Raw genomic sequence first — 71549 nt, forward strand, 5'->3', positions numbered from 1 at the left:
AAGGAGGGTCTGTACACATTCTGTCTTCTGGTAGATCTGACATGATCTGCTCTTGTTGCTTGCCCCTTAATCTGCGGCATATGACACAGTTGAAGATGACACTACTGACGGCTCTTTTCCCACCCACAATCCAAAAACCTGCAGCTCTGATTGCACCTTCGGTGAAGTGTCTGCCCTGATGACATACTTGTGCGTGAAAGTGTCTGATTATGAGCTGGGTTATGTGGTGTTTACTGGGAATGAGCATGGGGTGTGTCTCATCTGTTGACAGTTGAGCTCTTGCGAGCCGGCCACCGACCCTAAGGACTGCATCAGCGTCTATGTAAGGACTCAGCTTGCTAAGTGGACTTTGTGTGCGAATGGACTCACTCTGCTCCATGCGCTTGATGTCATCCGCATACACCTCTTTTTGAACTGCACGAATGATAGTAACCTTGGCCTGCTGGAGCTGTTCTTCTGTAGCATAGTTGTTGCACTTGTGCCATCCACGACATGTGCTCTCTGTTTCACCTTTAAACGACTCGGCAATGTGCAGCAGTCTGGCAATAGTTTTTTAGCAGACGACTCCAATTTGAGAATCTCTCGAACCTTGTGGTCCCGAGCTCTTTTTTTGACAGAAAGGTGGCACAGGATACGATATCTGGGCGCAGCTCAGTGTCGTTTTCAGGGCAAACAAGGTCAAAGGGTTCTTTCTGTATTTGTCGTTGGCCTGAATCTGTAAGGAAGGCAGGTCCGCTAAGCCATGTAGAGTGAGACAGATGCTCAGCGGGCAGTGCTCGTGTGGCATGGTCAGCTGGGTTTAGCTGTGTGGGTACGTAATGCCATTGGTGGGTCTGGGTAGAACGCCTAATGCGCTCCACACGGTTATGCACATACACATAAAAGCGTCTTTTTTCATTGAAAATATATCCAAGGACCACCTTCGAGTCGGTGTAGAAGTTCACCTCATCGATAGTAGTGTGAAGCTCCTGCTGGACCATTTCCGCCACTTCTACAGCCAGCACAGCAGCACAAAGTTCCAGTCTTGGAATTGTGATGTCTGGTTTTGGAGCCAGCCTGGCCTTTCCAAGAAGAAACCCAACTTCACTGAGCCCATTGCCTGCTGTGAGTTTCAGGTAAGCGACGGCTCCAACAGCTTTTGTGGATGCATCACAAAAAACATGCATTTCTTTTCTCTGAGATTCAGATAGTGAGATGGATGTATACATGCGGGAGATCTTGAGCTGTTGTAAGTGCTTTAGGGAATCTTTCCATTGTTGCCACTTGTCCTGTTTCTCCCTCGGCAGCGGTGCATCCCATTCGCTAATGTCCATAGAGATCTCTCTCAGAATGGAGCGGCCTTCGATGCTGACTGGCACAGCGAAGCCGAGTGGGTCATACAAACTGTTGATGACTGACAATACACCACGTTTGGTGAAAGGCCTGTCATTGATTTCAACTTGAAATGACAATTGGTCTGTCGACAGGTCCCAGCCTAACCCAAGGCTGCGTTGCATGAGTGGGGCGTGTTGTCCACGTTGGAGTTCCTGCGGGCCTGTGGCTAGATCTTCACTTGGGAAGGCACTGACGACTACAGGGCTGTTGGATGAGATCTTGTGAAGGCGGATGTTAGACTGAGCCAGCATCCTTTGTGTTCTGTGAAGGACGTCAATCGCCTGGGTCTCAGAGGGAAATGACTTTAGCCCATCATCTACATAAAAATGGCGCTCAATAAATTCCCTTACATCACTGCCATATTCTTTCTCTCCTTCCACAGCAGTCTTCTTGAGTCCATAGATGGCAACTGAGGGGGACGGGCAATTCCCAAAAACATGGACTGTCATGTGAAACTCGTCCACTTCTCCATCGAGGTCGTGATCGCGGAACCACAGGAAACGCAGATAATCACGATGGTCCTCTCTGACCGTGAAGTTGTGAAACATCTGCTCCACGTCAGCCATCACAGCATGTGGGTCACCTCGGAATCTGAGAAGCACGCCCACAAGGCTGTTATTGAGATCTGGGCCTTTACACAGTACTTGATTCAGAGACACATTTTCGAACTGGGCGCTTGAATCGAAGACTATACTGATTTTTGCTGGCTTTTGGGGGTGGTAAACACCAAAGTGTGGGAGATACCAGCATTCTTGGTGGGGTTTGAGAGGGGGTGCCCTTTCTGCATGACCTTTGTCGAAGATCCTTTTCATAAACTCCACATAATGATCTTTCATCTCCGTCTTTCTCTTTAATGTCTTCCGTAGGGACATGAGGCGGTTGAGAGCCTGCTCTCTGTTGTTGGGTAAGCGACGTCGGGGATGACGAAAGGGCAGGGGGGCGACCCAGTTATTTGCATCATCTTTAGCAAACTCTTTGTGCATAATGTTCAGAAACGTCTTATCTTCTGCAGAGAGTGCCATTTTGTCATCATCAGTAGTTTGTTGAAAGATGTGTTTGCCCAGTTCATCTTTGACCTGTGTGCTCTCAAAAAGGGGGCATTCTTCTGTGATCTTCACTTTTGTGTAGATTCTGTTGCCACAGGGAGAGAGAAAACTGGGGCGGCCATTATCCAGTATGTTAGTCTTGTAGGAGTTCAATGTGGGTCTGTGAGCTCCCGAGAGGCAAACATCCCCAACAATTACCCATCCAAGATCAAGCTTTTGGGCATAAGGTGCTTCATTGGGCCCATTTGCCTGGCGTCGAACCTTGTGAGCCTGAATTACATCACGGCCTAAGAGGAGGAGAATATCTGCCTCTGGATCAAGAGGGGGTATTTGTGCAGCTATGTGAGCTAGGTGATGATGAGCAGCTGCAGCTTCTGGGGTGGGTATCTCACTCCTGTTGTCAGGAATCTGATTACACTCTGTCAGTGTTGGTAGTGGTATGGACACTTTTCCGTCCACACCCTCAATGACAAAGCCGTGAGCTCTACGGCCTGTTTTGTTCGTTGTGCCAGAGCATGTTTTCATTGTGTATGGAAAGGCTTCACCATGTACATTAAACATGTCAAAAAAGGGAGAACGAGCCAGTGACACATTACTTTGGTCGTCTAAAATTGCGTACATTTTCGTTTTCATTTGAGGGGCTGTGCTGTGATATACTTTCACCATGCAAATTTTAGAACAAGACCGTCCTTGTTGTCCCTGTCCACATACCTCAGTGCAGTTAGATGTAGTCACTGTGGAGCTCGGGATGTCTGGCTCCCCGCCGTGTGCCTCTGGTGTAGAATCAAAGCTCCCACTTCTCCAAGGGGGTGGCCCGGCATGCATGGCGGAGATGTGGGTATCGCTTTTGCACTCCAGACAACGAATATCAGCTTTACAGTCTTTGGCCCTGTGTTCTGTTGATGAGAGACACTTGTAACAGATCGAAAGCCCTTTGAGCAGACTTTTCCGCTCATCCAGTGTTTTCATCCTAAACCCTCTACATTTTGCAAGTGAATGGGGCTTCATGTGTACTGGACACCGTTTGTCGGGATCAAGAGAGTGAGTGTTAGATTTGTTGCTGGGTGTGCCAACCTGTGTTTTGTTTGCTGTTAGCGGGGCTCTAAAATGTGATTGTCTCACCAGTGGCCTTTCTATCCTCATGTGCCCAGTGCTGTAATTTTGTAGGATAAAGCTGGGGTCAGTTTTCATTTCAGCATTGCTATTTACGAACTGGACAAAGTAGGAGAAAGGCGGATAGTGCACTTTGTGTTCTTTCTTATACTTGGACCCCTGTTTGATCCATGACTCTTGCAGGGTATGTGGGAGTTTTTCCACAATTGGGTTTATGCCTCTTGGAGTGTCAAGAAAGCTGAGGCCTGGCAGATATCCTTCGTTTTTTGCTGCTTCAAGTTCCAGGAGGAGATCTGCAAGTTCCTGTAGAAGGTGATTGTCTCTCGGAGTAACTCTGGGAAAGCTCTCTAGGCGTTTGAACAGAGAAGCTTCAATAACTTCTGATGAGCCATAAATCCTGTCTAGCCTTTGCCATAAACGCTGAAGACCTGTTTCTGGATTGTTAACATGGACAGCCCTGATTCTCAGAGCATGCTGGAGAGACTCCCCACTAAGCCACTTAGTGAGCAGATCGAGTTCTTCACTGCACTTTAGGTTTAAATCTTCAGTGGCATTGTGAAACGTAGATCTCCATGCTAGATAAGTCTCTGGCTTGTTATCAAACACTGTCAGTCCTGCTGTCAGTAGGTCACGACGCGAGAGGAGGGCAGCGAGGTCTGATACATCTGCTTGTCGTTGTGGTTTGGCTGCTCCAACATAGTTGGACCAATGGGGAGGTGGAAGTTTGGGCTGCCAAACAGGTGGAGAACTGGGGGGGTACCCACGCGCAGCTGCTGCTGATATGTCCGGCCCTGTAGTGTGGGTGTTGTCTAAGTCACATTTTTGCTCTCTACTGTGTTTTGACTCACCTTCCATATTAGTGTTATTGTGGAAGTGGGTATCTACATACTCTTGAGTGCGGCTGACAGCCGCAGCTATTGTGGCAGGAATGTCTGGTGGCTTCACAGACTCTGCTTGGTCCAGAACTGCAGCCTCTAGGACCCTTGCAGCTGCAAGTGCTGCTTCTGCTTCTCCCTCCTGCTTCAGAGCATTTAGCGCTGCCTCCATCCGGGCCTTTTCGACCTCCATGTCTATTTGGCCTTTGGCATATTCTGCTCTTGCTCGAGCAGCTTCGGCTTCAGCTCGTGCTCGTGCTGCAGCAAGGCTTGCTGCTGAGCTGTTTGACCGGCGTGAAGCTGCTGAGCTGTTTGACCGGCGTGAAGCTGCTGATCTGCATTCCGACCTGACTTCCAGCTGTGAAAGCTGCGAGGTGTCCCCGTGGTTGGACATGATTGCTGTCGCTGGAGTGTCTCAGGATCCTGGCAGTGCACTTGATGCGTGGACAATCTTTTTACTCTTCTGCCCTCAGCTGAATGTCTCTATCCAGCTTATGCAGTGAGCTAAACATAAAATGGCTTCAGTAAACACTCAGGAGACCGCGTGCCATTCTTCGGAGCTTTACTGATCCTTATTTTCCTTTTTTGTAAAACTGTAATAACAGAAACAGAATACAGTGTATTCACTCTCCATACAAATACACAAAGATTACATTAAATATTGTTGACTTATGTAAACAGTCACTACACAATCAAGAGATACAGAGATGGTAAGAGATACAGCTAACACCACATGCTGGTATGCTTCATGTTAGCAGGCTAAACAAAGGGCTAACAGCTAGCTTGTGCTAGTAATGTAACAAACTCGCTAAACACACAAGAAGCTCATTACTTTGCTGAACAAGGTACTAATAAGTGGGAACAATAAACCGTTTTGCCACACTTACAGATTATGCCTTTTCAAGGGCGTCAGATGCAGGAATTTACAGAGACACAGCCAAATGGACCTTCCCTGTCGAGCGCTGGGAGAAAACCACTGCTTGCGCTCTAACATGGTGCTACCCTGTCAACCCACTAGATGGCAGGCTTTGCCCAGACAAGATCAGGAATAAACATATTTTCTGACATGTTGCAACAGTTAATTACAGAACGAATGATTATGACCCGCCATATAACAAACTTATAAAAAACATGCCTTAGAAATAACAGGAGGGACAGAATACACATGTACACACATATATATATACACACATATACATATATCACTGACTTTCAGCTTGTGTTTGTGGATATATGACTGACTTTAATTATTAAACATTCCCACATAAATAAGTGACGTCATATTCAGTACTTTTGACAGTTCACTCTTCGGCCGCTCCATCGCTTCCAGGGAAATTCCATATACATAAATGTAAATTTCAAAACTCAACCCCATCATTTAATTTGTTTTTGATTGAAATTGAATATTACTTAAACTCTCTTAAATTAACTTCCAATAAAAAAGGTTTATCATTGATTGAAATTCATTCAGAAATGTTTAATGAATGAGCTGTCACAACTTTCAAGTACAAAGTTGTTATGAAGTCTGTCACATTCCCCCCTTTTTTTTCTTTTTTTTCCCTTTATTTATTTATCCTTCTTATTTCATTGTACTGTATATTGTTACTCTTATTTGCCTTGTATGTCTACTGTGCAAACTGAACTGGAATGACTGACTGTTCGCTTTATATTTTCAATAAAGTTTGGAAACAAAAAAAACCCTCTTCGGCCGCTCCCTTCTGCCGTATTTTGCGGCAAAATTATCCACACCCACCGCCTCGCTATCAATTGTGGGATATATTGGACCACGAAGCGTGCACCGGACCACACTTGATATTTGGGGAAATCGACGGTGCATTTGGAGTATGCATTTGAAGTACACTTCGAATTGGGACAGCCGTCATCGCGTGGCGGTGACGTAACCGCACTTAAAATGCGTACTTCAAGCGTGCAGACCCTGAATTGGGACACAGACCTTGAGTGACTTCTGTTGTGCTGTTGTTGAACCTTGAGGCACATTGTAGCACCGGCAAGTGTTTTAATAAAGAGCTCCCCCTACCAGCTTGGGGTTAAACAACAAGCTCAATCTCTCTCTGTGAGCTTCGTTGTTAAGATTTCTCTGCATGCCACAATGTAAAACATTGCACGGACACGCTGTGCTAATTATATATTTTGAAAAAGAAATGTAGAGGTAGGAATTGCAATTAATATAAATAACATGACGCTAAGCATCGGCCAATGAATGTGAACTAACAACACGGTCGCGGGTATGGCTGCGACTGTAGGAAAAAACCCTAATATGAAGGTATTTTACTGTGCATTTTACAGTAATGTTCTGTTCTTCTAGAATATCATTAAAGTTACGTAAATAGACTTTGACTTCACATTTTGAATGTAAATTAACGTTAAATCACTGTAATGTAATACAACATAATTGTCATGATTATTAAATGTATCTGTCCATACATGTGCATATTTAAATACATTCACAAATGTATCATGATTTCACAAATATCTGTCCGTTATTTGAAAGATTGAACTGTTGAATTCAAATGTAATGCTATGGAAAAGTATATAATATGATCCCTATAAGCTTGTGTTGCATCACATAAGTATTATTATCATTGCTAGTTAGGCCGTTCGTGGCTCAAGGTTTGGCAGCTTGCCTTGTGATCAGAAGATTGCCGGTTCGTTCCCCGGCTCCGACACTCTCTGGCCAAAGGGGTCGATGGTGCGATATGGCAGCCTCGCCTCTGTCAGTATTTAAACCAACTGTATATTTCTGTACATTTACTTATTATGATTCATATTTCCACAATCAGTGACCTTGTTTATAGGTAATTTCATTGTTTGATCACGTAAAAATGTTCCTAATTTAATGTCTAAAAGCACTTGGAAAAGGCAGAATCCCATGTCAAATTAGCGCAACAAACTCTATTTTCATTACTGAAAATAACCGTATTTTTATGGGACAGTTATTTTCTGTTATTTTACGGTCGTATTTTGGCGCCCCAGCTGCCAGAATATTACCATTTTTTCAAGATGCTTTTTCTAACAGTGTAGACTCTGCACAAATCCATTAACCTCCTTCAAAAGAAAACCAAGTTTGTTAGCTGACAGTTAAGTAAGAGGGTAACCAGCTGTTCTCCATTTTATCCACCTGACATGTCATCCATAAGTAATTGACCTTTGTTTGAGTTGTGTCATTTATACTCGCCCCGGGGGATTGTTGTTATCGCAGGTCAAATGTGGCCAACTGAAGCTGCAGATGTGGACCACATTTGGGCCTGTTAGTCATTTGGGAACAGCTGGATCAGGTGATGTCAGAATAGTGTATTGGGAGGAACTGATGTTGCATTAAACAAACTCAAAAGAGACCTTGAGTGTGTGTGTGTGTGTGTGAATCTTTCCGGCCTATTGCTTCGCCAAAAGGCAGATCACATGATGCCCCGTTTAACAGCTCATTTGGAAGTATTGACAACTGCTGGTCATTTGATGTGTAGCAGCCCTGCTGTGATAATACACATGAGCGCCATACCAATGCATATGTAAATGTAATGATGTATCAATTGCACAATGCCCACATGACATCCTGTACACTTTATCTATGTATCTATACCTCTAGCTAGTGATGTTATGTCTGACACTGAAGGCCACAAAACCTCTATACAGGAAGTCTGGTTCGGCTCTTTGTAGAAGACATCTTAACCCCTGATCCTATGAGTTTTATCCAATAGATAATGCAAAGATCTGGAGCCGATGTAGGTGAGGCGACTCACCCAGCCTGACTGCCCTGATGTGATGAAACCTGACTAGTCTTGCAGGTCAAATCTTATCAGTCACATCTGTCATTTCAGCTCCACTCTTGATGGTGTCACTTGTTAACCAGGGATGATTTTATAAGCCAGGAGTGCAGACTCCAATGGAAGAAACTGCTTGGAAAGGCTAGAGAAACCAATTAGAGAAATTTGGACTGATAAAGATTAATACTCAGATTTATACCTTTATTGTTTCACAAAGGGTTAACAAGTGAATGTCCACAGTTTACACTTTATTATCAGATTTTGTTAAAGCAGTTTGGCAGGAACAAAGCAAAAAGTAAAATAAGAACAATCAAATCACATCAATTCTACTCATTTAATGAACCCATCCTAACCTAATGCTGATTGTGTTCTTATCTTTGGTGGTGATAAGAAGGTTGGTGGTGACATAAACACTTGCAGCACTGAAAATGCGTTCCACGTCTGTGCTCTGTGCTAATGGAAATAATCGGGAAAGCAGGCTTCCTTGATAGATCTCACATTTACTTATATTTATAATCCACAGGGAAAATCTGAAGTGTCAAGGAGCTGCAAGCCACCTGGGAAATAATGGAAGTCCAAAGCTTTCTCGGAGTTATAATTCAACACTGTGATGATAATGACGATGATGAGCAGAAACAGAGCCAAATCCAAATCCACAATGATGCCTTTCTTTCAAAAGCACCAGATTAATGCAACCACATACTATCATATCATATGTTGCACTATACAAACGTACTGTCCTCACAGTTTTGGTCACTTACACATGTCACTGGAAAATGCATGAAATCTATCAGAACTTGCTAATAGGACCACAATTAGTAAATTTTCTGTTGTTTGGAAGATTGACTTTATCACCATGTTGTCTTCCTTCAACCCTCTGGCAGTTACCCTTAACAAACACGAGACTTCACAACAAACCAACATAACTACAGCACAAAATACAGATTTAGCAATTTAATCATTTTATATTATGTCTGAAAAATAAACAGTTTGTGTTTTACTGTGTTACTACCAAAGAGTCACGCTGAACATGGATGAAGTGTTAAGAAAACTATAAATATCTTCAAAAGCATCAGGCTTATTCTGAATATTTTTTAAAATGGGAGTTTTTTCCTTCCTCCTTCTCCTGTTTCATTTCCTCCATCTCTAGCTAATCATGGCAGGTGAAACAGCTCATTATGTTAAACTGTTTTCCATCATTCATTATATCAATGAAAACCAGATGAAATCTGAAGTGAAGTGTGATTTACTGTCTCCTCAAATGCAGCAACATTTACATGGATGCTTCAGACCAACCCAAGATGTTCACAGAGTAAGAGGTCAAGCTCACTGAGAAACTCAATCATCTGTGAACTGGCAGCTTCACCTTTCTTCCTCACAGTGTCGATAACACAACGAGCTCTGTTGCTTCTGTTTTGCATGGTGTCTGCTTCCTCCCTCTCAGCATCAGTTATCACCTTTTTCTCCAGCAGTCTGTCCAGCAGGCTGTTGAGAACAGGTGGTGATATCCCATCGATGAAGCAGCTCCGTACATTTAACAGCCTCTCATTGGGAGAGAGATTCAAAGGCATTTGCCCACAGAACGATTTTACTCTAGAAGGCAAAAGATAAACTTGTCTTTGCCACATGCTGGTGGAACTGATGCTTTCTCTAATAAATAACTGAATATTGTTCATGTTTCTTTCCAAAATCACCTGGAAGGATGGGAAGTAGTTGTCATAGGACTCTTCATCAAATTCGGCCTCTATTGGCTGAACTAGAACTGAGTCATCTTCAGGAACAGTGGACAGAGTGTAAACCTGCTTTGGATGCAGTTTACAGTGAGGAGATGTCTCTATGTACCTCTCATCTCCAACTAGTTTCTTCCTGGTGTGCAGCACATCTCTCAGAGCAACATTTTTAGGCAACAACAGCACGCTGAGGAAGGATGTGAGATCAGGATCAACTGGAGGTTTGTAGAAGAGCAGAACCAACGCTCGGACTGGGTCACAGGGAGAGTTTTCATCCCTGACATTACCGTAACCAGAAAACCCTGTGATGTTTATAACAACATGAGTTTCTGTTATCTGGTGAGGGGTAATAAACTCTATGCCAACATCATTCACATGAGCGACCTGCAAGAACTGACCTCCACCTGTGGAGATGAGCTCACAGTGTGGGAGATGAAGCTGACACACAGACTGCTGCTGACATTTGATGTCAAACAGGGGTCCTGCAGGCTTCTTGTGGTGTTGGGCCAGCAGCCTCCTGTTCCAAGGGACAGTCCTGTAAACCACGTCTCCTTCTGCCTTCATGACAAACACCAGGCCGGTCACACTGCACTGGTACAGGCCTGCACAGGAGCACTGGAACGTGTAGGTTTCATCATCAGACTCATCAGCAGCGATGGCAGGTGAAAACTCATTTAACTTCATGTCAGGTGAGCTTGCTGCTTGCATCAAGTTCTTGATTGGTGTTTTGGTCAGTGAAGACAGGCTGTGAGAACGAGTCAAGTAGCAGGAATCTGTGGAGGAGAGCTGTACATGAGAACTCTGTGAAAGCGTATTGGTTGATGACATGTTCTTAGTCATGACAGGAGGATCTGCTTCTCTTGACTTGTTTTTTATCCATGGAGAAGAAACTCTGCAACCATCTTCTTCAATTGTTCCTTCACTTATATATTTAGGCAACCCAGTGGATTTACAGGGTGATGAAGTCTTGCCCATCAGGTCTGTGGAGCCAAACTTAATTTCACCACATTTACCTTCAGTATACTGGTGAGATGTGTTTTGTTCCTCTTGCGAATCTTCCATCTCATGCAAAACAACAGTAAAAGAGCCAGACAAATTAAACTGTCTAAAATCACTGTCTTCCACTTTGAGCTCCTTACAAACAATTGCCGGCTCCCGTGATGGGGAAGGATTGTGGCTTAAAGGTTTACGGTTCTCCTTTCTGTCTGACTTCTTCCACTTAAAACGTAAACTCTGGAATCCACGTTTATCAGCTGAAATCGTTTTTTCTTTAGGTAGTGAAATACTCCTGTAGCAGACACCATCATCATCATTGTCGTCGTCTGTGTTCAGCTGTGTTCTGATGTTTTCATCACTGATGCAGTATGTCCTACAGGAGGGCCTTCTGAGAAAGAAGCACCAACCTGCTCTTACATCCTCCTCACCTTCTTCATCATGTGACTTAAATGCATAATTTGTGTCTTCTTCTGTTTTTCCTTCACTTATTGGATCATCTCTAACTTTAGTGATTTCTCTCTTTTTCTCCTTTAAGTGTCTGTTCTTAAATAAACACTTCATCTTTTCTTCTTTAAATGTCTCTTGTTTAAAGAAGCTGCTTCAGTCTTCTTTTTGGCTCTGATGGTATCCGTCACTTTCTTGAACCTGGAAAACCAATTGTAGACTTTGTTTTATTCTGTAAGAATCATTCAGTAGCTGGTGTGTATACAGAATAAATACAAATCATTATTTACGCCTACACATTCAATTTTATTTATAGAGTGCAAAATCACAACAACAGTCGCCTCAATGCACTTTATATTGTAAAGTAGACCCTACAATAATACATACAGAGAAAAACTCAACAATCATAAGACCCCCCTATGAGCAAGCACTTTGGTGACAGTGGGGACGAAAAACTCCCTTTTAACAGGAAGAAACCTCCGGCAGAACCAGGCTCAGGGAGGGGCATCTTGTCTAATGTAAACAAGATGCAATCCCGGATTGAAAATGCTGATTTGAGATGGTTTGTAGTGGACCTGTGTGGTTAAGATTTGGAATTGCAAATAAATAACACAGAATTGAATAAATAAAACAATCCAAAATTGAATTCAAAATCCTGCTCCTCACATACAAGGTCTTAAATAATCATCTTTTACTCCAGCAGAGTTCATTCGAGTTCGTTAATTAAACAAATGTATACAAATATTATAATATCATATAACATCTGTAGGGCTCTGCACAGCATGGAGGCTGCATCACATGAAAGTACCTGGCTGGAAAAAAATGTTCAGTGAGAGAGAAGTTACTTACAAAGGCTACACAGCAGTACACTGAAGTCACTCCACTTTGTCACCAACACTTGTGACCAGACAAAAAATATGAGCACACGTTTTCCCCACACACCAGCTGGTGTTTATACAGGAAGTAAAAAGAACACAAAAGTGTCAGAACGCATCAGAGCCTGATTAAGTGACGTTAAAAGAAAAAGGCAAGAAAGAATTTAACATAACATAAACCAATGAACAAGATGTGTTTCACTCGGACATTTCAGCTTAAACTATATTTTCATTTTTCGTTAATAGTTTTATTATTTAATCATTGAATTTTATTGAATAAGTGCAATGAATATATTGTCCTATTTGAGCCAAGTAGCTTATTTGTCTCTCTCTTATTTATTTTTCTTTTCCGGCTCATGTGTTTTCACACATTTAAACTGATGTTGTTATTTTACTCCTGTAGAGAACTACTGTTGACATCAGTTTTTACAAATCCATAATCAAGAAACACGAAGCAATTAATTATTTTTCTTTGTTTTGTTTTTTAAGCGAGCGATACAAAGTTATCTCGGTTGTTTGGATGATTATATTCCAGCTTGATCCAAAAGTATGCAAAAAGAAATATGCGCATATTCAGTGAAACTGGAACAGGACGCAACGCTGTAAACAGCCTGAGTGTGTTTAACAGACCGAGGTTGTCCAACCTGCATTTCAGCTTCGCTCCTGATCTGGACAGAGCCACGTTTTTACACTCGTACGTGACAATCAGAATCAGAATCAGAATCAGAATCAGAATCAGAATACTTTATTGATCCCTGGGGGAAATTATCAGGGCCCGAAATCTCTCTGGATGTGCGCTCTGTACAAAAATGTTCATGCCACAACTAAAAAAATAAAAATAAAAATAAACCCTACTTTAATTAACAGAGAAATGTTAATCGTTACAGACAAACACGGCCCGCTGACGCCGGGGTGCAAACGGGAGTTCTAAAAAGTTTGTAAGAAAGAATTTGTTTCTGTAAGCTCTTCTTTTCTTAACTTTCATATTTTTAAAATGTTCTCTACAAATGTTTTAAAATGTTTCTCTGCAGATAACCCAAATGTTCACATTCTACATTACCTGAAGCTTCCTTAACGTTTCAGTCTTGATTTCCTTTTTCGGTGTGATCCACCGACTGCACCTGCCAAGATCTGACTTTACCTTCGACCAGTAAGTTTTAAGAATATATAAACGAAAACGGCTTAAAATCACTTTACCACCTATCGACCTTGATCCCATGTACACCTCAGCTATTAGAAATGTTTTTTGTTAATTTCAAAGTCCAGCAGGGCGGGGCGACCTGTACACGTCACCAGTATCTCACCCTTTTAGTTTATTTCGATTTATTGTTTTTTGCTTTGTGTTTAATAAATTTTCAAATCTAATTTAAATCCAATCTAAACTATTTTGCTTGTAAGAAAGGAACATGCTGCTTTCAAAAAGCATAGATTAGAAGTGGGCAGAGATTTATAGTTAAAGAAAGTGAAACAAAAACTAATGTATAAAAACAAACGCTGAGCTGTCTGACTGCTCCAGTAATTATGTAACAACAAATGCAGTTCCTGCTTTTTTGTTTGTTTGCTTGTTTTAATCAATTTTAAATCATGCTTTTTATTTGTTTTTGTTTCTAATGTCTCTGTAAAGCACTTTGAATCACCTTGTTGTTGAATTGTGCTATACAAATAAACTTGCCTTGCCTCTCTCTCTCTCTCTCTCTCCCTCTCATTTATTTTTTTTAATTTCCGGTAAATGATTCACTCTCACCTGTGTTTTCACACATTTAATCTAATATTGTTATTGTTAGTCCTGGTTTAGGACTACAGCTGAAAAAACTGTGACTACATTTTCGAAGGTATGTTTTGGCGCATCAGTAAAAACCTCAGTATGGAAACATCAGGTTTTACAAATCCACGATCAAGACACACGAAGCAGACGATGTCCGACCTGCTTTTCAGCTTCGCTCCTGACCTGGACAGAGCCACAGTCTCTACTTTCATTTTTACACCTGTGCGTGACAATCAGCGTCCGAAATCTCTCTGAATGTTTGAAAAATGTTCGGCGGGGCCGACCTGTACACGTCACCAGTATCTCACCCTTTTAGTTTAATTCGATTTATTGTTTTTTACTTTTTTGTTTAATAAACTTTCAGATCTCATTTAAATCCTTTGCAAACTATTTTGCTTCTAACAAAGGAAAATGCTGCTTTCAAAAAGCATAGATTAGAAGTGGGCAGAGATTTATAGTTAAAGAAAGTGAAACAAAAAGTAATGTATAAAAACAAACGCTGAGCTGTCTGACCGCTCCAGTAATTATGTAACAACAAATGCAGTTCCTGCTTTCTTGTTTTTCACTTTTTCCAGGATTTTGATTAAATTAACCTAAATTAATCCAAAATGTCTTGGAAAGCTCAGAATTACATGTCAGGGTTTTGGTAGCTGGCAGTCAGTCCTGATCACCTTCACTAAATCCCTGTCCAACAAAGTAGTATTGAGGCCTTATTGATTTAACTTGAGCTCCAGTCCTGAGTTTTATGTTTATGAAGGTGGTTCAGTTTTTTCTGGGATACATTGCCATGGTAACCTATGGTCAAAATAAGAGATCCGTATAAATGCCCAGGGACCAATCGAATTTGTAAAAAAAATAGCATCACCTGGATTAGTGAGAGGAAAGATCCCTCAGACCTCAGTGGGTGGATGGTGTCTAATGCTTTTAAGAGCATCAGAAGTTTCTGTATTCACCCAAAAAACATCAGGAAAAATATCAGTTCTTAGAAGCAACATAATACTCACAAATTTAAATTAAGTTATTATTTATACATATCAATATAGCTGACCTTTTATTAGGTTTGGTAGTAGACCAAGTCTGTGTGTGACTTGTGTTTTGTGTCGTACAGATAAGCATTCGTCTGATGGAATCGCAGGTTAGAACAATGTAGCTTTAACACTGAGATTTCCACAGTCAGCGTTTTTGAAGAGCAATGGTGAATGCATGTCATTCTAAAAGTACCGTAGCAAAGTTTAAGGCTATCATTTATTCAATGTTATGTGCCAACTAAGCAAACAGCAGCTGCTGCTACTCCCTCAACAGTTGATTGTCCTGTTTATTCTGGTTCATCCTGCACGCAAACATCACAAGACGCTCATTCTCGAGTTACTTAAAGTTTTGCGGGTGACAGTCTGTACTTCTGCGTGACAATGTATACATGTGTGGTCTGTTCATCAGGGATTCCCAAACGCTGACACTGTCTGCACCACAAATGGGTAAATGGCATCGCCTCAAAAAAAGAGGACGTGGTTTAAATAAGTAAAGAAATGTTCAGGCCACAAATAACCACAACATAAACACTTGTTTGTTTAAAACTCAGATGTTAATCAAAAAGAAGAAAAATCTAAATGCAAATAAAAGTTTTTGTTTTTGAACTGTACATTTGAAATTATTTTTTTCCAGGGTGCAGCACCGTTTTCCTTTGAAGTCTCTCCCTCTTTCCTCCACCTTTAATCTTCTTGTGTTCTCCATTCGATCATCCAACTAAATAAGTCATCAGAGAAGCAGAAAGACGTCCTGCAGGACCCTGCGTGTGCAATGCACTTAGCTTTGAGCCCCAGAAACAATCAACAGATGCTGAAAGATGCTGATCATATTGAGTTTCATGCAAACAAGATGAGACACTCATTCTCTACTTAAAGTTTACCAGCTACACCTGTCTTATCTATGACCTATGACACCTTTCTCTGTAAGATCTTTAACAAAGTCTTAATAATAAAGTCCTTTAAAAAAAGTTTCAGTTTTTAATGAGCAATTATAGAGAAGCTATATCAGATTCCCTTATGAGAGAAATGAGTAATATAACATTGCTGCCGTCATCGGTCCATTACAGGGACATTATCTGTTCGATTCCAGCTGCAGGAATCACTCGGCTGTAGTAGCTGTAGTAGGTTTTCTGAGCACACAGACTGTGATCAGATGACCTGCTGTGGATGGTTCTAAGGTTTACTGCTTTTTGTGGATTTAGCCATCATATTGTATAAGCACCTGTTACGTGAGAGATGCTTTCAAACCCCTGGTCATTGTCTAAACACCATCAGCTGAAAATCACATTTTAAAATCTCTGCACTTATTGGCAATTATTTAGTTTTGCACACTTAATCACTGTGGTAGGCTGCCACTTATGAAACACCTAAATGACATCACAGTCAGCTGGGAAAGAGGAAGGAGTCACACGACAGATTGGAATAAAAAGACATGACAACCTGTCTAAAAGATTCAGTTATAAGAAAACGACGGACAAGTTACTGGGTAGGTGAGATCTCTTTTTTTCTGTCTTTAATGCATGTAGGTTTATGTAAAACTAGATAAGTTTACATAGTTTATCCAGTTTATCCAGTTTATTCTGATGTCAGTTTTCATAAGAAAAGGTCAAATTAGAAATGCAATACAGCACTGCTAGTCCCCAGCCTAGATAGAAAACAGACCTATTAATTGCACTTGTGTGAATACTATGCATTTAATTTTTGCTGAAAGCATTTAACTTGTAATAATCTTGTGATTATTATTATTATTTGCCAAATTCCTTTATTTAAAAAAAGTTACATATGCTGAGAACAAACTAGCAGCACACAGAGTTTTTAATAATTTCTGTCATGATCTCTTTTAAAACAAATCTGAGATCACACTATTTCAAAATGTTTTATAAGAGTTGAGAGTGAAAAGTGTTGCAATGAAGAGTTTATTTTTAATGTTTCACAGATGCAAACAAGACAGGATGAAACTCAGACAGAAACATCCGCACTGCTTTGATGCAGGAGACGCACCACTGAAGAAAAAGAAAAAGCTTAATGGACAGACTTCTGTACCAATGAACACACAATCTAACAGTCAGAGTGTTAATGGGCAGGAAAGCCTAGAAGAAATCAAACATACTGGTGCTATTACATATAATGCAATGATCCAGAACAAAGATCGGCGTCAGTCACTGAGAACAACACAACGAAGGACGGATTTAACACAAGCAACCTGTTCACCTGACATGAAGCCACAAAGCTGCTTTGAAGAGTTTACACCTATCATCACTGCTGATGAGTCTGAAGATGAAACCTACACGTTCCAGTGCTCCAGTGCAGGCCTGTACCAGTGCAGTGTGACCGGCCTGGTGTTTGACATGAAGGCAGAAGGAGACGTGGTTTACAGGACTGTCCCTTGGAACAGGAGGCTGCTGGCCCAACACCACAAGAAGCCTGCAGGACCCCTGTTTGACATCAAATGTCAGCAGCAGTCTGTGTGTCAGCTTCATCTCCCACACTGTGAGCTCATCTCCACAGGTGGAGGTCAGTTCTTGCAGGTCGCACATGTGAAGGATGAAGGCATTGAGTTCATCCGCCCTCATCAGATAACAGAAACTCATGTTGTTATAAACATCACAGGGTTTTCTGGTTTTGGTAATGTGAAGGATGAAGACTCTCCCGCTGAACCAGTCCAAGCTTTGGTTCTGCTCTTCTACAAACCCCCAGAAGAACTTAATCTCAGATCCTTCCTCAATGTATTGTTGTTGCCAAGGAACATCATGATCCATGATGTTAAAAACAAGAGGAGGGAATTAGTTGGTGAAGAGATGTACATAGATGTACCCTCAAAATGTATTCTGTATCCAAAACAAGTTTACAGTCTGTCCACTGTTCCTGACGATGACCTGATTGTAGTTCAACCAAATGAGGCAGAGTTTAATGAGGAGCATCTTAACTACTCCATCACAACCTTCCAGGTGATTTTAAAAACAATCATTACAGATATTAACCTGAGTGTGACACACCAGGGTAGCTCCAGCTGTATCTGGGAAAGAGAGGTTTGTCTTTTGCCCAACAGAGTTAGAGACATGACTGCTTCTCCAAAAAAGAGGCTTTTAAATGTAAGGAGCTCATTCATTGATAGGATATCAGGACCTGTTCTCAGCAGTCTGATGGACAAACTCCTGGAGAAAGGGTTGATGGTTGATGGTGACAGGGAGGAAGCAGACGCAATGCAAACCAGGAGCGATAGAGCTCGTTTTGTTATCGACACTGTGAGAAGGAAAGGTGAAGCTGCCAGTTCACAGATGATTGAGTTTCTGCGTGAGCTTGACGCCTTCCTCCACAGAAATCTTTTTTTGATTTGATGTATCTGGCAAATTTTGTTATGTTTGCCTAGATCTGATTGAGTCTTTCAGGCTTCAGCTACAACATCAATAACCACGAGTGATCCAGTGTCGCCCATGCATCATTGTGTTGGAGGTTGATTTTAGTTTAATTTGTCCAAATAGGACTAATGCAGCTTTTTTTGATCTTTAAGCAAAGTTTAATCCAGACCTTTATCTTCAGACTGAAATCTGATTTGTACCTTGTGGTGAATCCTCTTGGGAATTTTTGTTTCTTTGTTTTGTTTGTTTTGTGAAGGCTCCTGTTTATGATACGTACACATAGACCACCCAGATAGCAAGGAAACATTGAAACAATGTTGAGTCAATATCAGGCGATGTCATTGAATCAATGTTGAAGTGTGACGTTGACCTAACATCACTCTTGCACCCTTTTTTAACGTTGAAACAACGTCAGGTTTTGATATTGAATCAATGTTGAAACCTGACATTGATTCGACGTTATATTTTCTAATACTGTTGACATTAAAACAATGTCAGATTCTGATATTGAAACACTGTTGAGCTATGGTGTTGATTTTCCACCTCTTTCGCACAGTTGCTTTTTATTAAAACAACAGTTAAATCATGACTGGAAATCTACCTTTCTTTATAGGTATTTTAACCAATACTAAACTACTGCATGTTTCCATCAATACTTCAACCACCTAAACACATAATTGTACTTATTCCTCAAATTGGACACCCTTTATAAAAAAATGTCTCACAATGTATCATGTCAATATTAATATCCTAAAATAAGAAAGCATTGCATGTGATGTAACAGAGAAAAAAAACTAAACAATAAAAGGTCAATAGACATGTTTCGTTTGCTAAATACTTTATTAAAAGACAGTTTCCTATTTACATTTAAATGTTTCACAGAAGTTTGTAATTTTTACTCTGGGATGGGGATGGATGGTGTGGTCCTGCGCCACCCAAACGATCTGGGGCGTATCGGAGCCATCTCTGGACTGCTTATGCAAAGACAAACTCGGACATAGAATTATGCTGCATTTTTCTGACTTTTTCTTTCAACTCTCTCCATCTCTCCTCCACCTTTAACCTTCTTCCGTTACCCTATTTCATCAGCCAACTTAAGTTGTCATCGGAGAAGCAGGGAGACCTCCTATAAGACCCTGCAAACAATTAATAGGTGCTTAAAGAAGAGCATGGAGGAATCCTGAGAACTGCGTGGGGTTGTTCCTCTCATTTAATTCATAATGTTGTTGATGGTTCATGCAAATCCACTGGTGAACAACACGAGACGGTTATTGTCACGTTACTTAAAGTTTTGCTGACAGTTGTGGTAGTCTGTACATCTGCGCCACAATGTATGCATGTGCGGTCTGTTCAAAACTAGTTAATGCCATCAATTCCAAAAAAAAGAGGATGTGGTAAAGAAAAGCACATTTCACAGACAACCACTCAAACCCCGATTTTAACCAGAGAAAAGAAAAAAACAATAAATGTAAAAGTAAGGATTTGAACTGTACATTTGAGAAGCTATTTTAAAAACATTTAGACTATATTTGTAATTATTGCTCTCCGCTAATACTTTTAAATTCTCCATAATTATGCTTTGGGTAAAGCTTTAATTTGACTTGATTTCCCAGCTGCACTTGTCCAAGTTATGACTCCAACTTTGCTCTTTAAGGTTTGTTGAAAATAGTAAAGAATAATAATAAAGGCCTTCAGGAAAAAAGTTATTTTTAATCATCCATCTTTATCCCATGTACAAGTCAGTTATTGTGAAAAGTTTCTGTTTAGTGTAAACTTAAACATATGTTCCTACCACCGCCAACATGACGCGTTTTTGGAGTTTGACAGGTTTTTTTGTTCCATGAATAAGAACAAACAAAAAACAATAAAAGTTCTACAAACACTTTTATCATTTCGTTTGAGAAAATAACAGAAAATAAAGAAGCACAATATTAACATATATTTTCCTCTTTTTTCACAGTGAAAATAAAAACAAAATTGTAATCATGTGACGTATGAATGAAACTGAAATAAAAACCATGACGTCTGCTGTTACGTATAATCATATTGCTGGTGAAACACTTTCGTGTTCTCCACTTTTCGGATATTTCACTCAATTCATTTAAATTCTCATATAAACAATATAAATATTTCAGAAACTTTTACGTACACAGGAAGCTGCATCATGTTTCTGTTTACACAAAATATTATATGTCTTACATAAAACCCCTGAGTTATCAAACAGTTTGCGTGGTAAACAGCTCTTTGAGTAGACTTATGTTCTGATATTTTAGTATCAGATTCACTATCAGAAATGTGTGATGTAACATTGCTGCCTTTCTCGCTCCATTGCAGTGACATTATTTAAGCTCTGAGCTTAGACTCGTGGGGGAACTCTAAGTTCCAGTCTACCTGAGGGAATCACTCACTTTAAACTAAGTCATGTACATTTTGAGCTCCAGCAGATTTTCTGTGCAGACAGATAGTAATCAGATTACTTGATGATGATTTCTAATTTTTTTCTGCTTTTTGCCATCTTTGTACATCACGTGGCAAATGGAAACAAGTGTTCATCTTGTCCAGTTTTCCTTTAAGTGAAGTATTTCATGTACTGGAACAGTTTCACTCTCGGTAAGGGTGGACTTATTCCAGGCCAGGAATTTGACAATAAGAGCAAATATTCAATGTTGTTAGTGGGATTTGAACCCGCACACCCAGGGAAAACTGCAACCTGAACGCAGCACAATAAGCCGCTTGGCCATCCTGACACACTTCTGCTGAATAATCGTGCACAGCTACTGATGTCCACTCAACCACATTAAGTATATAAAAAATAAATAAATAAAACGATTATTCCTTTTTTTTTATATGATCTGCAATTTATTTTCACATTTCAGCATTACACCTGATGATGGACACAAACCTAAAGATCGCACTATCTCTATCTATCTGTAATAAAAATGATTACAAAGAAAATGTAATGAACTTTTTTGTGTGTTTTGTAAGTTGGATAGAGATAGAGCCATCTGACTTCCAATCTCGGTAGAAACTGAGTTTTGGGAGGTGAAACCATAAGACATGCACTATAGTGCATGTCTTCTCTGACACATTGAAATTGTGTTTTCAGTTAGAGTTGTATAAAATCAAGCAGCTGACTCTAATGTCTGCCTTTAGAAAATAATAATAATAATAATAGATACTTTATTGATCCCCATGGGGAAATTACTTGTTTTTCTCTGCATTTGACCCATTCACTCAGTGAAGCAGTGGGCAGCCCACTAAGCAGGCGCCCGGGGAGCAGTGTGTAGGGACGGTACCTTGCTCAGGGGTACCTCAGGGTAGCCGTTAAGTGGATTCGAACCGCCGACCTTCCAATCATGGGGCGACCACTTTACCTACTGAGCTATCCCTGCTATCACTATGTGGTACTAAACTGTCTACTGTCTCACTCACTTACTGAGAGGACAGACGGATGCTCCACTTGACTGTCGCGTCTCTTACCCTCTCTGTTTTTCACATAATGATATTATCCTATATCCTCGCATGTGATTGGCCACAATATGGAGCGATTGGAGCATAACTGAGCCACTTTGTGAGAGCTGAGCAGCGAAAGGAAATTAAGTGAGGGTAGAAATGACTGAAAGATTATTATGGTCTGTTTTGAGTTTTGTTCAAAAAATATATATATTGGCGTAATGGTCTATTTGATTCACCTTTTATTGTTTATTTTATTTATTTATTTATTTTCACTTGCTAGATACGGGACAGACTTGAATGAGGAAAAGAAAAGGGAGAAAGGAAGAGGGGGGAAAAACAGCGGACAAGAGGGATGGGGATAAAGGGCAAAAAACAAAAACCAACTAAATAAGCAGACAAAAATACATATATCGATCACCTGGATCACCTGTTGAGAAAGAAAAAAGAAAACAAGCAGAAGAGAACAAGAGTAATAGAATAAACAACATCATGATGATATATGGGAATGTGACAGTAAATACTAAATATTAAACATTATTGTGCAGTACGTAATATCAACAGCGCACAGTGTGCTTTGAGGTAGGAGCCAAAAAGGGTGTAGTTTGTGTGTGTGAGCACCCGTGTGTACACCTGTATTTTAAAAACCAAAAAACCTATACTTGTGATTCTTGCTCTCCACAAATATTTTTAAATTCTCCATACTTAAAATCAGATATCCTCTGGTCTTCTCTGAATAAACCTTGATTTGATTTCTCAGCTACACATGTCCAAATTCAATCATTAGGATTTTCTTCTGTTCATTTGAAGCCCAGTTGATGGACACGGTCCTGCTACATCATCTACATCACAAACTTTTTGTAGTTTCTCGTTTTCGTTTAAAGAGGAAAAATAATAATAAAAGACCAAAAACATTCATCAACATTTCAAATTATTTTTCCTCATTTTATTTCAACATTTCAAGAATTATAGATTAGATTATAGATTAACAAAGAAGCAGAACAGAAACATCAGATTTTAAAATGGAAGACTGAAGATAAAAGCTACATTTTTTAGGTGACTCATGATGAACGAAACAAATAAAAAGTCAAAATGTTGTGCTGTTGAGTAAAATCATGTTATTGATCAAAAGCTTTCTTGTTTTCCACTTTTCTGATTTTTTGCTTAATACACTTACATTCTCATTTAAAAAATAAAAAGGTTTTCAGAAACATTTACATACACAGGAAGCTGCGTCACGTTGTTACAAAGTCACGTTGTTGTAAACATCACAGGGTTTACTGCTTTCGGTAATGTTAGTGAGGAAGACTCTCTGACCCAGTCCGAGCGTTGATTCTGCTCTTCTACAAACCTCCAGTTGATCCTCATCCCAGGTCTGTCCTCAGTGTGCTGTTGGTGCCGAGGACTGTAGTGATTCGTCATGTTAAGCACACCAGGAGTAAATTAATTGGTGAAGAGATGTATATAGACATACCCTTAAGATGTAGTCTGTTTCCAAAGCAGGTTTACACTCTGACCGCTGTTCCTGATTGTAGTTCAACCAAATGAAGCAGAGTTTCATGGAGAGTGTTTTAACAGCTCAGTTGCATCATTCCAGGTGATTTTCAACAGAGTCATTACAGATGTTAACCTGAGTGTGACACACCAGAGCAGCTCCAGCTGTGTCTGGAAAAGTGAGGTTTGTCTTTTGCCCAACAGAGTGAGAACATTGAGTCTCCCTCCAAATGAGAAGCTGTTAAATGTACGGAGCTCCATTATTAAAGGGATATCAGGACCTGTTCTCAGCAGTCTGATGGACAAACTCCTGGAGGAAAGAGTGATAACTGATGCTGAGAGGGAGGAAGCAATCGTAATACAAAACAGAAGAGACAGAGCTCGTTTTGTTATCGACACTGTGAGGAACAAAGGTGAACGTGCTACTTCACAGATGATTGAGTCTCTGTGGGAACTTGACTCCTTCTTCTGTGAGTACATTGGGCTGATTTGAGGCATTTGGTAAATTTTGCTGAATTTGTCTTCAGGCTTCACTTACAAACCTCAACATCTTAGTTTGATCGAAATAGGACTGCTCCAGCTCTTTTTGATCTTTAAGCAAAGTTGAATCCAGCTTTTTTCTCTAGACTGAAACTGGCTATTAATATTAATGTTACATGGCACAAAGCCCGCTGGAACACGAGACCACTAACTGCACGACAAAACAAGACTAGACAGAGCTCTTTGTCAGCCAAAGTCGAGGAAAAGATTCCTTCACCTGAACTCGGCCAACTTCAACTGATTCCTTCGCTAGAGCCCTTTTTATTGTCAGCAAGCAATCATTCATGAATATGCAATTACACATACACGTGACATTCTTAAACAACATCAGTGTCTGTATTGTGTGCGTGTGTGTGTTTCCAGTCATACTATACATAGACATACGACCTTTCAATAAACTTAAACTGTATGCAGAAAAGCAGAAGTAAGCATCTTGCTAAACTATACAAAACAAACAAGAACTTGCAGTAGGTCATGTCTCAAAGAACATTTAAAGGTGTGAAAATGTGTGTGCACTTTGAGATAACGAACAAGACAGTCGGGTCTCTGCAGCTATAATGGAAATTGTAACGTCGAGGCTGCTTCCTCTCATCTCATGGTACAGAAGTGCACACAGAACCTCATCAGACCTAATAAGGATAAGATTTTTATCAGCATACAAATGATTAAATATTTCTAAGCATAAATGACAACCTTAAATTATTAATTCTGACAGTAACAATTAAAATATAATAATAATATCTTTAGTTTAATCTGAGATTTTCTTTGACTGGATATAGTGAGTAAAAAAATGCAAACACAAACCACATTTTATCTTCATAATTTGAAACAGCTTTTATCAGAATTGTTAATGTGAAATACAAGATTGCATAAAAAAACTTGCAACTTTAACCACACAACACTCAAGTCATCACTGCTCTCATATGCAGACTGGCCATTGTCTAGTTTCCACCACGAATGTCCATCTATGTGGCTCTTTCACTTTAGTGCCCAGTTTTGATTTTAACAGTCAGTTTCATTTCACTACAAACGAGGTTTCTATCTGTTAACAGTTTTGCACGACAAAAGGAATTTATTTATTATGGGGCACATTTCAAATGCAGTGCATGGTTAAACATTTCACGGACCTGACCTGACTTCACTGTTAATGTTTTTAAATGTTCACCATGACCATGGTTCAATAAATATTAACATTTACAAACTGAAAACACATGTTTGAAAATAAAAATATGAAGTTATCCTTGACATCGCTGCTGATGACTCTGATGATGAAAACTACCTGTTCCAGTGCTCCAGTGCAGGCCTGTACCAGTGCAGTGTGACCGGCCTGGTGTTTGTCATGAAGGCAGAAGGAGACGTGGTTTACAGGACTGTCCCTTGGAACAGGAGGCTGCTGGCCCAACACCACAAGAAGCCTGCAGGACCCCTGTTTGACATCAAATGTCAGCAGCAGTCTGTGTGTCAGCTTCATCTCCCACACTGTGAGCTCATCTCCACAGGTGGAGGTCACAAACAAACCCCAAGTTGTTGCTGCAGATGAATTTAGCGATTTGTCAAGTAAAACAGACCAGGACTGAATTAACTGGAAGAGAATTTACATGGATAGGACTGGATTGGAATCTGTCATAAATTACAGGATGGACCGTCACTCTTTTGATCCGACAGTGCAGCCTAAAAGGCCGCTGCGCACCAGCCGTACAAGCATTGACACACCTCATTTTCAGTATTGACACTGGATTGCCCAATCAAACCTCTTAATGCGATCAGCCCCCCCCCTACCTTAGCTGTGCGCTCACGCAGCTTGTAAAAAGATATAGGGTGGAAGAAGTGAAGGAAAGATGCAGCTGAAAAACTGAGAGACAACCGTAAAAAGAAACTAAAAACAGATGCAGCAAAATGTGTAAAATTAGCCTATACTGGTCTTCACAATCCATAGCAAAAGTATTAACAACAAGGGGTATTGCATAGTTTTATACTTGCGAATGAGCCTGCTTGTGATAAAAGTAAGTATAGCATTTCAGTAATAACAAGTTCCAACCCAAATAACTGATTTGCTGCCTGGAGCAGCAGGTAAGCCAGGTGTTGAAGCTGGGATAAAACATGCAAAACCGCTATTAGCCATTTTCACGTGACTTGGGAGTTTTGAACCACACCTCGGAGCAGTCGTTCAAAACATCTGCACAGAAGCTCAACCAGTGTCAGCGTTGAGCATCTCATAACAAAAATTTGGATCATGTCATTACTTGAATGGACCTAGAAAAACTAAAGGTGATAAAGCTGTGTGAGGTCAGACTGTAGAGGGAGAGTGTTTGATTCACCGCAGTGTTTCTGCTCTGTGACGACAGTCGTGTTAACTGCAGAGATTTTATACACCGAAATGGAGACTAACATCAAAAGCTTGGACCCCACACAGCTGATTTTCAGTTTCATCACTAAAACTATTTAAAGTCACCTGAAAAAGATCTAACTGACCGCAGGTATCAGCGGGTAACTCACGTGATAAACAAAGACAACTGCTTATCTTATCCGGTTTACCTTTAACTGAAGTATTGCATCTACTGGAACACTTTCACTGAGTTTTTATTGATGTCAGCAAGCTGAGTTATGGATTACAAGACGCAGTGTTAGAGGAATTGTACAGCACAGGCCAGTTATTCCAGGAATTTGAGTGCTTCCAGGAGTACACACGGGACACATTATTGCTGTCTTTCTCTATAAAGATATTTTAGGAGAAAATTATGCAATTATTCAAAAACATCGAGTCTGATGAACTTTGTATGGAGTTTTCAGACATTGTGTTGCTCTGAGGCGATTTGATAAAAATCTGTAACTTCCACAACAGTGACAGTGACATTTTCTGAAAGCCAGCAAAAATACCTACGTTTTCATGTATAATTTGAGGAGGTTGAGTGGAAATTGAGCGAGTAGCAAGAAGTTGTTCAGACATGAAGAGAAAATTGGCAAAGTTTCACTGTCCACTCTGAGTTAATTGCATAGCAACCATAACAACGCGTGTATTTTGTGAAAAATCACAATTTTGCAACTGAAAACTTAAAGAGGCATTAAATGAAAACGGTAACAGATATGAAAAAGCTGAATCACACAGGAATAGCCCAATCATTTGAGAACGTTTTAAAGTTTGAATGGAGTTTCTACATGAAAGTATGAGCATGTAGTTAAGTTTCAAAGACAAGCAAGTTTTAGCAGAATTGTGGAAGTTTTCCATTCATTTCAATGGGACAAATTAAAGGAAAAAAGTGTAATATTTTAAAAAGTGTAATAGCTATAACTACCAAAAGATATAGCACCCATCTCCAAAAAGAGGTGTTACTGCACAGTAATGATGGAGGTGATCTTTGCCGTAGAGTGCCTGTAGTGCTTGTTTTGCAAGCCTAATGCCGCTTCTCGCCATTTTTCTCCAGACTCGTTACTTGAGAGGCGCCACATTTCACCCATGAGCTCTACATGTCATCTCAATATTTAATTTCTCCATTTAGTTTCAGTGCCACAGTGCACGCTGATCATTAGAGATGTCTCTGATGGGAAACGTTACTTCAAGTTTATTTATTTAATCAGCATCCACACAATTAAAGCGGCTATAGCTGAGTTGGGCACATAATTATGTTCATGCATTCATGCACAAATACAGAAAATGTATCTAAATTCACCTCTAAACATTGCTGTAAACAGACCAAGTGCTTTCGCTCTTGCCTGGCATTTTAAAATCCATCCATCCATTTTCTTCCGCTTATCCTGGGTCGCGAGGGCAGCAGCCCAGGCAGAGAAGCCCAGACCTCCCTCTCCCCAGCCACCTCCTCCAGCTTATCCGGGGGAACACCAAAGTGTTCCCAGGCCAGCCGAGAGATATAATCTCTCCAGCGTGTCCTGGGTCTGCCCTGGGGCCTCCTCCCGGTGGGACATGGCAGTCTCTCTCTCATATTTTAGGAGAAAATTGAAAATTTAGGAGAAAACCACCACCATCATCGCCCAACATGATGCATTTTTGAAGTTTGACAATTTTGCTTAATGAATTCAATTTTTTTAAAGTTTTACAAACACTTTTATTTTATTTTCACAGTGAAAAAAAACAATCATGTGACTTATGAATGAAACTGAAGGAAAGACTATGTCATCTGCTGTTACGTATAATCATATTGTTGGTGAAAAGCTTTCATGTTCTCCACTTTTCTGACATTTCACTTAATTCATGTAAATTCTTATATAAAAAATGCAAAGATTTCAGAAAGTTTCACGTAAACACAAAGCTGCATCATGTTTCTGTTTACACAATACATTATATGTCTTACATAAAACCCCTGAGTTATCAAACAGTTTACGTGGCACACAGCTCTTTGAGTAGACTTATGTTCTGATATTTTAGTATCAGATTCACTATCAGAAATGTGTGATGTAACATTGCTGCCTTTCTTGCTCCATTACAGTGACATTATTTAAGCTCTGAGCTTAGACTCGTGGGGGAACTCTAAGTTCCAGTCTACCTGAGGGAATCACTCACTTTAAACTAAGTCGTGTACATTTTGAGCTCCAGCAGATTTTCTGTGCAGACAGACTGATCTTTGTACATCATGTGACAAACAGAAACAACTGTTCATCTTGTCCAGTTTACCTTGAAGTGAAGTACATCATGTACTGGAACAGTTTCACTGGTGTTACGGCCCTAGCAGGGCCTCCTCCTGAAGGTGCCTGTGTGGGCGTGTCCCACCACCTCTTCTGCCTGAGGTGCCACCTTTCCCTGTTACACAGCTGACTCACATCAGTAATTAAAAGTATTTAAGCCCAGGGAAAGGTGAGCTCTGGGCCAGAGTGCCATTAGTGTGGTTACAGCTTGTGAGCTGAGTGTTTGTTGTGTTTGCAGCTAGTGAGTTGTGCTTTTGGTGGTTTTCAGCTAGTGAGCTGCTTTTTCTTTTTGGCTTACGTTTTACTTTATTGACCAACGCCTGAGTTTTGTTTGTTTTCTTAAATGGTAATAGCGGCTTGTCTGTCTCTTTTAGTTAGTATAAATAGAAACTTTAATAAAACTCTAACCCTTTTGCCTCCTTGACTCCTTTTTCTGACCCGGTCACTTTTGTTACTTCCCCCTCCCGGCCTAGACCCCTCAGGGGAACGTAACAAGTGGGGGCTCGTCCGGGATCGTTGAAAAGGGAGTTTTGAGTTGGAATTGGTTTTTGATTATCTTGCTGTTTTCACCTTTAGAGATTCAACTTCCCAGTTAAGTTAGGTGAGTGTCCAGCTGAGCTTATTAAGTTCTTCCTTCGGGCACTATTTTGTTATTTTGCCTTTTTCATTTTCGGAGTAATCCTGGGCGGAGATTAGTTCCCTGTTGGGGGTAGGCAATTCAGGGCTCCGGTCGCTGAAGTTTCGCCTTTCAACTTGCCTCGAGCCCAGCACGCTCCAGAAGATGGGTAGGTAAAGTTTGTTGTGCTTAGGAACTGGGTAGGTTGTATTTGTTAATGTGTGTGTAGCAAAAGGTAAGTTGGTCAAGAAGAGTAAGTTGTTCGGTTACCATTAATTGTTGGCTAGCCTGTGAGAATTGGCACAGGTGTGTGTGGTGGTTTTCTTCAGGCTGAAATGGCGTTCCAGTTGAATCAGCTGGAGCTGACGAGCCCTCCCCGCCTAGACCCCTCAGGGGAACGTAACACTGGTATCAGCAAAGGTGGACTTACTCCAGGCCAGGAATTTGACAGCAAAGGTGAAGACTCAATGTCAGGAGTGAGATATGAACCCACGCCTCCAGGGGAGACTGCGACCTGAAAGCAGCTCCTTAGACCGCTCGGCCATCTTGACACAATTAGCCCACATCGAGCTGAAGAATCATGCACAGCTGCTGATTTCAACTCAACATTCCTGCTGAGTATATAGAAAATGAACAAGCGTGTTATTAAAAATCATCCATGGCGTAATGGTTAGCACTCAGGATTCTGAATCTAGCAATCTGAGTTCAAATCTTGGTGGAGCCTGATTTTTTTTTTTTTTTTGGGAGGTCGGGGAAACCATCGTGCATGTCTTCTCTGGCACATTGAAATTGTGTTTTCAGTCACACCTGTATAAAATCAAGCAGCTAACTCTGACGTTCATGCAAATTTCTTTCGAAATGAAATTTCCACTGGTGTCCGCGAAAAGCACGAGGCATCGTCACGTGACTTAAGGTTATGCACGTCACAGTCTGTACATCTGCGTGACAATGTATACACGTGTGGTGTGTTCACCAGCAAAATGGGTAAATGCCATCACTTTAAAAAAAAGAGGATGTGGTTTGAAGTCAAGAAATGAACTGTTTATGTCACAAACAACCACGAACTATGTGAAGTGATTGTTTAAATCTGGATTTTAAACAAAGAGAAGAACAATATAAAAGCACTTAAAAGTAAGAGTTTGAACTGTACATTCGAGAATTAATTTTAAAAACATTTGGACTCTACTTGTGATTCCAGCTCTCCGCAAATATTTTTAAATTCTCCATAATTATGCTTTGAAAAAAGCTTTAATTTGACTTGATCTCCCAGCTGCTCCTGTCCAAGTTATGACTTCAGCTTTTCTCTGTAAGGTTTGTAAAAAAATAATAATAAAAATAATTTTGGAATGACATATATAAAGCTCTCAATACAGTTTTCTAACAACCATTAATAAAGGACCAACAGTGAGCCATTTTAGGAGTCTTACCAAATGGTTTTGCGGGAAATGATAAAAAGTATCTCTTAAGAATCTTGTTTACAGCAGCACTAAAGTGTATCACCATTAAATGGCTGAATCTTGACCCACCTTCATATAATATGTGGCTTGATAAAGTAAGAGAAATTTACCAGATGGAGGAAATAACATCTGCTCTGCGGATTCAGAGAAAATTGTTTACTGAGCGTTGGCGACCCATACATGCTTTACTGTTTCAATAATTTAGCACAGGTCTGTTTCTTTTTGTTTATTTATGGCTATTAAGATTGTCACATGTTATTTAGTATTACATTAAGTTTTGGGGTTTTTTTTCCTTCTTCTTGTTTGTTTGTTTGTGTTTTGTTTTGTTTGGCTTCCTAGTATTGTTTGTGTTTCCCTATTGCAGTTTTTATTTTAATCTGTACTTCTGCATTGCTATTCCTGTAACTGTCCTACTTGCGAACATTGACAAGTACAAGTTGCAATGTTGTAAATTATAATAACAACTGAGTTTAAAAAAAACTCTGGTTTTTCACTTAATACGCTTAAATTCTAATTTAAGCAATAAAAAGCTTTTCAGAAACATTTACATACACAGAGAGCTGCATCACGTCTCTATTTGCACAAAATATTACATCACTTAAATTAAACTCCTTAATTATCAAACACTTAAATGACTGAATGGTAAATAGCTCTTTGAGAAGTGATGTTGTGATATTTCAATATCAGATTCCCTTCAGAAGCCTTTAGAAATAATGTAAGATCACTGGCTTCCTCGGTCCAGCGACATTATTTAAGGTCATTTACGACCTTGGACTCGTAGGGGAACCCTCGGTTCTAGTCTGCCTGGAGAAATCACTCACTTTAGACTACGTGGTGTACATTTTGTACTGTGATCTCCAGCAGATTTTCTGTGCAGACTGTGATCAGATTACTTGCTGCTGCTGATGATTCGAAAGTTTGCTGTGGATTTAGACTTCTATATTCTACAGTATATAAAAAGCTGTTACATGAGCGCTGAGGGCTGCTTCAAACCATTGGTCAGTGGTCAAACACAGCCTGCTGAAATTCTGATTTTACAGCGGATCTTGTGGGCACTTGTGGGAAGTTGTTTTGCTAGAGCAAACTGAAAAACTCTCAAATGACACGACATTCAGGTGGGAAGGAGAAAGGACTCACATGATCCAGCCAATCCATCCATCCAATAAAAAGACATCTGACGATCTGTTTGAAAGATTTGGGTTATGAGAACCCAATAGACAACTCACTGGGTAAGTCAGATCTTTGTTTTTCTTGTTTTTTTGTCTGTCCTGCATGTAGGTTTAGGCAAAAATAAATAAATGAACAAAACACATAAAAACAATACAAGTTTCCTGTTTCCAATAAGAATATCCAGCAGAGACCAGAAATGAACTTCTTAACTCTTAATTGAACTTAACAGAGTTCTTTCAGTGAAACCGTTTAACTCTTCTGTTTATTATTATTGTTGTTGTTGTCATTGTTATTATTATTATTATTGTTGTTGTTGTTGTTAATCATATATTTTGTTAAATTGCTGTGTGGTAGAGAGTGCCGCGACGGACCGAGTTCGATGGCGTTCCCTTGTCACCCGATGTGCCAATCGGCACGGGAGGATCCAAGTCTAAGTAAGAGAGTATAGAGATTACTTTGTGTGATGATGAGGAAAATCTGGACCCAAAAGCAGATTTCTGAGGGAATTGTTCCAGATGGCTGATTTGCCCTCTTGCGTCCCATCTACAAACTGTCCCACTGTCATTGAATCCTCTATTTTATTTCTCTGCAGATTTCCATGAGCCGAGTGAAATATCCAACTCTGTGAATCGCTCTAAGGACTTGCCGTCACTGAGAACAACATTAAAGAAGGATTTAACACAAGCAGCAAGTTCACGTGACATGAAGCCACAAAGCTGCTTTGAAGAGTTTACACCTATCATCACTGCTGATGAGTCTGAAGATGAAACCTACACGTTCCAGTGCTCCTGTGCAGGCCTGTACCAGTGCAGTGTGACCGGCCTGGTGTTTGTCATGAGGGCAGAAGGAGACGTGGTTTACAGGACTGTCCCTTGGAACAGGAGGCTGCTGGCCCAACACCACAAGAAGCCTGCAGGACCCCTGTTTGACATCAAATGTCAGCAGCAGTCTGTGTGTCAGCTTCATCTCCCACACTGTGAGCTCATCTCCACAGGTGGAGGTCAGTTCTTGCAGGTCGCTCATGTGGATAAGCTTGAAGATATCGAGTTTATCAACCCTCTGCAGATAACAGAAACTCATGTTGTTATAAACATCACAGGGTTTTCTGGTTATGGTATTTTCAGAGATGACAACTCTCCCCCTGAACCAGTCCAAGCTTTGATTCTCCTCTTCTACAATCCCCCAGTTGATCCTGATCCCAGGTCTGTCCTCAGTGTGTTGTTGGTGCCGAGGAATGTAGTGATTCGTCATGTTAAGCGTACCAGGAGGGAATTAAATGGTGAAGAGAAGTACATAGACATACCTTCGAGATGTAGTCTGTTTCCAAAGCAGGTTTACACTCTGTCCACTGCTCCTGATGATGACCTGATTGTAGTTCAACCAAATGAAGCAGAGTTTCATGGAGAGTATCTTAACAGCTCAGTTCCATCATTCCAGGTGATTTTCAACAGAGTCATTACAGATGTTAACCTGAGTGTGACACACAAGAGCAGCTCCAGCTGTGTCTGGAAAAGTGAGGTTTGTCTTTTGCCCAACAGAGTGAGAACATTGAGTCTCCCTCCAAATGAGAAGCTGTTAAATGTACGGAGCTCCATTATTAAAGGGATATCAGGACCTGTTCTCAGCAGTCTGATGGACAAACTGCTGGAGGAAAGAGTGATAACTGATGCTGAGAGGGAGGAAGCAATCGTAATACAAAACAGAAGGGAAAGAGCTCGTTTTGTTATCGACACTGTGAGAAACAAAGGTGAACGTGCTACTTCACAGATGATTGAGTCTCTGTGTGAACTTGACTCCTTCTTCTGTGAGTACATTGGGCTGATTTGAGGCATCTGGTAAATTTTGCTGAATTTGTCTTCAGGCTTCACTTACAAACATCAACATCTTAGTTTGATCGAAATAGGACTGCTCCAGCTCTTTTTGATCTTTAAGCAAAGTTGAATCCAACCTTTTTCTCTAGACTGAAACTGGCTATTAATATTAATGTTACATGGCTGATTACAACAATTAACATATAATAATATCTTTAGTTTAAACTGAGATTTCCTTTGACTGGATGTAGTGAGTAAAAAAAGTGCAAACACAAACCACATTTTATCTTCATAATTTGAAACAGCTTTTAACAGAATTGTTAATGTGAAATACAAGATTGTATAAAAAAGATTTCCAACAGTTAATCCATTATTTTAGTTTTTTTAACTCCCAAAATTAAAAGTAAATGTCTGCACTTTAACCTCATATTAAACACATATTTGCAACTTTAATGTGTTTTAGCTAAAAAAATAAACTAAAATTGTTATTGTGCAGTAATTTCCAGATGTATCTGTATATATTTGATCCATCTCTGTTGTGTATTTGTGGATTTTTTTTTAATGAGGCTAAAACAAACAGCAGGAATTTGATCTTGTTGGCCCAAAATGATCTGATGTGATTGCTTATTGTTGTCAATTCTTAAAATATTTTATATTTGCTAAAGATTTGTTCACTTTATGATTCAGTGTTCACCGTAAATTTGACTTGAATCCAACTTTTTTTGAGTACTAAATGCTATGTATTGTCTATCTGAATCGATCGCCCTGTAATTAAAAAGAAAGAATGAAAATAAATTACTTGTGCATGTAATGAAGTTTGGCTGAGTTTCCTCACAATGACACTGAAGGCCTTCACACGCTCGACCAATGTGAACATTTCAGGTGTTAAAAATGCAACATGACGGTTCGTTATGTGGCTCTGAATCTCTCTGAACTATTAGAAACAGCAAGATGAAGATGGATAACTTTCTTAGCAGCACCTTTAATCTCCACACAACAAAAACAACACTTCCTGTGTGCAGCCCCCATGAGACTTCGCTAGCCAATCAGAAGCCAGGAAATCCTAGACTCAGGTAACTGCAGCATTCAGTACGTACTTATTACTGCTTTGAAAGTGCATGTGTAAACATTCGAATATGTAAATATGTAAATATCAAAACATGTAACCATCAAATGTAAAAATAAAATGGTTACATAACTAGCTCTGTAATCCTCATAAACACTCCGTTGTGTATTAAATGACATATAAATTTACTTCCAAACTTTACAAAATTATTTGTCTGTTCTTCATGCAGCCGTTCACACCGACTGCCTGACTTCACATGATGAATTTGCAGAATTTATTTTTTTGGACCAAGCTCAATTTTCCCAGGTTAACAGATCTCATCAATCAGATCACTGCACAAGTGAATCAAAATGTGCATCAACACTGAACTTACAACGAGAAGAAACAGTTAAAGACACACAGCTAAACGCTGCTCCAGGTCATCTGTGAAATTATTTCTCTGCCTCGTTAGATGTGATCTCAACTTTGCCAAGAAGACTTCAAAGTGTCCCATTAAGATCCTGAAAGCAGTTTTGATTCAGCTTCAACTCCTAAATAAAACTATGAACTTCTCCAACCTGCTGCCTTCTACTGGTTGTCAGATGAACGCTCAAATAACAGACACTCCAAACTGCCAAAATAACATAATACAGAAATGAAGAAAACCAATATAGAACAAGAACATAATCCCTTCACGAAACCTGAATGAAATCCATCCATCCATTTTCTTCCCCTTATCCGGGGTCGCAGGGGCAGCAGCCCAGGCAGAGAAGCCCAGACCTCCCTCTCCCCAGCCACCTCCTCCAGCTTATCCGGGGGAACACCAAAGCGTTCCCAGGCCAGCCGAGAGATATAATCTCTCCAGCGTGTCCTGGGTCTGCCCCGGGGCCTCCTCACGGTGGGACATGGCAGTCTTTCTCTCATATTTTAGGAGAAAATTATGCGATTATTCAAAAACATCAAGTCTGATGAACAAGTGTGGAGAGGTTGTGAGAGTCTTCAGTAATATGTCTACAAAGGTGTACAAAATAACAACAACCACCACCATCATCGCCCAACATGATGCGTTTTTGAAGTTTGACGATTTTGCTTAATGAATTAAAAAATGATAAAAGTTTTACAGACACTTTTATCATTTCGTTTGAGGAAATAACAGAAAAATAAAGAAGCGCAATATTGACATATATTTTCGTTTTTATTTTCACAGTGAAAAAAACAATCATGTGACTTATGAATGAAACTGAAGGAAAGACTATGTCATCTGCTGTTACGTATAATCATATTGTTGGTGAAAAGCTTTCATGTTCTCCACTTTTCTGACATTTCACTTAATTCATGTAAATTCTTATATAAAAAATGCAAAGATTTCAGAAAGTTTCACGTAAACACAAAACTGCATCATGTTTCTGTTTATACAACATATTATATGTCTTACATAAAACCCCTGAGTTATCAAACAGTTTACGTGGCACACAGCTCTTTGAGTAGACTTATGTTCTGATATTTCAGTATCAGATTCACTATCAGAAATGTGTGATGTAACATTGCTGCCTTTCTTGCTCCATTATAGTGACATTATTTAATCTCTGAGCTCAGACTCGTGGGGGAACTCTAAGTTCCAGTCTACCTGAGGGAATCACTCACTTTAAACTAAGTCGTGTACATTTGTACATTTTGAGCTCCAGCAGATTTTCTGTGCAGACAGACTGATCTTTGTACATCATGTGACAAACAGAAACAACTCTTCATCTTGTCCAGTTTACCTTAAAGTGAAGTATTTCATGTACTGGAACAGTTTCACTGGTATCAGCAAGGGTGGACTTACTCCAGGCCAGGAATTTGACAGCAAAGGTGAAGACTCAATGTCAGGAGTGAGATATGAACCCACGCCTCCAGAGGAGACTGCGACCTGAAAGCAGCTCCTTCGACCGCTCGGCCATCTTGACACAATTAGCTGACATCGAGCTGAAGAATCGTGCACAGCTGCTGATTTCAACTCAACATTCCTGCTGAGTATATAGAAAATAAACAAAAATAAACAAATCTATTAATAAAAATGATCACAAAGAAAATGTACTGAACTTACTTAAAAGTTTGTGTTAAATTTTGTAAGTTGGACAGAGACAAATAGATAAGTTGTGTGTGGACAGTGAATGATTAGATGTGATCTTCAGTGATGGAAGCGAAAGTGTAAGCAGGTATAAAATTGAGGTAAAGAAGAGATTCTGGGTTCTTCACTTTTGTCTTCTGTGAGATGAGCAGTTCAGAAGATTGGATCTAAGAGGTTCACAGTTGAAAGTTCAAGCAGAACTTTCAACTGTTTGTCCACATGTTGGCCTATGGCTCCCCCCATAGGCCAACATGTGAATTGATTTCCGCTGAATGGCAGCTGCTTTCCTGTTGGGTGATTATCATCAACATATGATAAACTCATCTTTGAGTCAAGTAGTGCTCATCCATCCTCTCCTCACCAAAGATAAGAACAGAATCTGCATTAACTCAGAGTAGGTTAGTTAGATAAGTGTAGTTTACATAATCTGATTTTGTTTTTGTGATTTTACTTGATTTTGCTTTGCACCTGTATAAAATCAAGCAGCTAACTCGAATGTCTGCCTTTAGAAACACTTGTGAATCACTATGTGGTACTAAACAGCTGTCTGAAATTCAGCTGCACCCCACACAAAGTTACACAGTGGGGTGTAAGTTGAAGTTTTAAGCTCCACACATATTAAATCTGTAAGCATTGTGCTTTGCTCTTCTTACAGTTGTGATGAAATACACTTGAAATTTGAGTTCATCAGGAGGTTTCTGGAAACTTGTGTATGAGAGTTGTGCACCGTTCATCCCTGAATAGGACATTTATTCAGGTAACTTTTGGGTTTTATGTTTGCATCTTATAATCACAGGTTTGAATGACTGTGTTGTAACTAGAGATGGCACGATACCACTTTTTTATGTCCGATACCGATATCATAAATTTGGATATCTGCCGATACCGATATGAAGCCGATATATAGTGTGTTTTTTAATGAATAAAACTTATTTTATATCTTGATGCATTTTGTATAAGTTCATACTCAAGTTTAAAACAAACACTTAAGCTATTGTGTTATACCTGTATGCAAAAAATATACTACACCCAAAATATTTCATAGTTCAGCAAAACTGATCAATCTAATAACCTTAAACCTGCTCCATCCTCCCTATTCTGGTATTTTAAAGAGCACTTAGCGGAAATATTAAGCAACCTAACTAATAGGGTTGCAAACTCCCAGCAAGGTCAAATGGTGGAGAGTCCCAGATATAAACCTAGTGGGAGTAACCCCCCACAGAGGGACAAAAGGACCCCCTGATGATCCTCTAATCGCCTGAGCCAAGGTGGGAAACTGGGTGTGGGTCCCAATCAGCCAGAGTTTCGTGTGAGTTCATTGTGAAACCTGGCCCCACCTTATCATGCGAATTCCTGAGGTCAGATGGCCCAGGATGTGAGTGGGCGTTAAGGCGTCTGGGAAGGATCTCAAAACTGGATTATAGATGGCAGAGAGTTGGTGTCGTAAACCCCCGCCTCTGTTCAAAGATGGTCGCTCACAGTGGACATAGATGGCTTCTTTCACTCCTCTTTCAAACCATCTGTCCTCTCTGTCCAAAATGTGAACGTTGGCAGCCTCGAAAGAGTGTCCTTTGTCCTTAAGATGCAGTTGGACTGCTGAGTCTTGTCCTGTGGAGGTGGCTCTTCTGTGTTGTGCCATGCGCTTGTGAAGTGGCTGTTTGGTCTCTCCAATGTAGAGGTCCGGGCATTCCTCGCTGCACTGTACAGCATACACCACATTGTTGAGTCTGTGTTTTGGCGTTTTATCTTTCGGGTGAACCAGTTTTTGTCTGAGCGTGTTGCTGGGTCTGAAATGCACCGGGATGTCATGCTTGGAGAAAACTCTCCTGAGTTTCTCTGATACACCGGCTACATAGGGGATGACAGTGTTGTTGCGTCTGTCCTTCTTATCCTCCCTCGCTGGTGTCTGGTCTTCTTTTCTGTGCCTCTTTGCTGACTTTAAGAACGCCCATTTAGGATAGCCGCACGTTTTGAGTGCTTCCTTTACATGTGTGTGTTCCTTCTTTTTTCCTTCAGGCTTAGAGGGAACATGTTCTGCCCGGTGGTGTAGGGTCCTAATTACTCCAAGTTTGTGTTCCAGAGGGTGATGGGAGTCAAAGAGGAGGTACTGGTCCGTGTGTGTGGGCTTCCGGTAAACTTCGATGTTGAGGTTGCCGTTCTCGTCAATGTGCACAGCGCAGTCCAGGAAAGGCAAACAGTTGTCCTTAAAAATAAAAAAAAAGAAAAAAGAAAAAATATTAAGTACATGCAAAGAAGGTATTCTGTGAACCACATACCGAATTTTTTGTCTGAGATGATGTAAATACATACCTTCATTTAACAAAAACACATACGTTGACATTTTAGACATTTATTTCAACGTATCAAACTCAAATAATTACTAAATAATTACACAGAAATGAATGTTACTTCAAGGCAGTCACAAAAAGAAACACATATTTGTTGAGCCATCCCTTTATTAATGTAAGATACTCAAAATTCCAGCAACGAGTAGCTCAGTGCCCTTGCCTTATGAAGAGACCAGCAAACCATGGCTGTGTCCTAATCCAGCAATCAACCCGGTGCACGCTTCGTGGTCCCATTTATCCCACAATTCATAGCACGGCGGTGGGTGTGGATATTTTTTCAGAAAGAAGCGGCGGATGGATGAAGCGGAGCGCTCAAAGAGTAAACTTTCAAAAGTAAATACTGAATATTATGTAACTTATTTATGTGCGAATGTTGAATAATGAAGAACAATAAAACATTACTGTTGGCCACATGTCGGCAAAGTTATGTGACATTAGCGATGTTTGTACTTTCAGCATTTACTTGGTTTTAAAGCCTTTACTTTAAAATATACGCCGCTCAATAGTTGACTTTAATCTTACAGAGAATGTGATGATTTTATGGATAATTAAAGTCAGTCATATATCCACAAACACAACAGGCTGAAAGTCAGTGATGCTGCTCGGTTTGCAGTCCTGAACATCACGGCACAAGCAGGATCCACTGCACTGTTAATGTTAGCTATGTTATATTGCTGCCTCTGTTCGGTGGTGTCGAGCCAAACGGACTTTAACGTGTGTTTGAACGAGCTGACGGTTCACTCGTTAAGCTGAAAGAAAGATGCTTTAATCACAGCAGTCACACATGTGTCCACTGGACCACCTAGAACTCAGTTCTATGAAGCTTTGAGTATTTTGGATCAGTAGCTGCTGTGTTTGTTGCATCATATTGCTGTAATTGTTTATATGCTTTATATATTCTGAGGTAAGTTGATCTATAGTGTTACATCATATTCTATAAGGATGTTATGTGTTTGTAGACTTTCTGCCCAGTTTGACCCATTTAGCAGAAGTCAGCCTGTTTAAGGCTCTGATATCTATTCTGTATGACTTGAAGCAGTTATGACATGGTCTGATTTTCTCACCCAATAAAGGAATATTTCATATATCAGTCGACTCTTCATTTTATCAGAAACAGTTTTCACAGCTCGTACATTTTCCTTTTTACACATGTATGTAAGCATTGAGCCAAATGTAATAATGCCAACATATTAAACTAACAATATTTGTCTCTTATGTATAATACATCTATATATACACTGTCAAAGATACTTGTCTTTGAGGGAAGATTTAAGGTGATAGGAAATATAAGTAACTGCAACTTGAATTTTTACTGAAGCTCAGTATTTGACAGAGTTCAAGTTCACTGCTGTGATAACTAATCATGATTAATATAATGCTAACTTTAATATTGGCCATATTATATTTACATTACCAAAGTAAGATGACTTTAGTCTCATGAACAACATGAGCTAATTGTTATTTACTAAATAATCTTGAAATGACTGTTCAGTACAGGAATGAAGCCCAACAATCATGTTTTACAGTCCCGTGGTCTCAGCCTCAGATACTCAACTAATCAAAGTGATGTCATAAAAAAATGAATGACCAACAACACATTTTTTCTCCTTCATTTCTGTCAAACAAAGCTGTATGAAACGTTTCTCGCAGCGCGAAGAAGGCTAGACCGTCCCATTTCACGAGCCTCTCACTTCCGCACTTCTCGCTCTTCGTAGTACGTAGTGCGCAAACTGCGCGTACTCCGAAGCATGCGGTCGCTGGGTTGAGACACAGCCTTTATTAACAATTTTATTTATTCTTTGTTTAATATACAACTTGAAAAAACAACAAAGAAAAATAGCAACACATCATTTAAAGCCAGGAGTTCCTTTTTAAATTGGGAAATGAATAATGTTTAAATAAAGATTTGGGTTACTTAAAAAAAGAAAAGGAAGGCGAGAAGAAGAAGAAGAAAAAACGGTGGGTTGGATTATTCATTTCCGGAGTTTTTGAATAACTGGAAAGGGTTTCAAATATGTACGTCTTTACCTGAGTAGTATCGACAGAGTAACTAGGACTTTTTAAATTTATTTATTTAATTATTTGAGTCGAAGGAGGAAATGCGAGATTGGATTTAAAATGGGAGTTTCGGCAGCAGGTAACGAAACAAGAGAGCAGCATCTCTAGCAAATTTACCTGTAAACCTTACACTTTCAGATTGTAAAGTTTTGAAGGAAGGGTCTAACTGGGGTTTGTTTACATGGATTACCTGTAGACCTGATTATTTGAAACTTCGGCCTTGATTAATCCTAACATTAAGATCTAGAGTGAGAGACAGAAAACAAGGAAGTGTAACCTCGATGGGTGTACTATGAAGTACCATTAATGGCTTATCGAGCTGAAAGTCAGAGTTTCCGACTTGGAAATATGGTCGTTATGTTCAGTTTCGGTTTAAAATTGGCTCGCAATAGTCTGTAGTTTCTGCTTCTAAAGGCTGACTTTGGTCCAAGATGGCTCCGGTGTGTGTGGTGTGTGTGGCTTGCCGTTTGCCTCTGTAAATTGTGTTATTGTTTGTTTTGTTTCTTACAATTTGTGCCACCAAAATCAACTCACGACTGGTGTATGAACGACCAAAACCTTTGAATCTTCCATATTTTGCCACTAATCAGAAGGACCAAAGAACAGGGTATCCACCGCCTCTGGTTGATGTTCCTGCTTACTTGCTACGTGGTGCGCTTCCTCCTGCACCTACGCACGCACCGCCATAGACGCTGGGTAATCGTCCCGGTCGGCTGGTGAAGCTTTAAGCTTATGCTGGGCTTACACTGTGCGATTTTTTTTTCAGTCGCGTTTACTTTTTCTTCAGCGGCTGCTCCAGTTAAGCTGGGCTTACACTGTGCGATTTTTGGCCCATTTTGAGCCGATTTTTGAGTCGTGCGACCGTTTTGGCGATCGGCCCGATTTTGGCCTTCATCGTGCTTCGTGCATCGTGTAGTATACGTGGGGTAATGAGAAGCGATTTACACCTCACGACGAGCTCCCGATCATCAATCGCTTGGTCGTGAGGACCGTCGTGAGGGTGTCGCCGCAGTTTGTCACACTGCGCACGCGCAAACACAAATGTCAGCGAAAAAGACGGCACAGCACAGCAGGGCAGCGTGTGATCTGGACACAAGCGATGGAGGCACAACTTGTAGAACTTTGGAAAGCTCATCCGAGCCTTTTCGATGTGGCATCACAAAATTATCACGACCACAACAACCGTGAAAGTAGTTGGATTTACATTGCTGCTCAATCACAGCTGCCTGACCAATGTTTTTCATTAGCAATTTAACAAAGTTGATGGTGGTGGTGTGTGTGTGTGAGTGAAAGACTGAGAGAGAGAGAGCGAGCGACAGAATTTCTGTTATAACCTTCATTTTTATGGACGCACAGTGTGAGCACTCAGGTCGCATCAGAGCATCGGGTCGTATAGTGTGAGACCCTGCATCGTGACCTATGAACTTCTAACCCCTGCGAGTCAATCGTACAGTTTGAGCAGGAGCTGAATCGCGCGACTGAAAAAATCGCACAGTGTAAGCCCAGCATTAGTTATGGTCTGCTCCATCGCATCCCAATGCGTCTTCTGGATCCTATTGCCTCTTATTTGGTTCCTCTCGTGATCTCGGGAGGACGTGAGCCTGCTTGCCGCTGTTTTTCGCGTCTTGGAAGTCGTGGAATAAGCCTTTTGAATTTGCGCCCATTAACTTGGGCTTCACAGACCACTTCTGCCCAGACTCCAGCTCCAATGAAGATGGCTTTAACAAATGCGTTTTTGTGTGTGACTGAGACATGGATGAGAGTTGGTGAGTCTAGCATGATTTCTGGACTGTTACCTTCCGACTGCTCATTTCTCAGTGCTGCAAGGATATCAGGTAGAGGAGGCGGAATATTGACCGTTTTTTTTAAATGCAAACAACTCCATGTACCGGTTCCCCCCTTCAGATTTTAAATTTCTCATATTTAAACTGGGATGCTCTGAACCAGTTGTGTGTGCACTAATCTATCGGCCGCCCCAGTTTAACAAAGATTTTTTAAATGACTTTTCATGGGGGTTTTTCGGCTGAAATTGTGCCTAAATATGATCGGATTTTAATAGTTTGTGATTTTAATATTCATGTCTGTTGCCCTGATGGACTACTTGTTCAGGAGTTTTTAAATCATAATTATTCTTTTAACCTTGTACAGTCTGTACAAGGCCCTACACATCAGCAGGGGCACACTCTTGACCTGGTGTTTTCATATGGTTGATCTATTTTTAACTTGGAAATTAGGGATTCAGTGTTTTCTGATCATTGGCATTTCTCTTGTGCATGAGTTTAATGCTTGTGCTCCACCCAGGCGCTGCTGTATGTGTAACTCGTCCACCGCTGCTCTCTTCTCCTCAACCTTTATGGAAAAAAATATTTTTATTGACCCTGAGGTCACTTTTGGCCTTAGTCCAGATGAGTTGCTTTAGCAGTTCCAGGAAACCTGTATTCAGATCCTAAACATTGTGGCCCCATTTAAAAACCAGATGCCCAAAACGTATTCTTCAGCCCTGGTCAAATGAATCCACCCGAGCAGGCGTCAGTGTAGGAGAGCAGAGCAAAAGTTGAAGAAAGACAAATTGCAGGTTTATTTTGAAATGTTAAAAGACTGTTGGAAATGTTATCTGAATACAGTAAAAAAGAAAAAAAACTGACATTTTTCTCAGCTGTGCCTCAGGCTTCGTGCCTCTTCTTTGAGCTTCTCCTAAAATCTCGGGAAATTAGTGATCTTAACACTGCTCCGTCATTACATTAAATTGTCATAATCCTCATGTTCTTTTTAAAACTATCAGCTCTGCCCTAAATGTGCTCCAGTCTACCACCCTGAAAGGCTCTGCTGACACATGTAATTAGTTCCTTTCTTTCTTTGTAAACAAGGTCGAGTCTATCAGGTCAGCAATATTACTTCCTACAGTTGACCCATCGATGATTATTCCCTGCTCAGCTTCTTTACACCACTTTGAGCCTGTTTCAATTAGGATTCTCAATGAGGATGTTGTCCCTGCATGGCTCATTAAAGAGGTTTTTCCTACGACTGGAATCCGAGGACATGCTATTATAAATAGCAGTGTTACTTTCAGTGTGGTTCCTGACGGTTTTAAACATGCAATTGTACATAATTTATTACAAAAACCTTGACCCTTCAGTTTTGCTCAAATTTTAGACCAATCTCAAAACTCCCATTCCTTTCAAAGTTATTGGAAAAAATATTTTTATGCAACTGAACTCGTTTTTAGATACTAATGGTATTATGGAGGTTTTTCAGTCTGGTTTTAAACATCCACATTCCATTGAAACAGCACTTTTATGGGTTTTTAATGACATCCTTTTAGCAAATGATTGTAAGGGTTCCGTGATCCTTGTGCTTTTAGATCTTACTGTAGCGTTTGATACTGTTGACCACAATATTCCTATCTCCCGTTTGGAACACTGGGTTGGGATTAAAGGTGCAGCACTGGATTGGCTTCGTTCCTATTTGAGTTGCAGAACGAAAACGTTTTTTCCACCTCAGACCCCCTTACTTGTGGGGGTGCCCCAGGGCTCAATCCTTGGTCCTCTTCTTTTTTTTTCACTGTACCTGCTCCATTTAGGGTCTATTCTTAGAAAACACAAAATATCCTTTCACTGCTACACAGACGACTGCCAAATTTACTTGCCTTTAGCACCTAATGGCCCAGGCTCCATCTAGATTCTTCTCAACTGCCTTGAAGATGTCAAAGCTTGGATGGCTCTGAACTTTTTGAGTTTCAATGAGAGAAAAACGGAGGTAGTTATATTCAGGCCTAATGATATCTCATGCAACCCGCTTGGGAATTGTGGTTGGCTTGGGTCATGTATCAAACAGCATGTCACAAATCTGGGATATATTCCTTCCCTAGGTCAGCTGATGGGCTGCTTTTGCTTTTCGTTGTCCTGAAAACTAGGCTGAAACTTAGGAGAATGAGCTTTTTCAATTATGGCTCCCAAACTCTGGAATACGCTGCTATTAGACAGGCATCTTCACTTCCTGTTTTTAAGTCACTTTTGAAAACACACCATTTTTTCAATAGTGCTTAGACTGGTGTGAGTTGATATGTTTGTGTGTATTATGTGTTTTTGTGAGTGTCAGGGGTAAATATAAGAAAATAAAATGCATTTCATTTTATTGGCATCTGTCAGTGAAGGGCCACGACAGGGGAAAAAATGTCTACAGAAGCTGCTATTTTGGTATGCCCACAGTTCTGTTTTGCTAAACTTGGCTTGTTTGATTGTGTGTCTTGCTGGTGTTCAGTTACTTTTGATATTTGTACTCGACTCGCTCCATACGACACTCCTTTCTTGAGTGTTTGCGCTAGGACCAAATGTCATGACAACCATCACAAGCACAGGTGACAGTTCACCTGTGGCGTGTATATTACTTGTGTACTTTTACACAAGTAATATTGCTGCAATATGTTCTGTGTTTCATATTATTATATGCTTGGAGTAGATTTTGTACTTTGATTGTGAATAATGAGCCTGGTGCTAAATGTCCTATTTGATTTTTGTGACTTAAAGTTTGTTGGTTTTTGTTTTTGTTCATTGCAGTGAACCGAGGATAAGGCAATAGCTGTGGGACCTTTGGTGAGTCGTTTTTAACACTCCTTTTGTCGTACAACCAACTTTACACCTTTGGGAGTGGCTGTAGATCATCTACCTATTAGGGTGATTTCTGCTTCAGTCTGCATGCCAAGTATCCTTGGGCAAGATACTAACTCAAAGTGCTTGTATGAATGACCACTAGTTGTATAAAGTGCTTTGTGTCCAGGTGGTGTAGAGAAGCTCTATATGAGAACCAGTGCATTTACCATTTTCATATATATATATATGTATATATTAGGGGTGCAACGATACACAAAATTCACGGTTCGGTTCGGTTCGATTCGATACTTTGGTGTCACGGTTCGATATTTTTTCGATACAAAAAAAATGTTCATCCCTTTTTAATTTGTCATTTTATAAGATTATAAATATATATTTTAACTCAAAAGTACAGTTTTTAAATTTAACCCTAACCCTTGTGCGTGTTTTTTATTTTGACAGCGAATGCGCACCTGCGGACCACTTATGTGCAGCCCTGGTTATTTAGCTCGTCATATTGCAGCCACAGAAATTCTTTTGTCCATGAAACCATAAAGCTGCACTTTCTTTTTGCCTTATAGTCTGATTTGTCATAACTTCTCCGTTTTGTGGTAAGCTTTTCTTTGGCGGTCACTTCTTCACCCTGACCTGTCTTATTTGGCTCAGCAGAACTAAAATATATATCCTGCTGCTTTTACACACGCACTCACATAAGCTCAGCGATTCTCTGCGCGATCAACCTCTCACATGTTTAAGCTGCGCGAGATTTCACTTGTCATGTTTGCATAGTAAGCTAACGATTAATAAGACGATGTCAGAGGAATTGGTGCACAAATTATCATCACTCACAGATCAGTGCTGTCGCTCTCTATACACAGTTCGCACGATTGCAAAGTGAAAGCAAATTCAAACGCAATATTCAATATATTCAATATGTCACATATTGACAGTGGCTCACCGATGCCAATGACATAATTACCCAGCTACATTTCTGAAAGAATGCAAAAGCATTGACATATATTTTTCCTTCCTACAATAGCCCGACGGGCAGGGAAGAGATAGATTTTGGTAGCCCGACTGAAAAAATCGCTAGCCCCGGGACGTCGGGCTAGCGATATTGCGAGCCCTGTATCTGATTGAGGAATCACTCATCTTTGGAAAAGAGAGTTTATTACAGAGAAATGTCTCTTTCCAAAATAAAAGCTATACTATCCGCTTCTTCTGGGCTATATTCTCAGCAGCATATTAAACATATAAGGAGAATCATGTGCTAACAGCTGTCTAAATGACTCGGCTAAAGTTAGTAGCATGCTTGCTTGTTTTTGTCTGCTTCCACTTGTCTTTGCACTAGGATGATGTCGGCGTAAATGTGCAGTCATATTCGTTGTGTTCCCACTAGTGATTTCAGGTTAATCTCGTTGAAATGACCTTAACGCCACAACACGGCAAATCTCCGTTAACGAGCTACCGCCGATCGCCCCGTGCATGGGGCTAGACGGCCAACACGTTAACGAGCTAACTGCGCTAACACACTAGTTCCCACCCATGTAATTGAGCATTGCATGGCACATCCAACATACTGTTTTACTTTAGTCCATGACTCGCTTACCTTCAGGGTCATACGTCACATGAAAACCAAAATAATTCCAAACGCCAGATCTGAATGAGGGTGGGGGAGGTCCATGTTGCAAGGAGTCCGAACGACATTCCAATGTCATTGCTGTATAGCCTGGTAGTGTGGATCAGTGAATCGATATCTCGTTCACTCTTGGCATACAGCTTGATGTCATCCATATACAGGAGGTGGCTGACAACTGCTCCGTTCCGTAGTCGGTATCCGTAGCCAGTCTTGTTAATGATCTCACTGAGGGGGTTCAGGCCTATGCAGAACAGCAGTGGGGACAGAGCATCTCCTTGGTAGATCCCGCACTTGATGGTGACTTGTGCTATGGGCTTGGAGTTGGCCTCTAGTGTTGTACGCCACATCCCCATTGAGTTCCTGATGAAGGCTCTTAGGGTCCCATTGATCTTGTACAATTCTAGGCATTCCAGTATCCAGCTGTGGGGCATTGAGTCATAGGCCTTCTTGTAATCAATCCAGGCAGTGCACAGGTTGGTCAGTCTGGTCTTGCAGTCTCGGCTGACTGTTCTGTCTACCAGTAGCTGGTGTTTTGCGCCTCTGGTATTCTTGCCAATTCCTTTCTGTGTCCCGCTCATGTATTGACCCATGAGCTTCCATGTAGTACTGAGGCAGGTTATTGGTCGGTAGTTGGAGGGGACCGGTCCCTTCTTGGGGTCCTTGGGGATCAGGACCGTCCGACCTTCGGTTAGCCATTCCGGGTGTCTCTCGTTAACTAGCAGCTGGTTCATTTGTGCTGCCAGACGCTCGTGGAGTGCAGTCAGCTTCTTTAGCCAGTAGGCGTGAACCATGTCGGGGCCTGGTGCTGTCCAACTCTTCCTACTGGAGACCCTTTCTTGGATATCTGCCACTGTGATGGTTACTGGACCCTGTTCAGGGAGGTCGCTGTGGTCTGCCCTCAGATCCACTAGCCACTGAGCATTGCCGTTATGGGTTGCGTCCTTCTCCCATATGCTCTTCCAGTATTGCTCCGTCTCCAGCCTTGGTGGTGCTGTTCTCTTATTATTATTGTTCCCTTGCCACTGAGAGTACACCTTTGCTGGTTCTGTGAAGAACAGCTGGTTTATTCTCCTGCCTTCTATCTCTCTGGTGTACCTCCTCAAGCGGCTGGCCAAGGCTGTGAGTCTTTGCTTGGCAGTTTCCAAGGCCTCAGGTATGGACAGCTTGCTGTATTTCTTATGCACCTTCTTTGCCGCACCTTTCTGCAACTCCGTTAGTTGGCTAACCTCCCTCCGTGCTACTTTGATCTTGCCCTCTAGCCTCCTTCTCCATGGAGGGTACTGCCCCTTGTGGCTGTTCAACTTGTAGCCAAGCATCTCAATAATCACTGCTGCCGTATTGTAGATCAGCTTGTTAGTGTCGGTAATCGTGGTTGTAGGTATTGTCCGTAGTGCTGCATTAACATCATCTAGCAGACCTTCTGAGGGTACTTCACGTAATCTTGGTAACCGGCAACGGGGGATTCAGGTTTCAAGCTTGGCCATGATCCTATTTTTCAGGTCAGTTCCTCTCGCACTCAACGATCCTTCTCCTATCGCACTTGGGGCTATGTACCCAATCTCGGGTGGGGGTGATGATATCTCCCCCCTGACCTGGCGTCCTGACTCCTCCTTGCCGTAGCATTTGTGTTGTACCTCGTCAATCTCTAGCTGTGAGAGCAGTCCCTTCTTTCGAATGTTGGAACACTGAGCTACTAGTTGTTTCGCCGTCATTGTGGATGTTGGGTATCGAAGAATCCATAGGTCCCTCATCCTATTCATGTAGCCCCTTCCGCCGGGGTTACTTGCGTAGCAGCATTCCAACAACGCCCTGTTTTCGTCTCTTGCCCACCGATGCCTTCTTGTTCCAGTAGCCCACTTTTCATCAGGGTGCCCTGGTTCCTCAACACCTGACGCGGACCTTGTTGATCCGGGCGACGTCCGAGCCGGCATGCCTTCATATTTTTTGCTGCTCAGCTAATTTAAGAAACTCAGACCAAAATTTGAAAAAAAAAATGCTTTGGCAAGTTTGGCTATATTCCATTCAACACAGTGGAAATGGTTTGAATTTAAAACAAGCAAGTGGCAGAAAATGGTCCCAGTATGACATAAGGGAAACAGCAGGGTTGGAACACTCTCTGGTGATTTAAGATGCACATTTTGTGGTCCTTCTTTGACATAATGGAACGCCGCAAGATCCAGTAACCTAACTTCATTATAAATGACACTGAAGCCTCAGGGTATAGCTTCTTTTCATACAGCTGTTTTAAAATGTTTAATTCTTCTCATTTGTGGGAAATGGCTACAATATAGATTTTTCTTCATATAAGTTTAATATCTGTCATGGTAGAGTTTTGAAGGGTTTTCTGACTTTTGTGGTGTTTCTACACAAATATAAGCCAAAATGCACAGATAAAGGAAAGTTTAGCAGTAAAACTGTTCCTCTTCTTATACATAAACAAGTCATCACCAGAGGAAATCTGCATTTAAAACTGACAAATGACTTGTGCTGTCGAAATACCAGAACCAGCTAAAGCTATAGAGTTTTCTTTGAAGAATGAATACCTGCCTTGCAGTTTAAGCAGTGTAAAGACAGCACATGCCATTCAGACTTTCAGCTGTAACTGTCACATTGTTGTAGTATTGTGTCGGATTTATATTGATGTTCATTTCTTTTAAGATTACAGTTAATAGTGGTGCAACGGATCACGGTTGATCCGAAATCCAAACCGATCCCACTCCACGGTTCGGTACGCACTTGATTTGAAAAAGAAAAAAAAAGTATGTGTATGGTGCGCGTGATCAGTCTGTCAAGCAGTAGTTATGGTCAGCGCTAGTTATGGTCAGCGCTAGTTATGGTCAGCGCTAGCGGTCCAAGTGGCGGAGCAGAGGAGTTTGCGGCATTCAAGCAGCCCTTTGCTGCCCAATCCGACCGGGCTAAAGCTATTACTAAAGCTATTGGGGTGTTTAGCTGCAGACAGGAGGCCGTATTCCGTTGTGCAAAACAAGCGGTTTAAACTGTGATGAACGTGCTTGAGCCACGCTATGATATCTCGTTGCGCATCCACTTCAGTGTGACAAGATGGTTCCAAGCATGTATGAGCAGGAGAAGTTTAAAGTTATGGCTGAACTGTCCCAGGCTTCTTCTGTTGCTCTAACTACAAATGGGTGAAGCTCCAGGGCAACGGAAAGCCATGTGACCGTGACCGCTCGTTATATCACAGCGGAGTGGTAGATACAAAGCCCTGCACTGCCCTATAGATTACATTAGATTAGATGGAACTTTATTAATCCCTCGGGTGGGTTCCTCCGGGAAATTCAGTTTCCAGTAGCACAGCACCGACAGAAGTTGCAGAATGTGAGCAGAAATATACCATATTTACACCTATATAAATACAGAGAATACAAAAGGGATACAAAGAATAAATAGGAATAAGAATACAAGTATTGTGAGTCTATTACACCGTTGGTTATTAACAAAAACTATTGCACAGTGAAAAGGCACTACAGCTTACTTGTTCCCCCCTCCTTTGTCCCGTTTCCCCTCCCTCTCCCCTCCAGCGAGGAGTTAAACAGTTTGATGGCGTGTGGGACAAAGGACTTTTTAAGTCTGCTGGTCTTTGCCTTTGGGAGAAGCAACCTGTCACTGACAGGCTCCTCTGGTTGTTTATGGCCGTGTGCAGAGGATGAAGAGGCTGCCCAGCATGGTCCATAATGTCCATATTGCACCTTAATTTGTTTTTATATAAGTGTCTGGAATGAGTCTTGAGTTGAATGATTTTAAATAGGCAAAAAATACTTAAATAAGTAAATGGTGAGTCGAATTTTTGCCGAATTTTTTTTCTATTTTTGCTGATCCAAAAATTGATCCGATCTGTGACTTAAAACCGTGATCCGATCTGAACCGTGAGATTTTTGATCCGTTGCACCACTAACAGGTAATGAAACATTTACCATTGTAACATTAAAACAAACACTAAGGGACTGTGTTTGAAATCATGAAGCACAAACTAAAAACCAGCAACAAACAACTTAAACATAAACAATCACAAAGAAAGAACAATACAGTATCCACATCTGAACCAAAGAGTAAAACAGTGAAATGTGGATTATTAAATATTAGGTCTCTCTCCTCCAAGTCTCTGTTAGTACATGACTTAATAATTGATCAACAAATTGATTTACTCTGCCTTACAGAAACCTGGTTGCAGCAGGATGATTATGTTAGTTTAAATGAATCAACACCCCCGAGCCATTCTAACTACCAGAAATCTCGAAGCACAGGCTGAGGGGGCGGTGTGGCAGCAATTTTTCACACCAGCCTATTAATTAATGAAAGACCAAGACAGACTTTTAATTCATTTGAAAGCCTGATGCTTAACATTGTCCACCCCAGCTGTGAAACTCAGAAACCAGTCTTACTTGTTATCATCTATCGTCCACCTGGGCCTTACACAGAGTTTCTGTCTGATTTCTCAGACTTTATATCTAATTTAGTTCTGAGCTCAGATAAAATAATTATTGTGGGTGATTTTAACATCCATGTAGATGCTAAAAATGACAGCCTCAACATGGCATTTAATCTGTTATTAGACTCAATTGGTTTCTCTCAAAATGTAAAAGAACCCACCCACCACTTTAATCACACTTTAGATCTTGTTTTAACATATGGCATAGAACCTGAACATTTAACAGTGTTTCCTGAAAACCCTCTCCTGTCTGATCATTTCCTGAACATTTACATTACATTTACAATAATTGATTACACAGCGGTGAAGAGTAGACTTTATCAAAGTAGATGTCTTTCTGAAAGTGCTGTAACTAAGTTTAAGAATATAATCCACCCACTGTTATCATCTCCAATGCCCTGTACCAACACAGAGCAGAGCAGCTATCTGAACGCTACCCCAACAGAGGTCGATTATCTTGTTAATAATTTCACCTCCTCACTACGTACGACTCTGGATACTGTAGCTCCAGTGAAAACTAAGGTCTCTAATCAGAAGTACCTGACTCCGTGGTATAATTCTCAAACACGTACCCTAAAGCAGATGACTCGTAATCTGGAGAGGAAATGGCGTGTCACAAATTTAGAGGATCATCATTTAGCCTGGAGAAATAGTTTGCTGCTTTATAAGAAAGCCCTCCGCAAAGCCAGAACATTTTACTATTCATCACTGATTGAAGAAAATAAGAACAACCCCAGGTTTCTCTTCAGCACTGTAGCCAGGCTGACAAAAAGTCAGAGCTCTGTTGAGCCAACCATCCCTTTAACGTTAACTAGTAATGACTTCATGAACTTCTTCACAAATAAAATTTTATCATTAGAGAAAAAGTTACCAATAATCATCCCACAGATGTAATATTATCTACAGCTACTCTTAGTACATTGATGTTAAGTTAGACTCTTTTTCTCCAATTGATCTTTCTGAGTTAACTTCAATAATTACTTCCTCCAAACCATCAACGTGTCTTTTAGACCCCATTCCTACAAAACTGCTCAAAGAAGTCCTGCCATTAATTAATTCTTCGATCTTAAATATGATCAACCTATCTCTAATGATCGGCTATGTACCACAGGCCTTCAAGCTGGCTGTAGTTACACCTTTACTCAAAAAGCCATCTCTAGACCCAGCAGTCTTAGCTAATTATAGGCCAATCTCCAACCTTCCTTTCATATCAAAAATCCTTGAAAGAGTAGTTGTCAAACAGCTAACAGATCATCTGCAGAGGAATGGTTTATTTGAAGAGTTTCAGTCAGGTTTCAGAGCTCATCACAGCACAGAAACAGCTTTAGTGAAGGTTACAAATGATCTTCTTATGGCCTCTGACAGTGGACTCATCTCTGTGCTTGTCCTGCTAGACCTCAGTGCAGCATTCGATACTATTGACCATAATATCCTATTAGAGCGATTAGAACATGCTGTAGGTATTACAGGTACTGCGCTGCAGTGGTTTGTATCATATCTATCTAATAGACTCCAATTTGTGCATGTAAATGGAGAGTCCTCTTCACAAACTGAGGTTAATTATGGAGTTCCACAGGGTTCAGTGCTAGGACCAATTCTGTTTACATTATACATGCTTCCCTTAGGCAGCATCATTAGAAGACATAGCATACATTTACACTGCTATGCAGATGACACCCAGCTCTATCTGTCCATGAAGCCAGATAACACACACCAATTAGTTAAACTGCAGGAATGTCTTAAAGACATAAAGACCTGGATGGCCGCTAACTTTCTGCTTCTTAATTCAGATAAAACTGAGGTTATTGTACTCGGCCCTGAAAATCTTAGAAATATGGTATCTAACCAGATTCTTATTCTGGATGGCATTACCTTTGCCTCCAGTAACGCTGTGAGGAACCTTGGAGTCATTTTTGACCAGGACATGTCCTTCAACGCTCATATTAAACAAATATGTAAGACTGCTTTCTTCCATTTGCGCAACATCTCTAAAATTAGAAATATCCTGTCTCAGAGTGACACTGAAAAACTAGTTCATGCATTTATTACTTCCAGGCTGGACTACTGTAATTCATTATTATCAGGATGTCCAAAAAACTTGCTGAAAAGCCTTCAGCTAATCCAAAATGCTGCAGCAAGAGTCCTGACAGGGACTAGAAAGAGAGAGCATATTTCTCCTGTTTTGGCTTCCCTTCATTGGCTTCCTGTTAAATCCAGAATTGAATTCAAAATCCTGCTCCTCACATACAAGGTCTTAAATAATCAGGCCCCATCTTATCTTAATGACCTTGTAGTACCATATCACCCTATTAGAGCACTTCGCTCTCGCTCTGCAGGCCTACTTGTTGTTCCTACAGTATTTAAAAGTAGAATGGGAGGCAGAGCCTTCAGTTTTCAGGCCCCTCTTCTGTGGAACCAGCTTCCAGTTTGGATTCGGGAGACAGACACTATCTCTACTTTTAAGATTAGGCTTAAAACTTTCCTTTTTGCTAAAGCATATAGTTAGGGCTGGACCAGGTGACCCTGAATCCTCCCTTAGTTATGCTGCAATAGATGTAGGCTGCCGGGGGATTCCCATGATGCATTGAGTTTTTCCTTTCCAGTCACCTTTCTCACTCACTATGTATTAACAGACCTCTCTGCATTGAATCATATCTGTTATTAACCTCTGTCTCTCTTCCACAGCATGTCTTTATCCTGTCTTCCTTCTCTCACCCCAACCGGTCGCAGCAGATGGCCGCCCCTCCCTGAGCCTGGTTCTGCCGGAGGTTTCTTCCTGTTAAAAGGGAGTTTTTCCTTCCCACTGTCGCCAAAGTGCTTGCTCATAGGGGGTCATATGATTGTTGGGTTTTTCTCTGTATCTATGAAGCGCCTTGAGGCGACTTTTGTTGTGATTTGGCGCTATATAAATAAAATTGAATTGAATTGAATTGATTATTTTACAAGAGTTTTAATTGTTTGGTTTTTTTTATTCTGTTTTCCAGAAGGGGAAAACTACAAGAGCGAAAAAGGTCATGAAGGAATAATTCAAAACATCTGACAGGAAGCAGTGAAAAAACCGAGACCAGATAAAACGCAGTGTTACTGAAAAAATGGATATACCATTAAACACAAAATCAAGGAGCAAAAGCAGGAGTGGGAGCACTAAAGAAAAAGAAGACTCAGATGTTAGTATACATCATTCAGAGATCCAGAGTACACCTCAATGGCTTCATGGAGGATTTGGCCTTTCTCCTCTAAAAAGAGAGTTAAAATCAGGAGAAGGTTTCATTGCCCCTTACCCTTACCCCCTTGCCTCTATGTATTACAGCAACCCGTATCCAGCACCTGGAATAACTACTTCGTCACTTGTTCCACAAGAGTATGAAATGAAGGGAAAGGGAAGAAAAAAGGCAAACAAAACAGGACTGTTGGAAGGCTCTGATTTACTCCTTCATGGTAAACACGAGCAAAATGAAAGAGAAAAGACAGAAAGCATACTGTCAGAAATGATCAAAAACCAAAAAAATGAACAAAAAGAATCAGAAATGACAAACTTGCATTCTGAAATGAACCTTCCTGCTTGGAAGGTTCGAGTGCCCAGCTTTGATTCAGGTTTTACCCCGGCAATGTTAAATCATCATGTAGGAGATTCTGGAATACAAGAAATGTTACGAAGGAAAAAAAGGAGGATGTTAATGGGTTCTCCGTCAATTACTCGAGCTAAACACAAGCAAACGCAGACAGAAATAACAGGAAGCTTCCTTTCTAACACTTGTGAACATTGCGTATACATGCCTACATGGGAAATAAGAGAAAAATTTCCATCTCCAGGTCCATCTCCAGGTGATGTTAATTACATCAGAAGAGTTCCAAAATCAAGTGACTCTAAATATCCTCCTTCCTGCTCCTTTTCTGTGACTTCTTTTGTTGACGAATCAGCAGCAGATAGCAGCACTGCAAGTCCTGAGAGTGAAGAAATCATGACACACAGTATTATGAAGTTAGAAGCCATGCCATACGATTATAAACTTCGAGGAACATCTGGATCTAGTGGGCTGTCCAGCAGATCCTGCCTCTTGCCTTGTTCTCACAGCATGGTCTCACTGAGCAAAATACCCCGTGCAAAGAACAACTTTACACAAGTAAACAGCTCACCTGATATGCTGTTAAATGAGTTTACACCAGTTATCACTGATGATTTTGATGATGAAAACTACACATTCCAGTGCTCCTGTCCAGGCCTGTACCAGTGCAGTGTGACCGGCCTGGTGTTTTTAATGAAGGCAGAAGGAGACGTGGTTTACAGGACTGTCCCTTGGAACAGGAGGCTGCTGGCCCAACACCACAAGAAGCCTGCAGGACCCCTGTTTGACATCAAATGTCAGCAGCAGTCTGTGTGTCAGCTTTGTCTCCCACACTGTGAGCTCATCTCCACAGGTGGAGGTCAGTTCTTGCAGGTCGCTCATGTGAAGGAGGAGGGCATCAAGTTCATCACCCCTCAGCGGATAACGGAAAGTCACGTTGTTATAAACATCACAGGGTTTTCTGGTTATGGTAATGTGAAGGATGAAGACTCTCCTCCCGACCCAGTCCAAGCTTTGGTTCTGCTCTTCTACAAACCCCCAGTTGATCGTGATCCCAGATCCATCCTCAATGTATTGTTGTTGCCAAGGAACATCGTGATCCATGATGTACAGCGCACCAGGAGGAAACTAAATGGGGATGAGAGGTACATAGATACATCTCCTCACTGCAAACTGCATCCAAAGCAGGTTTACACTCTGTCCACTGTTCCTGAGGATGATCTGATTAAAGTTCAACCAAAAGAGATAGATTTTGATGATGAGTACCACGACAGTTACTTCACATCTTTCCAGGTGATTTTAAGAATAGTCTTCAGAGATATTAGCCTGAGTCTGAAAGAAAAGAGCAGCTCCACCTGTGTTTGGGAAAGAGATCTATGTATTTTCTCCCCTACAGTGGGAACTATAAATCTTCCTCCTTCTGAGAGGCTGTTAAACACACGAAGCTGCTTCATTGAAGGGATATCAGAACCTAATCTCAACAGCCTGATCGACAAACTGCTGGAGAAAAAGGTGATAACTGATGCAGAGAGGGAGGCAGCAGATGCGAAGCAAGACAAAAGGGAAGAGGCTCGTTTTGTTATCGACACTGTGAGGAGTAAAGGTGATGCTGCCAGTTCAGAGTTGATTAACATTCTCCGTGAGCTTGACAAAATCCTCTTTGAGCACCTCAGGTTAAACTGAACAGATTTTTTTGTAGCATTTGTGGGGAGAAAGTGAAGCAATTACCTGCCTGTGTGTAAATGGTAAAATTGCCTGTATTTATAGCGCTTTACTAGCCCCTAAGGACCCCAAAGCACTTCACACATTCAGTCATCCACACATTCACACACTGGTGATGGCAGCTACATTGTAGCCACAGCCACCCTGGGGCGCACTGACAGAGGCGAGGCTGCCGGACACTGGCGCCACCGGGCCCTCTGACCACCACCAGTAGGCAACGGGTGAAGTGTCTTGCCCAAGGACACAACGACCGAGACTGTTGGAGCCGGGGCTCGAACCGGCAACCTTCCGGTTACAAGACCATATGTGTAGGGTCAGCATATGGTGGCAAATATTTTAAGAGGTAAAAACAAAAAACAGTTTGTTGGTCTGAAAATTATTTGATAACACACTTTAAATATACACAACCAGTCAAAATTTAGACACACATTCTCATTTAATGGTTTTTCTTTAGTTTTACTACTTTCTACATTGTAGATGCATACTGAAGACATCAAATATATTAAGCAAAATATATGGAGTCATGTAGCAAAGAAAAGAAAAAATTATCTGAATATGTCTTACACTATAGATTCCTCAAAGTAGCCCTTTGCTTTGTTGACAGCGCTGTAAACCCTTGGCCTTCTCTCAGAGAGCTTCATGATGTAGTCACCTAAAATGGTTTTCACATCACAGGTGTGCCTGTCAGGGTTCATTGGTGAAATGTTTTGCCTTCTTTATGGGGTTGGGACCATCAGTTGTGTTGTTTTTTTGTTTTAAAATTGCCCGATGCTTTTGTACGCTTCCTTGTGTTATTTTACCTTACAGTAACACGATATAACTAACAATGGCATGACCAATATTTTAGGCTTCACACAGTAAAACTGGTAATTTCAGTGACTTTTTGCTTTGAAACTTTGCACTTTGTCACAGACGTTAGACTTCTTCTGTTAAGTTGTTGTGACTGTGTGGAATGAACCAAATCTGACAGGTGAATATAATTCTTTGAAAAAATTTGCATTAAATTAAACTTGATTTGATTCAAACAAGTTCTATAAAATTAAAAATGTTTATAAATTGTGTTTTACTGCAGATCTCACATGTTATTTATGGCAGGAAGCACAAAGTTCTCTGTACGTTTCTGATTAAAACCCACAAACGCACCTTTTGTAAAGACAGCTGAATACTGACATGATGACAGTGATATCAACATCAGTCTGAGTTTAAATAAAGTGAATCTGTTTCAACAAATCTGACAAAAAGAAGCAACTAAACACATTTACCTTTAAATTCCTGCTTTGTTTTGAAACTATATTGCAATATTGTGAATTGGGTTTTAGTTTGCTCTTTAGGCTACTTTTTAGTATTGTTTATTTATTCTCACTTTTATTTTTAGATTTTCAGTTTCTAGCTTGCTTTATTAAATATAATAACTTGTATCCATGGTTATTTAACTTGTTTACAGTAAAGTGAAATGGTTTTTTTTATTTAATTTAAGATGTATTTACTGTACCTTAAATTACATTAATTTACTTTGAAGATTTTTTTTTTAATATTTCGGCGACTCTCCCAACATTGATGGCATAGACTGGGCATGGCCTCCCATCCAAGGCCCTGAGAAATCACTTGAATCACTATGGGTTACCCTATGTACCCACGTAATTGGTTTTTGGTCCCGTATGGTGATGAATTGTTAAGTAACAATTTTTGTATGTTAAAAAAGCATTTTTTTTCTTTTTGTATATAAATAAATGTTGATGTTGTGTGATGGGATTGTGTGCTTCAGTTTTATTTATAATGTGCCAAATAACTACAATTGATGGCTCAAGGCAATGCCATCCAGAGTAAGGATCTTGTTAGTCACAGTGTTACTAAGAATTTTACATCCAGTACGATGTCCTCAGTTTTATCTGAATTTAGAAGCACATAATAATGAGCATTAAAAGTTTGTGAACATGTATGATATGCCTTCTGAAGCATGGATAATATAAATAGAAATGGTCCCAGCATGAAACCCTGTAGAGCATCATCATTAACCTCAGTTGAAGTCAAATTATTATGATTGGGAAACAGACTTCGGATGCAGTATTTCTCTTCATGTAGGTGTAATTCCCATCAGGCAAGCATCACAAAGATCTCCCAACTGCTGTGATAGTTCTACGTGGTTTTGGGGAAATGAATAAAATCTCTTTAAAACAGAATATAAATAACGTTTGTTTTATATTACTGTATATCTCTATATATTGTGTATTACTTAACAGACATATTTTTTCTTTGTTTCATATTCTCTAGGTCACATGGCCGCAAACGTTAATACGTAAGATGTCTTATGGTACTACTTCATTCAACAACCTGAAAAAACAACAAAGAAAAGTATCAACACACCCTTTAAAGCCAGGAGTTAGGAAATGGATAATGTTTAAATAAAGTGTTTGGTCTACTTTAAAAAAAATCGAATCTGGAATAAAATAAACTCACATACAGTGCGGGCATATGAGTTTAATATCAAAGTAAGGAAAAGGATCAGTGATGATTCAGTGTAAACAGGAGAAGTGGTTTCAACACCGCTAGCTGTCCAGTGGATTGAAGATGCAAACCCGCTGAGATCTGTGTTATGCTCAGACTCGAGTTCATCATTGGCCAGTTTACAAGACAGTCACTCAGACTGCAGACCTGACATCCTGATAGAGATCCAGCAAACGTTAAGGCAGACGCATTTGTTTGAGAGGATTTGATTGATTTTCACATTTCAGTCAAGACTCCAACCAGTTGGTGGCGGTAAAGCACTATTTTGCTGTTTGCAAACCATCAATAAATAATATCAAGAAGAAGAAGAAAAAGAAGACGCACCTGAAAAAAAGGTGGGCGGGACTATTCATTAGCGGAGTTTTTGAATAACTGGAAAAGATTATAAACGTGTACGTCTTCACCTGAGTAACATCGACAGAGTAACTCGCACTTTTTAATTTATTTATTTAATTATTCGAGTCGAAGGAGGAAATGCGAGATTGGATTAAACATGGGAGCTCCAGCAGCAGGTAAGGAAACACGAGAACAGCATCTCTAGCAAATTTATCTATAAACGTTACACTTTTAAAATGTATCAAAGTTTTGAAGGAAGGGTCTCGATGGGGTTTGTGTACACGGATTACCTGTAGACCTGATTATTTGAAACATAGGCCTTGATTAATATGAGCAGATCTGGTGTGACAGACAGAAAGCGAGGAAATGTAAAGCAAATGTGTAAGTAACGTTAACCTCCTAAGACCCGAGCTCTTCCATGGCATGCATTTTTTTTATTTCCCTTTGATATTCGGGCATATTGGGACCCGATAAATGTAAAAACAAAGAATTAGCAGTTTATTTGTTTATTTTTTTTTTAACTAATTTTTGTTTCTAAGAAAAATGAGAGCCACATATGAGGATATTCGTTTAAAATTTCGATAGAACAGTAGTAGTATAACGTCCCCGTAAGTCATTCAGTTTCGGTTTAAAATCGTCTGATTCTTTTATTTAAAGCATGTTTCATGCGCAGTAGTCTTTAGTTTCTGCTTCTTGTTCAGTTGTTGCTTTGCATGCCCTGTACAGGCTCTTGGTAAATGCACTGGGGAAATTAATGACTGGTTGTGCCACAATTTTCTCCAGCTAAACAAAAACAAAACTGAGGTAATAGTCTTCGGTGCCAAAGAAAAACGATTACAGGTCACCAGAGAACTTCAATCTATACACCTAAAAACCACAAACCAGGCGAGAAATTTGGGTGTAGTGATGGATGCAGACCTAAACTTAGAAAAACACATTAAGACAATAACAAAGTCAGCTTACTATCACCTCAAGAATATTTTAAGGATAAAAGATCTAATGTCTCAACAGGACCTGGAAAAACTAGTCCATGCATTCATCTTTAGTAGGCTTGATTACTGTAACAGCATCTTTACAGGTCTACCTAAAAAATCAGTCAGACAACTACAGCTCATTCAGAACTCTGCTGCTCGAGTCCTCACTAAGTCCAAAAAAGTGGACCACATCAGTCCAGCTCTGAGGTCTTTACACTGGCTGCCTGTCCGTCAGAGGATAGACTTTAAAGTCCTGATGCTGGTCTATGAAGCTCTGAATGGTTTAGGACCAAAATACATCAGTGACCTCCTGACCCAGTATGAACCTTCCAGATCCCTCAGGTCATCTGGATCCAGTTTTTTATCAGTTCCCAGAGTCAGAACCAGACACGGAGAAGCTGCATTCAGCTTTTATGCTCCTTATATCTGGAACAAACTCCCAGAAAGCCTCAGATCAGCTGAAACACTCAGTTTATTTAAATCCAGGTTGAAGACTCACCTGTTCTCAGCTGTTCATGATTTTATCGACTGTTATTTTTTTAATCAATTTTAAATCGTGCTTTTTTTTTAATTGTTTTTGTTTTTTAATGTCTCTGTAAAGCACTTTGAATCACCTTGTTGTTGAATTGTGCTATATAAATAAACTTGCCTTGCATGAATAACATAAATATAAGATAAGATAACCTTTATTAGTCCCACACGTGGGAAATTTGTTTTGTCACAGCAGGAAGTGAACAGTCCAAAAGTTATATAGCAAAAATTAGAATACAATAAGAATAAAACACTGTACACAACTGTACAGAATAAAATAAAATACTATATACAGTAGAATAAATAGAATAAAATATACAATAGGGTAAAAATAGAATACAAATGCTTAATACAACTGAGTAAAAATACAAGGAGTTCTAATAACTTATCAAAGTGTGTTTAACATTCTGTATAATCAATTTGTATTATTATTGCCTTCAAATGACTTCAGCTGGGATAAGTGATGGATGGAGCGAGTGTTACTGCGGTCTGGGATTTTCCAAACAGGGGGCTGGAAAGGAATTGCACTGGAGCACAGCAGTTAAATATAAGAAATAAAATGCATTTCATTGGCTATGGGATATATTTGTTAGACAAAACATGCACCTACAAATGACATGATGTTACTTTATTCAACAATATATATTTTATGCTAAATAAAAAAGCCTGAAACTAATATACAAATACAAAAAGCAAATCAAAGTAAAACTGTTCCTCATTCACATAAACGGGTCATCCCCAGAGAAAATCTGCATAAAAACGGACATCTGACTTGTGCCATGGAAATGCAAGAACCAGCTAAAGCTACATGTTTTTCTTTGCAAGCCATGTATGCATTTTTCAGAGTTTAAACAGTATTAAGATGGCACATTCCATTTACATTTTCACCTGTAACTTTCGAGTATTTGTAGTATTTTCTATGGGCTGTGTCATATTTATATTGTCTATACCAGCGGTCCCCAACCCCTGGGCCTCGGACCGGTACCGGTCCGTGAGTCGTTTGGTACCAGGCCGCGAGAGTTGAGGCTCAGGTGTGAAATGTATGGTTTTCAGGGTTTTTATCGGTTTTCAGCGTTATTTTGTTATCGTCTTTATCGTTAACTCGGTTTTCCTGGGTCTTTTCACGTGTGTTATGAATAAATCTTTTTTTCGGTACTAGTACTAGTTTTATTTTGTTGTATTTATCCACGACACCTTAAAGGTCGGTCCGTGAAAATACTGTCGGGCACAAACTGGTCCGTGGCGCAAAAAAGGTTGGGGACCGCTGGTCAATACCACAGGTGTCGAACTCCAGGCCTCGAGGGCCAGTGTCCTGCGGGTTTTAGATATGTCCTTGCACAGCTGATTTAAATGGCTAAATTACCTCCTCGACATGTCTTGAAGTCCTCCAGAGGCCTGGTAATGACCTAATCATTTGATTCAAGTGTGCTGACTGGTGTTATCTAAAACCTGCAGGACACCGGCCCTCGAGGTCTGGAGTTCGACACCCCTGGTCTATACTGTTGATTGAAAGTTTTGGGGTTTTTTTTAAGGTTACACAGTTAATAAATCATTTACCATTGTCGCATTAAAATAAACACTGTGAGGCACTGTGTTTATAAGAGTTTTAATTAGTTAATGAATTTTATTCTGTGTTTTCCACCAGGGGAAAACTCCAACAGCCAAAGTCGCTGTAAAATGTTTTGAATAGTTCATAACATTTTCAGTGGTCATTGAAAACAAAGGCAAGCTCAATTTCCCTTGATGGAGGAATTTGGATATACCGCTTAACAAAAAAAATCAAGAAGTGAAACTTCGAGTGGAAGCGAAAGCACAGGAGAAAAAGAAGACTCCGAAGTTAGATCGTAACCTAATGATCCAGAATAAACCCGTGTCTCAGCCTCTAAACCAGTGTTTTAGAAGTTCATCCCTAAATTCTCAGTAAGCTTGTTTTTCAACTCTTGTATATCATTGGATGTTCATACCTGGGTGCATAACAGCCACTAGAACAAGATGTACAGTCCAACACGGAATAGAACAGCAAGAGCTGAACTAACTTCAGTTCAGGCAGCACAAGATGCCCTTCGACCAACACAAGATGCCGTACAGTTCTTTCAGCCAACACAAGATGCTGTTCAGCCCCTTCGACCAACACAAGATGCTGTTCAGCCCCTTCGACCAGCACAAGATGCCGTACAGTTCTTTCAGCCAACACAAGATGCTGTTCGGTTCCTTCCACCAACACAAGATGCCGTTTGGGCCCATCGACCAACACAAGATGCCGTTAGGGCTTTTCAGCCAAGACAAGATACCGTACAGTTCCTTCGACCAACACAAGATGCCGTTCGGGCCCATCGACGAACACAAGATGCCGTTAGGGCTTTTCAGCCAAGACAAGATACCGTTCGGTTCCTTCGACCAACACAAGATGGCCTTCAGGCCCTTCAAACAACACAAGACGCCCTTCAGGTAAAACAAGACGCCCTTCGGGCAACACAAGATGCACTTCGGGCAACACAAGACGCCCTTCGGGCAACACAAGATACCTTTCGGGCAAAACGAGATGACCTTCGGGTCCTTCAGGCAACACAAGATAACCTTCGGCTCCTTCAGGTAACACAAGATGACCTTCGGGCAAAACAAGACGCCCTTCGGGTCCTTCAGGTAAAACAAGATGCCCTTCAGGCACAACAAGATGCCCTTCAGGCAAAACAAAATGCCATTCATGCAAAGCAAGATGCACTTCGGGCCCTCGAGGCAAAACAACATGCCTCTCAGGTCCTTCAGGCAAAACAAGAAGCCATTCGGGCAACACAAGAGGCCCTTCAGGCGAAACAAGATTCTCTTCGGGCAACACAAGAGGCCCTTCAGGCGAAACAAGATTCTCTTCAGGCAACACAAGATGCCCTTCAGGCGAAACAAGATTCTCTTCGGGCAACACAACATGCCCTTCAGGCAGCGCAAGATGCCCTTCGGGCAACAGAACATGCCCTTCAGGCGACACAAGATGCCCTTGGGTCAAGACCAGATATCCGTCAGCCTCTTCAGGCAACACGAGATGGTCTTAATGACACTTGTTCACCTTTTGTTGACGAATCAGCAGCAGGTAGCAGTTCTGACTATGAAGAAGTCATGAAGCGCATTAATATGGAGTCGGAAACTGTGTTGGATGATGATTAAATAAACTTTAATGAAAATCTGCTCCACTCTCAGCTTATCCTCTCTTTCACTTCTCCAGTAATTTCAGTGGGCCCTGGAGGACATCCTGCCTCTTGCCTTGTTCTCACAGCATGGTCTCACTGAGCAAAATACCCTGTGCAAACAACGTCGCACAAGTAAACAGCTCACCTGATATGCTGTTAAAGGTCTTCACACCTGTTATTAATGATGATTTTTAATGATGAAACCTGCCTGTACCAGTGCAGTGTGACCGGCCTGGTGTTTTTAATGAAGGCAGAAGGAGACGTGCTTTACAGGACTGTCCCTTGGAACAGGAGGCTGCTGGCCCAACACCACAAGAAGCCTGCAGGACCCCTGTTTGACATCAAATGTCAGCAGCAGTCTGTGTGTCAGCTTCATCTCCCACACTGTGAGCTCATCTCCACAGGTGGAGGTCAGTTCTTGCAGGTCGCTCATGTGAATGACGAAGGCATCGAGTTTATTAATCCTCACCTCAGGATGAAGACTCTCCTCCTGACCCAGTCCAAGCTTTGGTTCTGCTCTTCTACAAACCCCCAGTTGATCCTGATCCCAGATCCATCCTCAGTGTGTTGTTGCTTCCAAGGAACATCGTGATCCGTGATGTACAGCGCACCAGGAGGAAACTAAATGGAGATGAGAGGTACATAGATACACCTCCTCACTGCAAACTGCATCCAAGGCAGGTTTACACTCTGTCCACTGTTCCTGAGGATGATCTGATTAAAGTTCAACCAAAAGAAGCTGATTTTGATGATGAGTACCACGACAGCTACTTCACGACATTCCAGGTGATTTTAAGAATCCTCACAGATGTTGACCTCAGTCTGAAAGATGAGAGCAGCTCCACCTGTGTTTGGGAAAGAAAATTGTGTCTTTTCTCCCCTACAGTGGGAACTTTGAGTCGTCCTCCTTCTGAGAGGCTTTTAAACACACGAAGCTGCTTCATTGAAGGGATATCAGGACCTGTTCTCAACAGCCTGATCGACAAACTGCTGGAGAAAAAGGTGATAACTGATGCAGAGAGGGAGGCAGCGGATGCGAAGCAAGACAAAAGGGAAAAGGCTCGTTTTGTTATTGACACTGTGAGGAGTGAGTTCACTTTCTCCATGAGAATGATCACATCCTCTGTCAGCACCTCAGGTTAAACTGAATGGATATTTTATGGATCATAATGTGTTTCTTTAATGACGCCAAAGTCATTTTTATCTTTCTTTGACAACTGAAGTGAGTGAAGAAAGACATTTTTTTTTTTTTTATTCTGAAACCATATAATTTAAACTTTTCATCAAATATTGCAGCTGCATTTATTTTTATTCTGCACTTTTGCACTTTGTCACAGACGTTAGAGTTCTTCTGTTCAGTTGTTGTGACTGTGTGAACCAAATCTGACAGGTGAAGATAATTCTTTAAAAAAAAAAAGTTGCATTAAAATCAATTTTGATTTGTTTCAAAGAAGTTCTATAAAATTAAAAATGTTTATAAATTGTTTTTTACTGCAGATCTCACATGTTATTTATGGCAGGAAGCACACATTTCTCTGTAGGTTTCTGATTTAAAAATCCACATACGCACTTTTTGTAAAGACAGCTGAATGATGACAGTGATTTCAACATCCTAGTCTGAGTTTAAATAAAGGGAAACAAACATTAAAGTGTCTTTAGTGTGTGTTTGAATCTGTTTCAACAAATCTGACAGAAACTAAACAGCTAAACACATTTACCTTTAAATTCCTGGTTTGTTTTGAAATTATGCAATAATGTGAGTTAGATTTTAGTCTGCTCTTTAGGGTGTTTTTCAGCATTATTTATTCTCACTTTTATTTTTAGATTTTCAGTTTCTAGTTTGCTTTATTAACTATAATAACTTGTCCCCATGGTTATTTAACTTGTTTAAAGTAAAGTGAAACAATTTTTAGCTTTAAGACGGCCTTTAACGAGGTATCAAATTAATTAAATTTACTTGAAAGTGTGTTACAAGATAATTTCCTTTAAACTGTTTGTACCTTCATCAGCCAGCAGGGGGAGGCATTTGCTTAATAAGAGTGCTCTTAAACTCACTGCAGGTGAAACCTGATGAAGCCACGGTTTGATATCCTGCACAAAGGAAACCAAAAGCAGGACAATCACAGAATCTGTGCTCACATCTTTAGACAGCTAAATTTCACCCTAAGTTAGTGTCTGTATGTGTGAAATATAATACTAAATTATTCTACATCTGCACTCTGGTGTCCACATTAATGCTGTATTGTGAGTAAACCAAACTAACATTTGATCTCAGTATTTACAGGCTGGCATCAAATGCAGAAGGAAAGGTTTAAAAATAAGCTTCTGATTGTTTCCAGGTGAGCAGTTTGTATTGTTTTAGCTCATTTTATTGAGACATGATAAGGTAAGCAATATTTAACATGAAACTTCGACAGTAACCTAAAGTGCAAGCACTCTCTGTCAGTATATCATTTGACTGGTTAGCCCACTATAGAATGGCTTATATTACATAAATCTGAATAAGTTAAATCCAGGATGTCTGAGAATGTAACAGACTGATTCAGTTTCATCTCCACAAGGACAGACAGCCTACAGGACGTCTTTCGAAACACTCAGTTTGATGCATCACACTGTTTATTCAACTTGCGCTCACAACACTCAACATTCGCTTTAATAATCATCAGATTGTTGTACTGGCAGACCGGGGTGGTGGTCCTCATTTTTAAGAAGGGAGTTGAAGGGTGTGTTCCTACTATAGGGGAAATCAGACTCCTCAGCCTCCCTGGGAAAGTCTATGCCAGGGTGCTGGAAAGGAGAGTCCGTCCCTTAGTCGAACCTCGGATACAGGAGAGGGTGGCTGTAGCTCAGGTGGCAGAGCAGGTCAGCCACTAATCAGAAGGTCGGTGGTTCGATCCCAGGCTGCCTCCTGGCTGCATGCCAAATATCCTTGGGCAAGATACTAACCCCATGTTGGCCTACTGGTGGTGGTCAGAGGGCCCGGTGGCGCCTGTGTCCGGCAGCCTCGCCTCTGTCAGTGCGCCCCAGGGTGGCTGTGGCTACAATATAGCTGCCATCACCAGTGTGTGAATGACTGAATGTAGTGTAAAGCACTTTGGGGTCCTTAGGGACTGAGTAAAGCGCTGTACAAATGCAGGCCATTTACCATTTAACAATGGGAGTTTTTCCCAACCAGTCTGGTTGTCTTAATTCTCAAGATGATAAAGAGCTGGTCCAGTGTTCCACGACCAGCCACGAAAGCCGCATTGTTCCCCCTGTGTTGTGTGGACTTGGAGAAGGCATATGACTGTGTCCTGTGGGAGGTGCTGCTGGAGTATGGGGTGTCTAGCCCATTGCTAAGGGCCATTTACAACCTTTGCAAGAGTTTGGTCCACATAGCCGGCAGTAAGTCGGACTCGTTCCTGGTAGGTGATGGACTCCGCCAGGGCTGCCCTTTGTCACTGATTCTGGTCATAGTTTTTATGGACAGAATTTCTAGGCATAGCCAAGTGGCGGAGGGCTTTCACTTGGGTGGTCTCAGGATCTCATCTCTGTTTTTGCAGATAATGTGGTTCTGTTGGCTTCATTGGGTGATGGCCTCCAGCTCTCCTTGGAACGGTTCGCAGCCGAGTTCAAAGCGGTGGGAATGAGAATCGGCACCTCCAAATCTGGGGCCATGGTCCTCAGCCAGAAAAGGGTGGATTGCCCGCTCCAGGTTGGGGATGAGTTCCTGCCCCAAGTGGAGGAGTTCAAGTATCTCAGGGTCTTGTTCATCAGTGACGGAAGAAGGGAGCGGGCGATCGACAGACGGATTAGTGCAGCGGCCACAGTGATGCGAACGCTGCACTGGTCCGTGGTGGTGAAAAGAGAGCTGAGTGTAAAAGCGAAACTCTCAATTTACCGGTTGATCTACGTCCCTACCCACACCTATGGCCACGAGCTGTGGGTAGTGACCGAAAGAACGAGATCGCGGATACAAACAGCGGAAATGGGCTTTCTCTAAAGGGTGGCTGGCCTCTCCCTTAGAGATGGGGTGAGAAGTTCAGCCGTCCGGGTGGGGCTCAGCTTGGGCTGCTGCCCCTGCGACCCGGCCCCGGATAATCGGAAGAAGATGGATGGATGGCACTGTTGTAGTGAACCGCTCAGTGTCATGTCATCTTTATTTTGCTTGATTTATTTATTATTTTTGCTGCATTTACAAAGACATTTTTGGCTCTGCTTCTACTTTGTTGACTTATTAAACATATTTCAGTCTTACCTTACATTATACTGTGCATTGTGCTGATGTTTGTTGTGTTTAAATTAATATTCATGTGGTGGAAGAAAACAGTTTCTCAAATTCATAAAATCTACATCTTACAGTATAAAGCGCCTCGATCCGACTGTTTTTGCAATTTAGTGCAATATATAAAAAACTGAATATAAATTTAGGCACTTCCGCCCTGGCTTCACTTTTATAACGGTGTCTTTGACTTTGAAAGGATCGTAAACCCGCTTCCTGTGTGCGCTCTGACTGCCGCTGGTTTGCGCTCTCAGATTGAGTGATCGGTCCCAGCTCAGCATCCAGCCTTCACACCGGACGGTGCGCCTGTGAGAGGAAGAGCAGAGCCGCTCTCTGTCGTTCAGCTTCTTCACAGAGTTTACAGCCTCGCTGACAGAACTTTGGCCTTTTTGGAGCTTCGGAGCTTCGTTTTACAACATTTCATCCCGGCGTAAACAAGCGGAATTTAAGCTTTGGAGGAGAGCGCAGCGGAGGTCTGGAGATGAACCCCCCGTGTGCCCGCTGTGGCAAGATCGTGTACCCGACGGAGAAAGTCAGCTGCCTGGACAAGGTGGGAACTTTTCTTTGGGGATAAATCAGACGTTTCTGTGTGTTAAACAAAATGATGAAAACAGTTTAACACACAGAAATGCGTGTAAACTGGAGGTGGGTCACGTGAACGGTGAAGTGAGGAAAACTCACCTTTCAAACCCTTTTTAAGCTTCATGCTTGTAAAAACACTGGATCATTATATATAACTACCTTATGAGTGCAACGCTAGTGTGGGTTATTTAAGATGGTCTAGTGACAAAAGCTGTGATACACCGTTGTAGAGACCAAATGTGTGGGTGTGCCGTTTAATTTACCAAATTTATTTCCTCTGTTATTTAAATTTATCTAAAACAAACAAACAAATTAATATATTTCTGTTAATTTAGATTAAACCCAGCTTGCTATAAACACAGTTTACAGTTTTTTAATGTCATCGGTCAGCTCACTTCAGTTGTTTTTCTCTATATTTTTGTAAGTAAAATTGTTAAAGTGTCACAATTACAGATCAAGAAATATTGTAACAACCAGCTGTTAACATAGCGCAGACTTCTTTTAAATAAGTGCTCGAATGGCCCAATGATATGATGAATAATGGCTGTAACAGGAATGTTTTGGACCATCTTTGCTCTTAAATTCCGGCGTAAAACCACATTGTTAATTTGTGCATTTGCTGGTAACACCTCTGTAATAGTCGCTTGCATAATGGTGATAAATTATTAAAATATCTTCAGCAGCCTCATGCATTCACTGTCAGTCCTGTGTGGAATCAGATGACACAACAGCATGTAGGCAGCAGCGCACATAATATTAGCTCCTTGTCTTCATCACAAAAGACTCTTGTTTTAGGAATCAGCAGCAGATCAACAGTTTTTGATTGTAGAAGTAAGAAGAAAATATGTGGATCCAACTTTATTATAAGAGCTCAGCAATGAGGAGAGTGTGGTTTATAAAGAGAGAGCAGGCTGGACCAAATGCTACCTGAAAGTCTGGGTTATAATAGAACTAAAGGCAGTGTTGGAGGCAGTCATTTAGAGAGGGACGCAGGCAAAGAAAGAAGTTTAAGGAGAATGTGAGAAAAAGAAGGTCGAGGGACATAAAGATGTTTGCTATTCAAGCACGTCCCTGCTGTCCCTTACAAAATAACCTTTAATCAGACGTTTTCACAGGTGACACTCATTTTACATTTTTGACTCAAAGTCTGAAAATAAAACTAAAAAAATAAAAAAATAAATCCAGGATTCTGTTTATCATTTGTTTTAATTAAAAGTTCCTGCAGGATCAGCATTAAAAATAACAGCAGAAATGTTTTAGCGCACATTTCCTGTTCTTGCCATGAAGAGTATTTCAGAGTTAGCAGCTTTTTCTAGATCCAATGTGATTCTGAGACCTCGTCTTTGGTCATTTGTTAATATCAAATCCTGATCCAGTACCAGTGTTAAATATACATATATAAGCTGTATTACTCACTAAGGAAGAGACTGGGAACCAGTCATGAAGTGTGAGGCAACATCAGGGCTGAGTTAAACACTGATTTACTTACATTATAAAAAAAAAAAATTAAATAAATGTGACCAACAATTTAAATTTACAGAACTGGGTTTTGTTATTAGCATATTAACAGGACTAAAATCAAAATAAAAAAGGTAAATTTAAGATTTAAGCTCAGTGTGGAAGTCTTTTCTGTACTTTAATGTCATTCACAGTCAAATCAAAGGAGTCGCCCCCTAGTGGCTGTTACAAAGAAAGCAGGTTTAAGGCACCTCTGTAGCAGCTTTGCTTCTCTGGTTCTTCGAGTTCTCTGTTTACTACACATTTTTTTTCTATTGTATCCCAGGGAGCATACTGCAAATGGTTGCATCACGCATGTCCCAGCTCAGTCTTGGCAGGAAAAACAAACAAAAAACTTTAATCTGAATTTTAACAAAATACTTTGTACAGAAAGATTAAAAACATCTACGCGGACAGTTAACAAAAGAACAGAACAGAAGAGAGATGACGTTGTAACATAAATACACACCAGGAGGAGGAAACTAAGGAACAGATGAACTTAAAAAGAAAACCATTTAAGGAGGGAAGTCAACTGACTTTCAAAATAAAACAGGAAGTGAATTGAAAGTGTGACTGTCCATGCGGATGCTAATC

The 71549-nt window shown here is 40.7% G+C and overlaps 3 protein-coding genes across 6 annotated transcripts; 2 read left to right on the forward strand and 1 right to left on the reverse strand.

Annotated features, from left to right (window-relative positions):
• Positions 1-9476: 9476 nt before the first annotated feature.
• LOC308385355 (caspase recruitment domain-containing protein 8-like) lies at positions 9477-10748 on the reverse strand (the record flags this gene model as incomplete). The annotated part of the gene is made up of 1 exon (XM_080864212.1): positions 9477-10748. The coding sequence occupies one exon, from the start codon at positions 10746-10748 to the stop codon at positions 9477-9479; it is 1272 nt and encodes a 423-aa protein (XP_080720338.1).
• Positions 10749-28557: 17809 nt separating this feature from the next.
• LOC308386030 (caspase recruitment domain-containing protein 8-like) lies at positions 28558-34323 on the forward strand. 2 transcript variants are annotated; one of them, XM_080865300.1, is made up of 3 exons: positions 28558-31811; positions 32107-32186; positions 32345-34323. In XM_080865300.1, the coding sequence occupies exons 2-3, from the start codon at positions 32132-32134 to the stop codon at positions 33577-33579; spliced, it is 1290 nt and encodes a 429-aa protein (XP_080721426.1). In that variant the 5' UTR covers positions 28558-31811; positions 32107-32131; the 3' UTR covers positions 33580-34323. The 2 variants fall into 2 exon arrangements, with proteins under 2 accessions (XP_080721426.1, XP_080721425.1); XM_080865299.1 differs by having other exon boundaries at positions 28558-32186.
• Positions 34324-40800: 6477 nt separating this feature from the next.
• On the forward strand, positions 40801-59180 carry LOC308385441 (uncharacterized protein). Of its 3 annotated transcripts, none has more exons than XM_080864320.1 (3): positions 40801-41025; positions 45681-45716; positions 54784-59180. In XM_080864320.1, the coding sequence occupies exon 3, from the start codon at positions 54892-54894 to the stop codon at positions 57046-57048; it is 2157 nt and encodes a 718-aa protein (XP_080720446.1). In that variant the 5' UTR covers positions 40801-41025; positions 45681-45716; positions 54784-54891; the 3' UTR covers positions 57049-59180. The 3 variants fall into 3 exon arrangements, with proteins under 3 accessions (XP_080720446.1, XP_080720445.1, XP_080720447.1); XM_080864319.1 differs by lacking the exon at positions 40801-41025 and adding an exon at positions 41039-41203; XM_080864321.1 differs by lacking the exon at positions 40801-41025 and adding an exon at positions 41404-42890.
• The last annotated feature ends 12369 nt before the right edge of the window (positions 59181-71549 follow it).

Source organism: Rhamphochromis sp. 'chilingali', assembly GCF_963969265.1.
Source record: "Rhamphochromis sp. 'chilingali' genome assembly, chromosome: 18".
In the NCBI taxonomy this organism is placed as follows: Eukaryota; Metazoa; Chordata; class Actinopteri; order Cichliformes; family Cichlidae; genus Rhamphochromis; species Rhamphochromis sp. 'chilingali'.

Coding starts and splice junctions, on each gene's coding strand:
- LOC308386030 (XM_080865299.1), top strand. CDS start 32,132: ATGGCGTTCCCTTGTCACCCGATGTGCCAATCGGCACGGGAGGATCCA. Junction 32,187..32,344: donor ACGGGAGGATCCAAGTCTAA/GTAAGAGAGTAT, acceptor ATTTCTCTGCAG/ATTTCCATGAGCCGAGTGAA.
- LOC308385441 (XM_080864320.1), top strand. CDS start 54,892: ATGGATATACCATTAAACACAAAATCAAGGAGCAAAAGCAGGAGTGGG.